We start from the raw sequence: 72,089 nt of genomic DNA on the forward strand, positions 1-72,089 counted from the left end.
CATGACCCCACATCAATTTAGTTCTTTCAGACAATATGAGACAGAGTTGATACTCAGATTGGTACTTTTTGTTACAGTAAAGAAAGGATCTTCTCCCAACTAAAAGTACCAATGTCACTGTGTAGAAATACTCCATTTCAAGTAAAAGTCCTGCATTTAAAATACTACATGAATAAAAGTACAGAAGAATTATTAAACTGTTCATATTATTACAATATTAGTATTGATTAATCTGCCAAACACATTTTCTTTATTAATGAATGATTCAATTGGTTGTTAAACTGTCAAAAAAATAATGACAATTTCTTAATGTCACCCTAAGGTCAGCACATAAGACAAAGAAAAGCCGAAAATTCTCACAATTGAGAATTTGGAAGTAATAAAAGTTTGACATTCAAACAGTGAATCCACAAAGCAATTTCAGTCAAAAAGCAACTGGACTTGGTTGTTTGTCTAGGAAGATGTTTCACCTCTCATCCAAGAGGCTTCATCAGTTCATGTACGCATCTGACCAGGCTGGGACTGGACCAACTAACTGGTGTGGAGATCCAGGTATTCAACCTCTCACAAGGCCGATGATGTCACTGGAACCCTTTGTGCTCCAAGTGCGTTTACTGCATAAACGCATGGCCCAACACAGGAGAGCTAACTCCTCAGGCCTGGACTCTACTGTCCACTTACATCTCAAGGAGAAAGCCCACATAATATTTTTCGCTCCATCTCACTCTTTTCCTTCTCTCATTTGCTGATCTCTTCCCATTGTGAGTTTGTCGCCCTCCGTCTCTCCTTACAGGCTATTTATACTCTGCTCTCCTTTTTCATGTCTCAATCTTTTCTTTTTCTATCTGAAGACCAATCCAACTGCTTAACAGTAGTTAAGATGTAAAAGGATCTCTTGGTTAAAATCTATACATCTAAAATATTCCCATTGGGACAGTACAGGATGCAGCTTGTCCGACACACACGTGTGCTAAAGCATGAACTGTCAACGTTCTCTACACGTTACAGATTCAAATGTACACCTGTAACAGCACCACCCCATTTGTTTAAACTGGATCTCTTTCTTGTTTGAGCAACGTATGTTAGTTTCCTGGTATTTTGTCATAGAATACAAACTTATTGTATTAAAATGAAAAATAAATCTTGTTTTACGTAATTAGATGAGTCTGTTCGTCTTAATAAAAATAAATGTCTCAAATGAGATATGCTGATTTTCACAGGAATGTTTTGTGATAAACATGTCCCAAGATAAAGTGTTATATTGTTTAAATGAGAACATTTTGACAGAACATATCTTGTTAGTCTGTAGGAAGGTAGTAAGGAAATTGTTAAAATGAAACAATTAGAAACTACAAATATGTTTGTTGTCGATAATAGTGACAATAGACCCTTTTAATGGTTGACTTTTTGACTTGTCACAGGAAAAGCACAAGTGGAAGTAATAACATTAATGATGGCATCATTCTATTTAGGTGAGCCAGCTCCAGGGCTCAGGTATTTTTGCGCGCTCACTCACTGACAGAGTTACTTAGAGACTTCATACAACAAAGCTATTTATGTACACCCGGGCTTTTTAGTAATCCATCGAAATTATCTGAAATTCCAATGAGGCAATGGAAACTGTTCTTTACTTGAAACAGGATTAATGAAAAATATCCTTAAAATATATATTTGGAAATCTAACAAAGCAACCCGCTGACACTTTGGACTCACAAGGACAAATGGGGGAGGGTAGAGAACGTCATCGTCAGCTTAGACGAAGACAAGACATGTGGATTTGTTTAAATGGTTTGAAAAATAAAGACACATACATGTACATATACATATGCACATACAAGATATAACTTTTGTTATGACAATATAGGTTAACAGGCTAATTTTCACACAGAAAGTGGAAACTATCACTCACCTGCAGAGGCAGACAGCGGAAGTGAAGACACATAGAAGCAATCCAATTACTGCTGTGAGTATATATAGAAAAGACCAAGCTGGACTGACTTCTGCACAAAATCAGATGGGAATTAATTCAAGTAGCATGTAGTTTGAGCTTTGAAATGTATTATGCCCATGGTGTCGAGATGATTATCCCTGTTTTGTGCTCTACCTACCTTTAGGTTCCTCAGACACTGTTAGATTCCACAAAGTAGTCCTTGTACCTATTTTGTCAATAACTTGACATTTATAGTGTCCTGTATCGTCATGCTGAACGTCATGAATTTTTAGCTTTGAAGGAAAGTTTAGATCTATTCTGTGAGAGGTGAAGTTTGAAAAAGTCAGATTGTTTAAGACCCAATAAGAAAAAATGAATCTGTCTTTGGTCCAGTTGATTTGCGATACGTCTGCATCGGATATATTGCAAGTGAAGTTGACAGAATCTCCCCTGGACACCAGTATATTCCTGTGCTCAGCTGTATGAATGTTGAAGGAAACAATCAATCAGTAAAAATGACATTTTGAATTGATTCTAGAGAAAAACATGCATCACAAACAAATTTCCACTGTACCTGCAGAGACTCGACACATAACGTACAGTTGAATGGAGAGCAGAGCTGCTTGGTTCAGGCTGAACATGATGACCATCAGATAAAGACAGACGGAAGCTTCAACATCAGCTCGGAAATGTATTTGTGTAGGAGGCGCAGAGAAAAGGAAGTGGTTATTCTTTGTTTGACTGCTCAGATCTAAGGTGTGTGTGTGTGACTGAGTTAAATATCAGAGCAGTTGAATACTTTTTAATATTTATAAGAAGCACAATGCTCATTTGATCACATGCATTTCCCCAGAGTAGTCAACAGCTTCTGCACTGGAATAGTTCATGGCAATATTACAAGAATCCCATCTGTCACCTTACATGCATCTTAAATGGCCTCTCTGTCTCTGCAGAGATCCTTAACATGAATCCCCTGGTGACGCATAGTGCCTAACCCTGTTACTGAAGACAAATTAAATAGAAAACTGAACTTGACTGTCACCTCTGAAATGCAAGTTATTTGAATTGAAAAGACCCCCTGTAATACTATTGCGGAACACCAGGGGGCACAGACCCCCAATTGAAACTTGTTGAGTTAACTTTAATTAGAATAAACATTGTTAGATGCTCTCCCCAGTGAGCTCATAGTGCAGGACAGACATTAAATCATACAACACAGTATACAACTGATAACAAAATCACCAAATACATATTTACATATTAAAAATACATGAAGTACCATAAATATCAAAGTAAAAGCAAAGTCATTTAAAGTGACAGCACTGGCTTTAATGCATAAATGTTATGAGATAAACCGAAGGCATCGGTGAGTGCCCCGCTTGTCCTCCGTCTGACTGCCTTCCATTGAAGCACCTGGTTTTTCCACGTCTCTTGTTTAACTTTCATTATATGTCTTGTGAGCTCAGTAGAGGCCGTAGATTGAATTGAGCCTCTCTGTGTACTGACTTCTGCGCTTGTTATTTGTCCTACCGCCTGTACGAGCCTGCGGTTGAGGGAGGGCCACCTATAGAGATAGAGAGAGAAAATTAAAGTTTAATGCAGAAAATAAGAGAAAAATGTGAGATTGTCTTATGGACAAGTACTTCTGACCTCTCCTTCCGACTGAAGATGAGGCCTTTCTTGGACTCGATTCTGGTTTGGTGACCTGCCCCTGAGTCTTCTGCAGAGATCCATTTCAAAAGTTAAACACATAGAAGACACACTGTAAATCTTATAATGGTGATATTCACAAACAGTTGTGGAAGGACTAGGAGTACTCAGATCCTTTACTAACTAATACACAATGTTGAAATACTTCATAGTGCCTGTCTCTGCAGCCAGGGAATGACTATAACAGCACTGTAGCAGGACTTTCTACCTTGATATAATATAGTTGTGTCATCACAATCGTACTGAAGTCCTGACGGCTCATTTGAAAGCCCAGTTTCTGAATATGTGCTGTGTACATTTTACTGTGGATTGAGCATTTTGATACTTTCACAGTATTTATGTAGTGCCTCGACCTGCTTTATAATTAAAAAAAGACACAGAAATATTTGCTTTTTTACAATATGGGACCTTCAAGTACCAGTACTACGTTATTGAAATAGGAGAAGTAGTAGCTCGTCATTCAAAACACTTCAGTAAAAGTACAGATGTATTAACAGCAAAATGTACTTAAAGTGTCAAAAGTAACAGTACTCATTCTTGTTACTTAGCCCCCGTGAGTGATATATCGATACAATATTTGATTGCACAAAGAGGCTATGTTTAATGTATTCTCATCAACGACGAGCAGCTAAGAGGCCCCCGGTGGGTCAGTGGTTAGTGCAGGCGCCCCATATACAGAGACTAAAAGTCCTCGCCGTAGCGGGCCATGTTCGATTCTGACCCGCGGCCCTTTGCTGCATGTTTCCCCTCTCTCTCCCTCTCCCACTTCCTGTCAACTTCCAGCTGTACTGTCCAAATAAAGGCCCCTAAAAAAATATTTTTAAAAAACAGGGAACGGGTGAAAGTCCTGTGTTATAGGACCAATCCATCTCAACTGTCCAACTGTCCTCGCTACATGGATTTTGGCGTCCTTATATTAAATCACCTGACTTCCTCATTTGCTCTGGACATAATTTCTACAGTAATAGATACATGGTTTACATATAAATTACAGTGCATTGATTCTCATATATACTACACGTACGGAAAGTGAATGAGGACAGAAATCTATGTTACAGGTTTCACTGTTTATTACAACATACTGTGCTCCTTTGCAGAAAAATACCAACTGACAAGCAGTGACAAATTAAGCAAAGGTAAATGTGAATTTACTTTTTTGGGGACACCCTGTCCGGTCACAATGATCCACACAATTATTATGTGTCATGACTGACGCCTTAAAATTTTTATAAGGAAATTTTTGTATTTAAAATCTTTTTAACTGATTACAATTATAGGTTAACGTTTACTTACATTTGTTTATTCTGACTAATGACAATAATGCTTTTGCTGGGAATACTTCCATTTGCATTTTTCAATTCAGCTACACTGTAGCTCCTGTATATGCATTCAGATCTTATGTATGTCACTATTGTGTAGTTTAAGCTCTGTTTTCAGGTGAGTACCGCATCCACCAAACCCAAAAAAAATACGTTTTTCAAAATATGTCCGTAGCACAGAGTATCGAAAAGTGTATCAAAAGTCGGCGTTGAATGTTTTGTTAGATATTTTGACTTATTCTTTGATGAGATATTTCCCAATCTATCGGAATGGAAGTGTTCCTTACTTTTGAGTATATCTTATGTAGGCGAAGCTTTTATTTAACACTGAGCACTTTGATATATTTTGTTATTAAGAAAGAAAATAAAAGGTCAAGAGGCAAATATTTATATTCCCTAAATGTATAGATGCAGTCTTCTTGTAATTTTTGAGACAAATTAAATATATTGACTTCAAACACACTTGAACAGCATGCAAAATATGTGTGTAGTTGGAGGACATTAACTACTTTCTGGTTCTCTCAAATAATAACTACTGTTACACATGAGCTCAGAGTCCTCAATGACAGCTACGACCCTGACCTTTGCACTTGTATCCCTTTGTGCATTTCCTCCAATCTTTGCACCTTCAACTGTGCACAAAAACACCTTGACCAAAGGCACAGTCAAAGGGCATTTTTAGGTCAGTTATAGCCTTCAATTAAATTAGCTACATAACAGCTACTGGGTTTCCAACCAATGCTATGAGCACCACAAAGGAAATTCTATTTACCTTTACTTTTATTTGGAGGGAGCCAGAATTGCAGGTATTTTGAGACATGGATATATAAAACCTAGACTACATGGTAAGATGCCACTAGGAGTGAGTCAGAAATGGTCATTAGTTTGCAATTTGTGCGAACTGACACTTAAAAAACGGGTCCAAACAATACCTGTGATTGAGCTCTATACTTAAATCAACCTTAGTTCCCAGCTCAGATAACAGCTTTGCAGCACATATATTAATCTGAAAGCTAAAAGGTATCACTTACCTGCAGAGGCAGACAGCTGAAGTGAAGACACATAGAAGAAATCCAATAACTGCTGTGAGTATATATAGAAAAGACCAAGGTGGACTGACTTCTGCACAAAATCAGATGGGAATTAATTCAAGTAGCATGTATTTTGAGCTTTGAAATATATTATGCCCATGGTGTAGAGATGATTACCCCTGTTTTACCTTTATGTTCCTCAGACACGGTTAGATTCCACAAAGTAGTCCTTGTACCTATTTTGTCAATAACTTGACATTTATAGTGTCCTGTATCGTCATGCTGAACGTCATAAATTTTTAGCTTTGAAGGAAAGTTTAGATCTATTCTGTGAGAGGTGAAGTTTGAAAAAGTCAGATTGTTTGAGACCCAATAAGAAAAAATGAATCTGTCTTTGGTCCAGGTGATTTGCGTCACGTTTGCATCGGTTATATTGCAAATGAAGTTGACAGAATCTCCCCTGGACACCAGTATATTCCTGTGCTCATCTGTATGAATATTGAAGGAAACAATCGATCAGTAAAAAATTACATTTTGAATTGATTCTAGAGAAAAACATGCATCACAAACAAATGTCCACTGTACCTGCAGAGACTCGGTACATAACGTACAGGTGAATGGAGAGCAGAGCTGCTTGGTTCAGGCTGAACATGATGACCATCAGATAAAGACAGACGGAAGCTTCAACATCAGCTCGGAAATGTATTTGTGTAGGAGGCGCAGAGAAAAGGAAGTGGTTAGTTGCTAGTTAGTTAGGTATGTGTCGTAATATAAAGTTAACGTGAGATTCATACAACTGGAATATTTGGAATTGAAACTTGCTTCTTGAAAGAAATTTACTATTAGTAATAATTTTCATTTTACTTGTGATGTAAACAGAAATATAAGATGCACATAAACGTGCAATGTTCAAATAGGGGAACCACTTACTGCATTGCATAATTATGAACACATTTTTAGCCACACAGAGATCCACACAGTTTATAGAGTTCTCCCAACTGTGCATAGCTGCTGCTCACACTAACCATAATAACCAGGTCTTGAAAATGAGACTCTGATGTTGTTTCAATGGGATGTATAAACAACCAATACTGTACAACTGCATCATAGGTGTGAAAACCACAGATCTTCAACGTCAATAGACCTTCACACACAGAGTCTTTCAGAGTAGACATTTTGACATGTCACAGTGGGAAAAATCACAGGAGTAAATGATAAAATCAGGCTGACTTCCATTCAGCTGCTTCACTTTCAGGGTCCTGGTATTGTGCACACTGGACTACCTCCGTGACTCCGCTGTTTACTGTGCTGCAACGGTTATGGTGGGACCTAAAGGTCTAGTATAACTGAAAACTCCTATGTGGGTGTTCATGGCCTTTAAAGTCGCAACGCTTAAGTGCATTTTTACTCCTACATAGTAAAACCGGACCCTCACTGTTCCTTATGGCAAATGTCACATGAAAAACAGTATAGCAGACAAACATGCCGTTTTCAAGCAACAACTTCTGTTTTGTTTGCTTTATTTGATCATAATTATGCATCTTTTTACCCTTTAACAAATGTAAATTAGAAAGGATTTACAGATCAGTGCAGTGAATCTAAATAATGAACTAACCTTTAAAGCAACCGCATGTCATTAAAATAGATTTATGTCTCAAAGGGAAGAGGTTTGATATTTAGAGGCTAAGATAAAAATAAATATACAATGGCGTCATCTTATGGGCTATGTTTAATTATTTGATGAACAAAGCATCCACTTCTTGACTATGAGCAGAGAACAAGTTCTGTATATGTATGTATGTCTTTTTTGGGAAGGTGCTGGAACTAAAGAGATGGTACCCGAGGATAAGGCATAATGAGAAGATGATGACCGGCATTCATTTTAATCTTGGTTATAGATTGTCTGTATAGCAGTGTTGCTTATTCAAGCACAATTTCATTTCAACAAAGACCTTAAATCACTTGAAATATCGTGGCCTCATTGGGGATTCATCTGTTTTACAAACAAGAACTACTACTGTACATGGTGACGTTACAGTCAAATGTAGCTTAGCTGGCATACAAACATACTCATGTCCATGTATATATCATCCACCTCTCACACAACTAAAGGCTCTGCCACTATACGAGATGGTTTTCATTTCCTATATTTCTGGCTGCACACACACTCCGCAGACTCAACTGTCGAAAAAGAACAGGAAGAGGAAACTCACACTTTTCAAAGGTGTCAGAGGCAAACAAGTGGCATGTAATTAACACTTATGGCATTTGTACGGCCTCTGCAAAGATATGTCTCAAGCATGTCACTCTGCTCTCTGGCTTTTATTAAGTATGTCCTTTCTATTCAGATTGTCACTTAGATTGCCAGGGATTACTTCTTAGAGAATAATAAAGGCCAGGCAGTGCACTTCTCAGGGTTTTCAGAGCAGAGTTGAGTATTTATGGGGAGAGGACGCAGCAATGGTGGAGGTGAATAAAGAGTAAAGAACCTGAGATGGCTTTACAGCTGTGTATGGTGAGGAAGTGTTTTGGTTGTACTGTGCACCACCAGGGGCTGCTGTAATCACCCTTTCCCTACTACTTCTCAAATCAACAAAGCAGTAGCATATATGCAAAGAAAGTGTGTGTGTACCTGGGTACAAAAAACATCTTACAGAGAATCATTTATTAATTACCCTATTCTCTAAAATGTCCAGTTGTTCTTTACGGTATTGTTTTCATCCAATGTTCCAACATTTAACAACCAGTAAAAACCAATAAGTATTTTTTTGGCACTTGATTCAAACAATGGAATTGCACTGTACATTTCAGTATGTACTATAAAGTGTTACTGTGCAAGCGTCTTCACTGTCATAGGTCTGCCTCTCTCTCTCTCTCTCTCTCTCTCTCTCTCTCTCTCTCTTAATGCAGGGCCGATTGGAGCAGAATTTGATTATAGGCTGAAGATCTATTTAAAGGGCACAGGTTGACAAAAGGTCCGCGGAGGGCTGCCAGAACAAAAATAAGCAAGCCTCTTTAATTTACTTGAGAGATGCCTTTAAATGGGTCTCATTTATATATGTGTGTGTGTGTGTGTGTGTGTGCGCGCGGGGCATCCATCAGTGCTTAACTCGTCTAATGTAAAACCTGTGCTTGTTTGCACACAAGCCCCCTCCCATGTATGCCCCGATGAGCTGTTTGTTGTTACTGTATGTATTTATATGCGCCAACGTGTGTGTGTGTGTGTGTGTGTGTGTGTGTGTGTGTGTGTGTATGTGTGTGTGTGTGTGTGTGTGTGTGTGTGTTTGTTTGTCCGTGCACTGAAGGATTTCCTTTTGTTCCAAATGCCAGGTTAATGATTGAGGTCTTTGGTTAATGCAGTTAGCAGGTGCCTTTGGCTATATACACCAGAGACGTGTGTGAGTAAGTAGAGGCCGGCTAACAGGCGAGAAAGGAGAACACTTCTTTTCACCAACAACATGTGAATCCCTTCAGCATCATCTCATTTGTTTTTCATTAAGGTTTAAAAAAAATTAAAAATCCTCCAAATCATCGATCTTAACACCGTGATTAGCATTGATTTGCTGCTTTGATTGCGTTTGTTATCCCTCTTTCCTGCTTTAAGACATTTGCAACTGGGAAATCATGAGGGCAGACAAATATTGTGAGCACTCCAGAGTGAAACATGAGTCTATATGCATGATCTCATTATCAGATACTGCAGGGCCCTCCTACACACAAATGCACCTACAGGAAGCCTCAGCCCCCCGAAACCTTAACCTCACACTTTTAAGCACACATACATGTTGTCATCTTACATGGAATCAATAATGCATTCCTTGTCAATAGGAGCCCTAGAGGTGCTCACACAGACACACAGACCCACATACACACACACACACACACACACACACACACACACACACACACACACACACACACACACACACACACACACACACACACACACACACACACACACACACACACACACACACACACACACACACACACACCTCTGCAGTACATTTGATAAAAGAGTACTGCAGGAGCAAAAAAGGAAATTAATTGAATGTGTATGCTGCATGTGTGGCTGTGTGTGTGTGTGTGTGTGTGTGTGTGTGTGTGTGTGTGTGTGTGTGTGTGTGTGTGTATGTGTGTGTGTGTGTGTGTGTGTGTGTGTGTGTGTGTGTGTGTGTGTGTGTGTGTGTGTGTGTGATTCTGTGTGACCGTAGCTAGTCTCTGACCCTTTCAGGCATTGATGGATGTTTGTGAATACTTGAGATGCCTCTCGGAAAGCCCGAAGCACAACACAGAGAGACATCAGAGGAGCTAATGCCTCTGTTCTCCATCCTGAATACTGTATGATTCGCTTGTATGTACGTGCCCAGTGCATGAATATAAATCAGTGATAACAGAGAGGAGTATTCAGTCTGACGGCTTGGAGATGGAATATGTATTGTTTGTTGGACGTTGCAGTAAGAGGACAGAATAAACAGTTTGTCTGATTAAGTATTCATCTTCTCGCAGCTGCTTGCAGAACATGGTGAAAGCAAATCTGTAAATGTGTGTTCATTTCTGAGTCGGTGTTTAATATTTTACACATATCTGTATGTGCTTGAGTGTGTGTGCGGGTGTGTGTGTGTGTCTATGTGCATATGTACACGAGCAATGAATCAGAGGAAAGCTAAACAGGTGGCAAAAGCTGAATGAGCAGACGACAGGATGTACCGTCTGTCAGCTTTTGCATTACAGATCAATCAAGTTGCTCTTAGAAACAGTCTGCCTGCATTTTATATAGATATTTTAGTAGGAGGTGGGCATGAATAGGAAGAAAAGCATTATGTATAAAAGTCAGAGGGTTAGGAACAGATAACTTTTTGATTCCAATTAACAAAATATATTGTGGTGCTATTTTTGCAGCCCTGTCTTGTAGACATTACAGTATGATTTTTTTCTTCTGAGAAATACATTTTGATGGACACGTACAAAGAACAAGAACCGGGTTTTGTTTTTATCGTGAATCACGTGTGGTGAAGTTTAGGCAACATTGTGGTTTCTCATGCGTCTAGTGTCTTCTGACATTTTTAAAATGTAACCATGAGAATAATTTGTCCCTTACCGACACCATGTGCAGTGAGCATCAAAAACAAACCACTGAAATGCAGTAACCATGTTGCAGTTGAGCAAGCGGGTAGTGTATTGCAAGAGTGGAGAGAAAACCAACAAAATACGTTGTCAGTGAACTTTTTGCAAATGTGTTAAGAGTACTTACAGGCTTAGCATTACACTTCTATAACATTGTTGGACACTTTAAAAAAAAAAATCATAATTAATGCAGCAGAAGAGATATTGTCTTTTTCCTTGTAAAAACATGGCTCATACATTACCCACAATGCGACTTGGCCACCGACAGTTCGGTCAGGGATTACGGTGTGTTATGCTAGTACTCTAATTTCAACATAATAGCACTGGCTACCAGTGACATTTAAGGCCCAAGCGGTGGAACTGCCTCTTCATTTTTGATCAGCCTGAAAACATTGCAAGCAGCTGCAAAGTGCAAAGTGCAGCTAACTACCAAACAATGTCTATGGCAGCTGCGGCAGTCAGTGGGGTCACAGAAACAGAGTCTGGTGATTGTTGTGATATGTTTACCTACAAAGAATTTCCTACCGCATGAAACACAAGAACATGTCGCAGAAGCTTGCACTTCACCGCTGTCTGGTGTGTTTTCTCTCTTGCTTTAGGTGTGTAGCTACAGTATGTCAATATGTGTTTTCGTCATTTGCCAATTCTGTACTTTTTTTTTGTTATAACGCTGTAAAACACTTTGGTCAATCGCATGTTATTTTTTTTCAAACTCTGCTAGCCACAAACAGAGAAGAGGAGCGGACGACAGCTCACTTCTTTCCAACTCCATTTTCAAACTTGTAGTCTCAAGCCCCAAATGACAATGACTCAAATTACATCACTTTAGAAGAAGAAGAATTCCTTTATTAGTCCCTCAACGGGGAAATTCGATTTTCACTCTATTGTTGTTATTCATGTTACACACACACAGGCCCGAAATACACACACATGCACAGACAGGACCTATATACATGCAATTAATGGAGAGATGTTAGAGCGAGGGGGCTGCCAGTGACCAGCGCCCCGAGCAGTTGGGTGCTCAACAGCACCTCAGCAGTGCCCAGGAGATGAACTGGCACCTCTCCAGCCACCAGTCCACTCAACTCTCTGTGGAGCAACAATCTCAGGACACACATTTTCAACCAGAACAGGATGTGATGTGGCAGAGTTTTGTATATCTCTTTTCATACTAGTTTTACCAGGGTTATCCCCTGAAAATTGACTTTTTTACGACTGCTTCCTGATAACAACATCACTATATGGTTATGTGTTACACCTAACCTGGGGCTAGTAGAAGTGCAGTGAATTGTATAGATGGTAAACCTAGATTTACGAGTCTTGCGAGATGGTTAAGGTTAGATGGTTAAGGTTAGGCATTGAACTTGAATGGTTAGGTGGGCAAGTACATTTTTTTTATTAAGTTTTGCAGAGAGATAGAAAGGAAAAAAACAGTTGTATAATACCTCCGTGCATCTGCTTTAATATGAAAAAGTAGAACAAATAACCCCAACATAACCCCCACTATCCCTCCCAACAACCCATGTCAGACGTATTACAAGAGATTTTTGCACGTTTTTGAAAATCTAGGTTTACCATCTAGAGATGATCAACTAAGACTTAAGGCTAAGAGAGTGCAGTGTGAAAAGCTCTTTTAAGTATTAATATTTTATCGCTAGGTATAACAAGTAAGTGGCAACAGTTCGATCTTCAACATGCAGAATTAAGTTGGTCATTGTTGAATTGTTGCCTTGTTTCACATCTGAACTTTTTGTATTGTAACCCCCCAGAGGAAAACAAGTTTTCGCCTCCTCTCACATCACTTCCTGCATGCCAGCACAACAGGGAAGCAAATTAATAAGGTCACGCAATAAGTGAGATGATGTGGAAAAATAGACAAAATATCTGACAACAATTAAACGCATGTGGCCATCGTTAATGGAAAAATGCATTCAGCTTGTTTTTCCAACATTAATGCAGGTAGAATGAAAAACAACACAAACGCACTCACACAAACACACACAATCTTTCTCTAATACACACACACCCATACAAAACCCCCTGGGGTCCCAAATAACCACATAATCTATTTAAACAGGTAGATTTCCTCAGAGGGGATAAAGTTCTATATAATTGATGGCAGTGGAATACAGTGGGGGGGGGGGGGGGGGGGGGGGGGGGAACAAAGCATTCATCCTCTCCTTTCTATTCAAAATTCAGTGTGCTGCAGTGTTCAATGCCTCAGACTGCCCTTCTTAATCACTCTTAAATGACTCCTCACTGGTGCATGCACACAAATGGTGGTTGGTAATCCTGAAATACTTCCAATTCAAAGAACCTTTGAACACGAATCTTTCATTATGGGGGGGGGGGGGGGGGGGGTCTTTCTTTACAGGACTTTATGGATGAAGTGTCTGATCGAAGGACATTGCTAGGACATGAGCTTGAATTGTCTTGTAGATCAATGGTGTAAATGCTTTTCTAAAGCTGTATAATGAGATATAGTAATAGAATGAAATTCTTACAAATAAAAAACTAAAACACAAACCTGATCTCCCTGACATCATGTGCCTTTATGAGCAAAAACGAGAAATAAAAAATATTCAAAAATGTAACCCAATTTGTGAGAAACAAAATGATGATTAAAAAAAGTCTGTGGCTAATAAGAAATGTGTTAGTTGACATCAAAAAGCAATGTCTGTTTATGTTTCCTGATATATTGATGATTCTCATTATACTAAGCATAATTCCGATATTATGCATTCAAACTGACTAAGTAAATATATATATTTTTTAAAGAAAGTATTTTTTGATGACAGAAGAAATGTGTCCTAGTCAGTTTATTTAATGAATCACGGATTGACAATGATGTGATCTTAATCACCTTTTAAATAATATGCATTATTCATATCGTGCTCTCCCTGCTGGTTGAGTAAATAGAAATACACATTACCAATAACATTTATTCAAGGCTGTACATCTGTCAGCTTGGAGCTATTCTGCCCCCTAGTGATAAAAAAAAAAACCCAAAACAAAACAACCAACAGCCTAAAGCTTCCAGGAAATTGGCGACTTTTAACTATTCATTAACTTAGAAAAACAAATCAAAATTGATAATTTGTCAGAAGACATAACGGACTAATGAAAGCATCTGAAATTATGAGGGGTGCTAATGTAGTAATGATGGGCTACACAAGCAGCAGCAGCAGCAATTACGACCCTGTAGTGGTAAAAGTTGTTTTTTTCCAGAGAATATGGTTTCACTAACTACACGCACACGCACACGCACACGCACACACGCACGCACGCACGCACACACACGCACACACACACACACACACACACACACACACACACACACACGCACACACACACACACACACACACACACACACACACACACACACACACACACACACGCACTTTCCTCGGTTCCTCCCCCTCCTCTTCTCTTGTGTAAACGTCCTCGGAGGACTCCAGCCGTTCTCATTGGTTCTCTCGGTGAGAGAGGAGGAGAGGCTGACGGACTGGCACGAATTCCTCCGCGCTCCTCAAATTTCTTGAAACCCACGGACCTCCTGCCCGTCTCCGTCCCGACAAACCCTCCAGACCAACTCCCCTCCTCCTCCGAGCAAACACCCGAGCCGAGCAGCTTTGACAAAAACGGTAACGTTCATTGAAAAGTAGCATTTTTTACCCCCCTCAAGTTCCCTCAACCTCCTGAGGAACTGGTTTGGAAACGGATGAAAAAAAAAGGTTAAACTCTTACTGTTTCTTTTTCCCGTGTCCAGATGTTGCGAAGTGTCGCTGTGCTCCTTCTGCTCACCGTAGCTGCCTCTAATGCTGAGGTAAGTTTGGCTGAAAAGGCGTCATTTTTATTACTCTGAAACTATGATAGTTTTCTTTGTAGGGTTTCTAATGTGAGTGCTGCTTTACATCTGTACTGAGCGCTTTTTCGTACGGATGTGTCATTGTGGAGACAGAGCGGCTTTGTCCACACAGCTAGACGAGCTAGAAAACATCTGGAAAAGGGTCTGATTCACTCTATTATCCAACACACGGCGCCGTGGCAGAAATGAGACACTTACAGCTGACTGTGCTAAGCCTATAGATTTTTATATCATTTATCTTCTTAAGGAGAACCAATTATGCCACTTTTGCTGGCAATGCGCAATTAGGCGCTCCAATCAGGATCACAGTTGAACTAAATTGCCAATGGGACAGCTTCTTTCATTTGGGACATCATATATATAAATGATGTCCCAATTCAAATTAACTGTACAGTATATATGTATACATATACTCACTCTCACTCACTATACACACAGTCTACACAGTTTAGGCATGTGTATGTAGGTCTTATTTTTGTCTGTAACCACACAGATAAATACTCCTGCCACTTTCAGCTTTTCTTATGGAGTTACCAAGGGTGACAAACAGCTGTTAAAAGAAAAGAAGTGTTAATGTATGTGTATATCTCTCACAAGCCCGGCACGCCTCGGGGTTTGACGGCCCTCATCATCAATATTGTAAGATGCTTGGGTGCCAAACGCCCTGTCGCCGACTGGCAGCTGCTCTGCTGGCATACAAACACTGTATTTGGGTGGTCAGTCAGAGAGCATGTGTGTTTGTCTGTGTACACTCCGGGGTGGTAAATGTGCTCAAGAGTTGTGAGAATACTCACCTTATGGGTCTCGCGCTGCGGCGCTAAGTAGTCCAGCCTCTGAGTAAACACTGAGATAATGTGCTGTGAGTTTAGCTGGCCTGATTGCACAGAGCGATGGCCACTTTAATCATCTGATCGATCTCTTGTCGAGAAAGCATGTGAGCGTGTTTCCTTAAATGTCAACCTATTCCTTCAACAAATAGAAACACATACCAGGTGGTGGTTGATGGTCTTAACGTCACTGGACACAGCTGTCGAACACCTGGCTTTGTGTTGACTCCTCTGTTGACCTGCACAACAGTTGCATGCTGAGGAAATAAACAGGGGAAATAGCTGTAGCCTAATTAGAGGATAGATTTTTTTCCCCCAAACGGCTACACCAAATGTGGAAAACAAGATAAACCAATTGTCTGCATGCCTAGTCTATCTTTATAGCGTCACGCAGATGGCCATTAGTGTTTCAACAGCCATGACATCACTCATAGCTTGACGTGCGGGCCCTCCCCACTGACCTTCCCTACCTTTGCCCACTGGCTGGAAAATGTGCCATTGTGTGCACTTTTATTGGATTCATGGTCGCGGTCTGTGAGGTATGGCACGGTGAAAACAGAGCACACAGCGGAGTCTGTTGAGGATACCCGCAAAGTTAATGGGCATGCATTAGAAAGGCATCTATTCTCCAAAGGTAATTACCCTGATAATATATGGCCTGTTGACTGGCCGTGGGAAGGGCCTGAACTGGCATTCCAGTGCGTCATCTAAAGGAGGTCAACAAGTCGGAGCAAAGCTGGATCTTATGAGCCTGGAGGGTGTCTATTTAGGTTATGTATAGGTGAAGGGATGTGTGTTAGATTTACTGCATAAAAGAGCAGGAAAAACTGTTCAAAACAGGATTCTGTGGGTAAACGCATGTATTTATTTTCTGGCATGAGTGCAGGGTATTAAAAAACTGACAAAAGAATTCCTGATTTATTCAGTAATCGAGGTGAGACATTGCAGCGTTTTATGACGAGCTGCTCAGAGATGTTCGTGCAGTGTGGCCACCCTGTGTGTGTGTGTTTGTGTGTGTGCAGACAGGAAAGGAGATATGCATCTTGTAAATAAAATGTTGATGTTTCACTCAAACACACCGGGAGCTCGATATGCAAAGGAGGTCGAGACACAGTCGTAGTGAAAGTCATAGAGTTTGCAGCCTCGGGGGACACGTACGCACACACTTGCATATAAACAGAGTGAGAGAGAGAGAGAGGAGTGTTTATATGTCTGTTTTTTATGGCAGTCCGTGTTATGTTTTATCTCGCATCATCTGCTGTGATAGGGTGGAATGACACGGCGGTTAATTAAGCTATCAGCTGCAGCTCTGGATCTTGGGAAAACACAGATTTTCAAGAGGAAGTCAGCCCAACAAGGCAGCCGCACAAGTCTCCCCTCCTTTTAGATAGCCCAAGAGTTGAGAGAATAAAGACAACAAGTTGATTAGAAGAATCTGGTTCCCTCGTTACGGCCCTAGATCTATAGCTAACTCTGATTGAGCCACATCCTCTCTTGCACCCCGCCATGTTGCCATGTTGATGCCTGTTCTCCCTCATTCAAGGTGGGCTAAAAATATCTGCCCAGGTGAAGAGAACATGAGCATGAGGGGGACGCTGTGTCCTCTGTCTGTATCTGGCTGCTCTAATTACTGTAGCCCAACATCCAGTCATGGATCCTGCGCAGCGATAGTTGGGGGCGGTGAGATAGAGTGATGTAAAACAGAAAAGGAGATGGAGACAGTCATGCAATTATAGCAGGGGAGATTGGGGGTGAGGTAAGACTTGTGTAGTGAGACAGAAAGATGGGGGGTGGGGGGGGGGGGGGTACTGTGTTTCATGTCCCTGCAGTTTGTTCTCTTCACTCTTGGCTTAGCTTGAAAGGAGTCCTCATTTAGCTTACCAGCTGTACTGGTGTCTTATCATTACCGGCACTCTGCACTCAAAGGCACAGAAATTTACACACACACACACACACACACACACACACACACACACCCACACACAAATGACAAAGAGCAGCACCGAAGTCTACTCAACTGGTTAGTGAGTAGGAGATAATGAGTATGTAACCGCTAAGTTGATCATACATATTAAAAAGTAACAGGTGGCTAGGCTTAAATCAGTACACTCAGGAAAAGAAGACTCCATTATGCTGGTTATAAAGGGCGACAGTTTCTCATTGTTTTCATTTTTGAAGCTCAAGGTCAAAGGCAATAAATCAGCATCATTAGTGTGACACATTTATGACACTCCATTTTACTTCAGTTCAAAATGGCTTAAATAGTTTTCAGATACGATAAATGGTCAAAAAATACTCCCCATTTGCTTCCACCGGACGTCGTCCTGTATCCAGCGGCCTGTGTAGAGAGGACACACCTTGAGATCAGGCCCTGCATCTGAATTGCAGTTTGCTGGGTGAAAACAGGGTCACTGTGGGAAGAGTGATTAACTGGCTGGCATTGTTCTCTCCAAATGTCAACGTTCAATTTTTCTACCATTAACCAAAAAGCCTTGACAACTGCTGCAGCATAAACGTGGCTCATTTATTCATTCAGAAATGTTTTAATTTTCCTGTGATTTGTTGTGATAAGATATGTGTGCTACGACTAGGGCTGGCTGGGTACCAACTTTTCGATACTTTTAGGCACCAAAACATGTTAACACAGGTCCTCTCAAGATCATAAATCCATTCACCACATTCAGTTAACAATCTTCCCCTCTTAAACAATTTCATTGTTGAATGAGGTTCATTCCTGACCTTTTAGAACAGTAACACAATAATCTAAGCTCAAAAGTCTTTCCACTGTATATTGTGTTCTTTATTTAGCAAATGGAGTTTCCTCAGTCTTGTTTGCTACATATTATACTGATTCTTTTAAGTATGAGAAAGTATATGAGTAATGTAAAATTCCAAAGTATGATCTACAGTTGCATTGACAAGGTCCATGAATTAATGTGATTACGAGTGCTTATAGCCCAATAGACACTGAATTTAGGATTGCAAAAGGAGTGTTTTCATTATCTGAGAATCGTCTCTGGATAAATTGATTCATCATTTTGACTGTAAATTAAAAACAAAATAGTAGAAAATGCCCATTATTTTCCATCTCCCAGAGGTAGCACCTTCAAAACTGAACCAGACATACAATGCCTCTCATAGTTTTTCTATGAACAAATAAGATATAAACAGGTAGCGCTACTGAGACCTGGTCTGTGTCCCCAAACAAGTTGTATGGATGGATCGTCATGGCAACACTGACCGACTGGGTATGAAGATTGAGGTCTCTAGACTAGATTTTAAAATCCTGCAAACACTAAAGGAATTCTGGGGTCTGTAAATGAGCCCTTTCCTTCTACAAACATGTTTCAGCCGCTAGCCCCGATACTGGCCTCAATGAGGGAGCACAGAAGAGGGCAGGGCGTCTACTTATTCCCTTGGCCCGAGCCTAGCATGGACCCTCCCTCCCTGTCCCTCTCCTTTCCTGGCAGTGGAAAAATGGCCAGAACAGAACAGGGGTGGGAGAGAGGAGAGATAAAGGTGGCAAAGTGAATGCAGAGAAAAAGAGAGAAAAAGGATTTTGAAAAAACAAGATTATTGGACAGAAGAGAATAAACAAACAGTCTGTACTTTATGCAGAAATGGATGACGAGAGAAATGTAGACATTTAGAGGATCGGATGGGTGTAGGTGAGATTGTTCTTAATGGGATTGACGTGACATTTTTGTCCCAGCATTGTGACAACAGGGTGCACAGGGGAGGGGAGGCCATGGGTGGTGCTGTGTTCATACATTTTATGTTCTCCGCTGACATTTTAACTGCTAGCAGATGTGGCCCTGCCCAGAACGTGACTTATTTCCTGCCTTTCTTCAGTCTCTCACCTCCTCTCTCTCACTTTCTTTGTTTTCTTTTCATCTCTTCCTTTCTTTTGGTTTCTTACTGTCTATCTTTCTTCCCTTTCACTTCTTCTTCTTCTTCTTCTTCTTCTTCTTCTTTCTTTCAGGGTGTATTTGTTACATTTCAGCTCTTGAACAACAGGGCCTGTGCGTGTAAAATAAGTGGCTGCAGACTGGGGTGACATCATCCTGTCCGTTGGTGCATTCCTTTCACACTGAATAAGAAACGGGGAGAAGAATAACAGGCAGATCCGTGTAAACCGGTCGTTACTGAGGGTCCCTTTTTTTCTGCAGGCTTAATCTCAGACCTGGCCCCCCGGAGAGTGTTTCAGCCCACCCGTGGAGCTCTTAAAAAGAGCTCATATCTTTATTACACACTCAAATTAGTCTTACTTTGGCCTCATTTTTCCAAGGACACATCCTGCCAGTTCCACTTTCAGCTCATTGTCAAATAAATGTATGAAATACTCAACAGGCATTTCAGCTCAAAAGATGTAGATTGTGTCCTTTTGGGCGGGTGTTTCTGTATGTCTGAGGGGGCTGGCAAGTACAGAATAAATGAGACTGAACCTGATTTGATATGTATGAAGATACAGTTGAATAAATTCAGGCGGAAGAAAATGCTGGAGATTTTGAGAATGGAGGCACTTTAATTATTGAGGTTCAAACGCTAGAGATTTCGATTCAAAAGTCTGTTATGTTTCTCCCTTGTGCAATGGATTTAGCCACAAGCTCGTATGATTTCCTTTAAGGAGGAAACTGGTGCATAGTTAACGTACAGTGTACGAACAAGAGTGGTTCTCATTCTCCTTTGGCTGCGCTCCACTTCTCTCCTGGTAAAGCATGGTTAGAGGGAAAAGAAAAGTGAGAGTGGGGAGGTCGTCACGGGCAGACAGAGACGAGCCCTCCCCGTATACCCTTGTGCTCCTGGCGTGAGCCCACGTCTCCTGAAGCTGACGAGCGTTGGACTAGATCTAGAGCTGGAGAGACAGCACAGGGGGAAGAGTGGGGAATGTTGGAGAAGGGGGGGAGCAGGGGCACGTCTCTGACCTAGATACTGAGGAGGTTTTTGGTTCAAGATGAACTCTGTCGGACCCCAGCTGAGGCCAAACAAAGCTCAGGAATGTACACCCTCTACCTCCTGATTCCGTCTCTCGTCTACATCATTCACCTTCACTTCTTATTTCACCTCCTTGTTATTAATGCTTGTAAAACAGTCGGTTGCATTTTGAGGTTGTGGGGGAGAAGTTGCCTTGCTGAGCGCGCATTTGCCTGTCCATCTGTCAGTCCGTGTACATGCTGAAGGGAATGGAGTCAGTGTTGGCAAGAAACAAACAATATTAATGTTCTGCTATCAGTCACACAATGTTTCACACAGATACCTTTTAAAAGATCAAGATACAGTATGTTTATAATCCGACTGTAGCTACAACTTCGAGGAAGTGAAATGAGGGAGCCAACTTCTTATCAGCGCATTGGGGAAACAGTTTTTGTCATAACATTGACTGCACAGTCATGTAGAATATGTAGAATAGAATAGACTACCCTTACTGTCAGTGTACAAGTACAACAAGATTAAGATTGCAACCTCTCTATTGCTGTTTGTAAAAACAAATATATGAGGTAAAATACAAGTGCAAATAGGTAAACTAGCAATAAAGTGACAGTAAAGTTATAACGTCAACAGTAAACAATACCCAGCAGTATTCTATTAAAATTTTGCCAATCTCGGAACCTGTCAGCTATCGGCCTAGCAAGGATTTATCCCCTGGGGGCAACGGCTAATATGTTGGGCCTTCTGGTGTAGCCAGCTGATATCTAGGGCCAAGACTTACTCTTCTGAGCCGCTCTCATTGTTTATGGTACAATTAGCAACTTGAGACGTGAGAACGGAGCTAGAGTTTAGAGATGACTTCTCTTTAAACAGACATATTTGCATATGACTGCAGATAAATATGAACAAAAAGTGCATAAAAAGCTAAATTCTCATCAGAAGATAGCAGACGAGTTCCGAGATTGCATTTCAGCTAATGCCTTCCATCTATTTTGCTCTCCACGCGGACTGTTTACCTGCATACAGCCACAAAGCCTGCTCAAACGTGATTGATCAATACTACTCTCTCGCTACCCATCTTGTATCATTACCTACAGATTCAGCAATCTGCAGATATCTGTTTATAGAGATTAAAAACAGTGCAAATAGTAATAAAGTCAGTAAATGGCAATAAAGTTAATAAAGTAAAACGTTATCCGGCAGTATTAAAATAGTGCAAATACATTGTGTGTGCAATGCAGCATTAAAACCGAAACAGTACAATTGGAGCACAAAATATGAAAACACAGTATGGGTGAAGTTGTCCGTGTACACTAAAGTATTAGTAGCCAGACCTGCTGTTTTCCTCCTTAATTGTTTCCGGGCTTAGCACGTTTTCCAGCTGGAGCTTCATAATATATGAGAGTGGCACTAAGCTCCCCTTCACTCTCGTACATAACATCCCAATAGCTTTAAAGACAACAACATAAAATTAAGTGTTCAGTATTATAATTATGTTTTGCTGATTATAAATGCCACAAAAACTCTAAATTGAGACAGAGTGATGCCTTCAGGACACAGTTGGGGGCTTTAATGCCTGCCTTGATTTGCCTCATCTGCTCATGTCAGCATCATCCCTTTGACTCCCTGATGAGTTGTGAAATATAATTTATTAGATGAATAACTGTGATGGGGGGGGGGGGGGGGGGGGGGTTGCTGTTTTTAAATCTAAGAAATTTTAGACGTGATTAACTGAGGGAGAAACAGGTCTGGGAATAAAAACCGAGAGTTTTTATTCTAGGGTGGTATACAGACTGAAAATGTATTCTAGTGCCCAGAATGAAACGAAACCACATTTCTCGTCCATATTCCTGCACCCTTCTGGGACAATTTTATTTTAATATTTCAAGTTGTCACATCATATTTTATTCATAAAAACATTCACCAGACTTACTGTACCTTAGGGGAGGGAGGAAATGTTTTGTCAAGCGCTTGTATCTTTTCGTGCCTCTTGCTCGCTGTAAACACAATACAAAAGCTCTGCAACAAATCCTGTCTTTATGAAGCACATTATATTCAGTTATTGTTGAAAATGTGTCACAGAGAGGCTGATGCTTCTCAAGCTGAACCACCCTTCACCTTCACGTGAGGCAGCACAATCCAACAATTCAACAGCACAAGAAAGTACAACCTCCATAATGAGCATAGCCAAATCAACACTCTCTAACGCAGGCTCAAGAAAAGCTCAATATGAACAAGATTTACTGCTGGGTTCTTGTATTGGATTGGATTTAATGAAGCTCTGCATGCCCAATTAGCTGGTCGAGCGTATTAAACCAATCTTGATTGCTATAGAAAGTCATATTGTTCTATAATTCATTAATAGAAAAGTTAAAAGCAGTAGTTAAGTAGTATTTAATGTTTAAGTATATATTAGGTAACGTCCATTTTGCCATTTGTCACCATGGTTCTAAAGTGACACCCACAGGAGAGAAGCATTGATTGGCCTACTAGATCAATGGAGCATCACACACAGTATGCACAAAACACATCCAGTCAAGGGCGGATAGGCTCCATTAATCATACTGTTGTGTGTGTGTGTATGGACAGATGCAGAAAGACACGCAGATATAATGTGTTTTTATACCTTGCTGCCCTTGTACTGCCTGCGCCATTGTCAGCAGTGGAATAGGCTTTTTAATTTTTTAAGTGAAGCGAGAATACGTTGCCCTTTACCCCGAGTCTCCCTCAGCATGGAGCCATTCAACACTGTGCAGAAGAGAAAATGACTTCAGAGTGCGCACAACCCCCACCTTTCCTCTTGTATCCTCACAATCTACCTGTTTCTTTGCAATATTCAAACTTTCTGGACAGCTTCCCCATCCTCTTCTTCCTTTGTCTGATCACTTTTTTTCCTCTATCCAGCTCTGCAAAACTGGTCTCGGATCACTGACATGTCTCTTGCAGCCATAAAAGGGCATGGCACTGAGAATAAGGTGTCAAGACAGAGTGAATTACAGCAGAGGAGAAATAAAATTAAACTAGACTTGAATTGAGAGGCACCACACACAGATATGAAGATTCATTTATGCACTTAGGGTATTGAGAAATATCACTGAAATCTTTAATCTTCTTAAAACCTTTAAACAATTTTAACCTCCTGACAAAAAGATCGAAGAGGAAAGGAGTCAAGCAGAAAGAGCTGTGATATATATGTACAATAAGTTGTATGCTTGAGGCAGCTTTCTCTATTAAAATCCCTTCTTAATCTGTTATGATTTGTCAGTCACTTATCAGAACTCCAGTTCCTGTGATTGGTTTTAAATGAGAGAAGAAAAATATGGCATAATTTGTTAGCTGCAGTGAAAAATTGATGTAATCAAAGTAGTGTGTGTTAACATGCGCTCCAGGTACCCGGTCATAGTAAGGGATGTGCAGAATCCTAGTTATGTGTTTGTGCATGTAAACATCATCGTCTTCATTTTGGTTTCTGAAAGCTGAATAACCCCATATACCTTGGTTTTGAGGCACTCAAATATGCTAGCTGTTACTGTGATAGAAACTGGCTTCAAACTCTTAATTCTTAAAATGGTAATCTCAAATGAAGACTTTGAATTGGTAAATGCACTTATTTGCTTTCTTGCCATGAGTTAGCCGAGAAGATTGATACCACCCATGATGGTACACTAAATATGAAGCTACCACCAGCAGCCGATTGCGTTAGCTTAGCATTGCTTAGCGTAAAAACAGGAAACAGGGGGAAACAGCTAGACTAACTATGTCCAAAGGTAACAAAACATCCCTACCTCTACCTCTTAAACTCAATAATTAACACTTCACATCTTGTGGCGTTTTAATGTAACTGGAGATCCAGGAAACCAGCAGGGTTAGGCACATAACCATCCTGTTTTACTGAAAATTGTTGTTTTCTTTCTTTTTTTTCATAAACTAATCAAACAAGATATCATTAGTGAGCTCGCAAGGTGCTGCTAGATTTTTATTTATCCTTCCTAGAGACCCAGGCTAGCTGTTTCCCTTATTTACGGTCATTATTGCATGCTGAGCTAACTGGCTAATGGCTATAGTTTTCATATGAGAGCGATATTGATTTTCTCTGACTCTCAACAAGAAATTTAATAAAGGTTTCCCCCAGAATTTCAAAGCCTCCTTTTGTTTGTTTTATTTATGTGAAAGGAACATCACTACCAGTGAATTTGATTTAATAGCTAATATCTTTATTGGCCTAGCTCTAGGAGTTTGTGGCTAAGACATGCAGAATCAGAAGACCAGAAAACTATAGTTGCAATAATGTATACAGCAAGACAAATAATCAGTTTTCGCCTGGTTCCGAGCAAAAGGCCATGTTAAGAATTGTGATCCAATGATGGTGCATGTGATGGGACCTGTCGTCACACTCCTGTTCATGGCAACAGGCAGGATTTATTACCACATAAGGCATTCTCCCATACTGGGTTTAGTGAAGGTTGGTTGGGTGACATTGTCCATTGTTTTCTACAGGCTGTCAGTCATACATTCTGAACTACACACTCTGCTGTGATCTCATTATGGGGCTTAGTTCCATTTGCCTCTTTTGACTGACACCGCTGTGATCTTGCCACAACAGGAGCATGTACATGCTCTCACCATAGCAACAATCCACTTGAATCAGCTGAAAAATGAGCCGTGTGCATCCGTATTCATCAGCTAAATGTCAGGGATCCTCTGCTGGTTGTACTTGGAGGAAGATGGACAGACAGACAGTCAGAGCTCTACATTTATACCAGATTCATCTAAGCAGCTCATCCATTATTCATGTTCTCATCAGAGGTTGCTACAGGTTTCAACAGGCTTCTAGCCCATCTGTGTCTAACAAACTGAATTGTCCAACATGCTCAAAGCCACAGGGATGGCTTTGAAGATTTTCCATGACCTCAACTTTGGAGCGCAAGTGCTTGCGTGTCTTTAAAGTATGCATAGAAATGAACCAAAACCCTACAATCCTTCTCCTCTCACCACTTCGGGGTTATAGCCTCTACATTGCAACACTTGCATGTGACTGCCTCCTCTCTCCCTGCACCCATCTTGTTATATTCTATCATTAGTGAGCTTATTAGAGTTCGGTCACAAGAATCCAGCTTTAGTTTAACCTACATACCAGACCTCGGACTCACTAACACACACAGCGGCTTGGAAGCCATCTCACGTGCGCTCACACAGAGGGCCAACTTTCTGTCTTGCTCTAACAGGAAACAGCGGCTTAATGGAGGAGGAGGGGAGTCTGGAGAAACAGGGAGGAGAAAAGATTTCACAGTGCATGGGAATGGGCCCAAAGGAAAACACAGCTCAGACTCCAGATGTGGAAACACCCCATACACACAAACCCACACACATTTATACACAGACACACAGATAGGGAAAGGAGGAGGTAATGAGGGCCATAAAGCAGCTCTTGGAGCTCCGCTTGGCATCTTGTGATTGGTTGGTTTGTAGCTCAAGTGAACTCATTTTTTTTGGCAAGTCCTCTGGCGATGTTCTGCAACAAACAATCAAAAGACGAAGAAACAAAGGCAAGTGTCAACAAGACAAAATGAGAGCGACACATTTTTTGACAGATAAACACTAGAAACATTTGATTGTTAAGAAAGTATTTCCAAGCTGACAGTTTAGTTGTAGTCCTGTTTTATTCTCATGCTTTCTTCAGCCTTTGTTTCCCATAGCACTCACACACAAACATAATACTGCTGCCAACACCCCAGCATTTCTTGCTGGTGTTATCTTTTCTAAAGACATCAACTTTTCTAATTGGAGCATGGTCAGCTGTCACTTCTTGAGCTGAGTCTGGCCATCGTTGAAAAAGGCAACTACTGGCAAACATAACTGGGTCTTAAGACACACATGTAAAACATGAACAGGGATAACGCAGTTACCAGGAAGCATAATAATCAAACTCTGTTGCTCTAACAACAAAAATGTTAAGATTTTAAAACCTGCATCTTTATACAGATCTAAATCAAAATAGACCATATAGGTAATCCTGCTGATTGAGAGATCGCAGGCGAAACTTTGCACAATGATGCATTGTGTTTCAAGCGAGTCGGACGCATTACCACAAAGTTAAAGTGATTTGAATGTATCATGTTGGTAAAGTAACGCCACCTGGAGGGGAAATGCAGTCAAACTATCCAGGATGGTTTAGAGTTAGTTAGTATGTGCATGCAACAATGTGTCTAAGAAGCCGTTTATGTGGTCTATAATAGGCCACACTTACAGTTGTACATTTTGGGTTATCCAAGTATGTTAAGCTATTTACCAAATTTGATGGAATTTGTAAAAAAAAAAAAGGTGTTTAATCAATTCATTAATTTACAAATTTAGATTTAACGAATACATCTAAATGGCAAAAAAATCAAGGAAAAGATGATTAAAAAAACAACCATTTATAGATGTTTTAAATCTGACTGTTCAGGAGTTATAAGAGAACAGTTCTTGATAAATGACAACATAAAACTAAGCTAATTGTTGTTTTTTTGACCCTTGGCCTAACATTCCATAAAATGTATTGGAAATCTTTTGAGCAGTTTTTTAAAATATCTTGCTGACTATCAAAGAGAAAAATCAAGAGGTAAAACGTCTTCATTTTAGATATCATCAGAGGGAGAGGGATTCTATACTGTAAATGCAGTGAAGAGGAAACGGTCTCTTTTGGTCTGTGACAGAGGAGCGAGTTCTATTAAACTTGGTTTAATTAGAAAAAGTAATACTGACATGTTAATAGGGCAACAACGCCACCCTGTGTGTGAAATCTGTGAAATCTGTAGTACCAGCAGTGTTTCCAAAATGCTTTCTAAAGTGCCAACTTGTTTCCTTTCTTTCAGGAGCTGCAGAGCAAGAGCAAAGTGTGTGCCAATGTTTTCTGTGGGGCCGGCAGAGAGTGTGCTGTTACAGAGAAAGGGGAGCCCAGCTGTCTGTGTATAGAGGTGAGTGTTGGTGTGCGCGTGTGCGTGTGTGTGTGTGTGTGTTTGTGCCTTTGCAGCTCTGTAGAGACCAAGTGACATTTCTTCCAAACAAGAAAGGAATGGAAATGTAAGAAAATGAGACATGGGAGATTAAATTTCCACATAGTTTTTACTTCTCTCTCTCTCTCTCTCTCTCTCTCTCTCTCTCTCTCTCTCTCTCTCTCTCTCTCTCTCTCTCTCTCTCTCTCTCTCTCTCTCTCTCTCTCTCTCTCTCTCTCTCTCTCTCTCTCTCTCTCTCGCCAGAGCTGTAAGCCCCACAAGAGGTCAGTGTGTGGGAGCAATAGTAAGACGTACAGGAATCACTGTGAGCTCCACAGGGATGCTTGTCTGACCGGCTTGAAGATCCAGGTGGCCCACGATGGACACTGCCATGGTACGAGCAGCAGAACACAGCACCGCAACTCGAAAAATCTCACCCGGGTGTCCGGTTGGAGCTTTTACGGAGCTCTTTCCATTGTGTCACACACACACACACACACACACACACACACACACACACACACACACACACACACACACACACACACACACACACACACACACACACACACACACACACACACATCTTCCTCTGCAGATGGAGTTTGCCCAGTGGTTCTGGAATTTTAGATGTTAAATTATTATTATTATTATTATGTTGGCTTCAAATTTGGATTAAAAGTTCCTTCTTAACCTCAAGGTTACTTTTACTATTGATTCCAAATGTGAAGTACCTCACTACATAGGAATAAGTGGAATACTTTTTCTGTGAGTAAATATGAGACTAGAAACTTCTGTGAAAACACTAAAAACTGAGGTAGGGGCATGTCATGAGTGAATTTATCTCACTGGTAATGCCTATTGCATGCCTGTTACACAGTGTTCTGTTGTTGGGAGTCTGGTGTCAATCTCAGAGTGGATGCTCAAATATTAAAGTATAACTTTGTTATTTTCCTACTTTCTACTGACTAAACTATGATGCACCACCAACCATTTGTCACAAAGACCTCTCTGTTGAGAATTAAACTTTGATTTGTAACAGGTGTGAGGCAGTGAAGCACCCTCAAGTGCTGATAATACTGTATTTAGTTTATTAAACTGATAAGTGTGTGATCTCTGAACTCGCTTTTATTCATGAAACTGATACGCGAGGTGACAGAGTTGATAGTCAACCATACAAGGCCACCCGCATGTCAATGCACACTCCTGGCCTTGACTTATCTATTAATGCATCTAATATAAGCCTCTTATCTTGAGTGAACTTTCACTGCACACAGTGGTAGTAGTTATGTCACACACACTTTTTGCAGACCTTTGGCCAAGTGCTCTGTGAGAGCCAAGTTTATTCCTGTTAATCTGAATCAATTCCATGTTATCCAATTGAATTTTGATTCCAAATGTTATAATCTCTCTCTTTTGTCTCTTGTTTCATCACCTTTAGAGAAGAAAGCAGAGCAGGCAGCTGCCAGCCCAGGTGAGTTTGTGTGTGTGTGTGTGTGTGTGTGTGTGTGTGTGTGTGTGTGTGTGTGTGTGTGTGTGTGTGTGTGTGTGTGTGCATGTGTTTTTGTGTTTATGTGTGTGTGTGTGTGTGCGTGTGTGTGCGCGCACGCACTCATGGTCATATTGCATGTAGACGTATATATTCAAGTTCTGTAGACTCTAACAATGGACATAGGCCATGGTTCACAGGTGGGTTGTGAGTAGGTCTGGTGTTATAATTTGGCAATTATGTGCAATAACAGTATTTTATGGTCTAATGGAGAGGACTTGATGAATATGGAAACACTGATACATGCACAAAGAGATAGGGGTTAATTTTGATATGGTTGCAAGTTAAATTTTAATCTTTGGATTATTTATTAATGCGGGTGACCTCTGGAAAATGTTCCCACCCTCGCAGTGGTTTGCTACGCTGCTGACCGCAATGAGCTGAGGGGTCGTGTGATCCAGTGGCTGCAGACTGAGGTTGTCCCGGATGGCTGGTTTGTCAAAGGATCCAACTTCTCTGACATCATGCTCAAATACTTCAAGGTGGGTCTCTTATTTCTCAGGACAGGACAGAATGGATTCTGGTCTTAGTACGCAAAATTGCTCCTTCGCCCTTCTTTTTACAGAGTACCCCAGTTTATGTATCTGTTTATGGGCCTCCTCCAAACACCCTGATCCTTAAAGCCACCTCAGACTGTGTCTAATTATTCATGCGACAAACCTTTCAAGCGTGTCAGCTGATGGTTATAACTCAGTTTAATGAGGATCTCGGTCTTGCAGAGGAGGACCCCTGCTGCTCTATGGCGCTGACATGAATGACATTAAAGCAGAAGAGCAGATGGTTCTTTGAACAGTTTGCTTAAACAGCAGTATTTATTTGCCTGTTCCTTCTTATTTAGGTTAATAAGCAGCTCTGATGTTAATTCAGCGTGAGCGATGAATATGCATTCAGTATATAAAGATGCATGCCAAAAATGACTATATGAATAGAATTGTCCATGTTCGCACAACCATTTCTACACCGTCGCCATTTTCAAATATCTCAAGCAGAGAGAGAAATACAGTAGGGGCAGTTCTTTAGGAATACAGATGTCATAATTCAGATGTTAGAATACAGAAATACTACCTTAAAATAGAATAAGAAAGAAATATATTTAAACATGTACATTCTGCTTTCAGTGTATACTGTATATACTATAAGAATAGGCACTGTAAATGCAGTCAAAAATATATGCAAATACTACAATATGTACAACAGTTAATATAGTAATAGTGCTGAAAATGAACATGAACTATTGTGCGGTAATAATTCCGTATTAATATCAGTACACTAGAGTATAATTAAGTAAATAATATATAAATAATGAATAAATATTTACAGGTAAAGGCAATCCCATTGGGGATGATTGTCATGGCAACTGGTGGGTATTAAAGCTAGTGTGACTTGTTGCTTCTCTAGGGTAATTGTTCGGTCTCTGTAAATCCTAAGTCAGAGTGTGGTCTTTACGTCTTTACCTACTCTTTACTGTATGTAAAGTGTCTGGAGATTACTTTTGTTATGATGTGTGTAATATTTTCAGCACGCACATGACAGGAATTGATCGCAACGTAGTGTGACCTCTGAAGATATAATGTTTGTGTCAGGCGGTCTAAAGGGTAATCGTAAAATTTTAGTCTTTTTATTCATAATCTATGGCATATACATAAACGCTGACCAAGCCTCTCCCATTTCTGTAGTCATACGACAATGGTGATTCTCAGCTGGACTCCTCAGAGCTGCTCAAATTCATCCAGCAGAATGACTCGGTTGTGGAGATGCAGTCATACGCAGACCAGGAGAGCAACAAGCTGCTCAGGTCAGTGTGTTTGTTTGTCGGTTTGCGCGCTTACAAGAGTGTTTTTCAGGACAGGGTAGAGGAAAAAACAGCTGCTGTTTGCATTCTTCCCTTCAAACTATGTGAACATTTTCTTCTTTGGTAATGCTTGCACATACATAACCATATCTCGATGCTGTGGTGCTATTTTAAGCTACGCAGTGAGAGTCACTGAACTCTACCCACCCAGTGCAAACATTACTGAAGGCCTCCTATGGTAAACTGTCCTGACATAAACATCTGTGCTCTCTGGGTTAAAACACACTAACCTAATTATAATTTCTTCTTTTTGCTCTTTGTCTCTGCAATATTCTGTTGCCACTGTATACAGCAGCGAATATGTATTCCATGTTTACACGTATATTTGTGCGTTCCAGGAGCCTGTGTGTCGATGCCCTCATTGAGCTCTCTGATGAGAACGCCGACTGGAAGCTGAGCTTTGACGAGTTCCTCAACTGTCTGAAGCCTGGCTTCAATCCACCAGAGAAGAGTGAGCTTAAAGGGACTGTTTGTGTACTTTGACATAATGTAACATAAAGTTACAAACTGGTACATATCGTGCATAGATGTATTGACATAAACTCAGTCAGGCAGTCCAGACACCCAGCAAACTATGGAAACAAGCCTCAAATTGCTTTTCTTAATAGTTTGGGACACAGTCACAGTTCTCACCTCAGTCTGCTCAGTCATGTGATGCCCATATATCTGGGATAAAGTTCACGGGAAGCAGAGGCTCTGTCACAGGAGAAAAATAACATTCGCTGTGAAACACTAAAACCTGGGGCTTTACCAGACTCAAGGACACACACGCGCACACACACACACACACACACACACACACACACACACACACACACACACACACACACACACACACACACACACACACACACACACACACACACACACACACACACACACACACACACACACACACACACACACACACACACACACACTCTCTCATTTGGTTGACTTTGTGTATTTGTATTTAGAAATTCCAGATTTGCCACAGATACAGGATTCCAGGGTTCCTAGAAATCATGACTCTGAAGCAGCAAAGAAAAGAAAACACATTGTAAATGTTTTGGAGATGTCTTAAATGTATTCATTTCTTTTAATCTCTTATACACATCACAAATGCTCAACTTCTGCTTCGCTTAGGGTGTTGCATAATTGCTGACTTTTGATTAGTAAGCTAAAACTTGCCAAAGGCATGTGAGTTAAAAACCAAGCTACTGGATGGATGAGTCTTGGTCATGGAAACTAATTGCAGTGTAGTGCTGTTTCTATTATCATTCTGCTACGCTCTATTATCTGTGGTCTTGGCTGAATAGTTTGCCATGTGTCTTTTTGCAGAATGTGCCTTGGAGGATGAGACTTATGAGGACGGAGCAGAGACCCAGGTAGAGTGTAACCGATGTGTTTGTGCATGCGGAAACTGGGTCTGCACTGCTATGACCTGCACTGGTGAGTTTAAATACTGGACATCTTTTAATGCTATTTACTGTATTTATTTTTGATCATTTTAATAATTAATTATAATAATTATTATAATTCTTTACTATTTTGTGATCTTTCTAGACAAAACAGCAGCTGTGGATGAGACAGCAGATGCTGGAGCAGAGATGACTGAGGAGGAGTGGAACCTCCGTGTGGCTGAGCTCAACAAGCACCAGGTCTGTCTTTTTACAACCTGAAAACCCCTGTGAACGATCATGTTTTAAGTTATACTCATCATATTATTGTCAACATAAACATCCCGACATTGCTCTACAGAACACGACAAATCACCTGGCTGTAGTCACAACTTTTGTAAAGCATGTTCTAAAGCTCCATCCCTGCCCTTTGCTCCATTGGACTCCACTTTATTATAAGGTCCATGAAATATCCCTGACATGAACCATAACCCGAGTGTCTACTTTTAGAGTCCTTCAGGCTATAACTTTGATTACCTGCAGTGTGTTTCTGGACAAAGAGTATTAGATTCAAACTGCGCTGCCAGCACAAAACAATTCACATAGGAATTGGTATGTGTACATTTTTTATGTGACTGTGTACCAACCTGATACAGCTCAGTGAGCCAGGGTATCAGCAGCTTTATGACTCCTGCCTTGAAAAGAGAAACAATAAATCAAAAGCTGGGAAATAAAGACATGTTTTCTAAATGAGGTCGATAAAGCTATGAAATGGCCATGGATGTGAAATAGAAGGCAGATGGCAGAAAAAAGAATCATCAAGCTTTATAGTCATTTATTTCTTGCGTGAATTATACACATCTGGAATTGGGAAAGCCAACAATTTGGCACTTTTGAACAAAACCAATTACAACTACCAACAGTCATGCCCCTCAGGACCTTACGGATGTGTAGTCACAAGTTATAATATCAATATTGGAAGCTTAAATCCTTAGGGAGATACGTCTGGTCCACCACATCGCTGCTGTGTAGAAGAACACCCAATCTGTTCCCCCACGGTTTACTAATCTGTGCACAGAGATTTACACAAGGCTATTTTTTTCCCCGACTGATACCAGGGGGGCTACCTACTATCACTACATTTTTGGCTACCCAAAAAAGTGTGTGCACGTCCCGGGAAAAAAAAAAAACACCGGCCGCCACTGCTTAAAGGCGAATTCCACCCACTTTGCACATCAAAGTCTGTTTACAGGTCTTGGAGAGTACTACTGCATATGTGAAAAAAAATGTATAAAGCCCTTGGGAGCTGTGTGAAGTCTGATAAATTGCCCCAATTCTGGAACTTCATCAGACAAAGATGTGCAGCCTCACAAGGTGGTTGTTCTGGAACCTCTCCAGACAAAGAATACAGATCTAGAACCACTCTAGCCCAAGAGAGAAGTTCTAGAACCAAGTTCTAAAAAAAACCTATCCTGACAAGCTATGCCTTTGTGGGACATTCATAATATTTGTGTGGTTTGCGTGTTTCTGTTCTTGTGTGTACGTGCTTGCTTATATGTGTGAATCGGAGCATGAGGTTCACAAGGTAGGACCAGGGCTCTGGCTTGAGGCCATGGCTGAGTCAGCAAGGTCATGTACTCTGTACTCCAGAAGAGCAGCTTCAAATGTAAACAAATGTGGCTCTGTGGGCTCTGTTGGGTGTGACCAGGTGTACGCTAAATTGAGTCATAAGGACATTGCTCCAAATACAATGTTGCTTTTAATGGATAAAGCATTTAACTGATATCTGTTTTTTTCTGAAAAATGTTGTGAATATAATTAAAAAAGCACACTTATACAAATATGTACTCACATCATTATGTTAAATTAAGCACTAAATCTCAATTTCTGTCAACTCTTCTCATTTTGTATTACAGGAAACAGTTGAGAAGATGAAGAGCAGCACAAAGGAGGCCTAAATAAGGATGCAATGAAGGAGAGGATGCACATCATCACCCTTCCTCCATACTTGATTTACCTTGCGGCCATGTGTTGTTTTTAGACTGACGTTTTTATGTTTCTCTGCTATGTTAATTATTATACATTTTTTACAATGTTTAAATGTTTGTGTTGATGTCTGTTAGATTCAGGGGCTATCAAAGAGTATTATAGGATTCCCTTGTGTTCAGTACTGTCATATTTGATTGTATTACTGCGCCTCTACGCTAGCCCTGGGGCTATTTTTACTACAATCCATATATTTTTACAGTTATTATGAAACAAAAAAATACAAGTTTTCACTGTTTTGGAATATGGAAGTCGTTGTTTAAGCAGGTAGTGAAGTAAGGAGAGAGGAGAATCCACCTGTTGAAATGAGGGAGCATGTTTTTCCCTCCACCTCCATAGTTTTTTTTACGATCAGCAGTTTGGTTAAAGATGCTGGAATAAGAGGGTAAAGCTACTAGTGATTTTGATTTTGTTTCCATTTAGAACTGCCACAGTAGGCCACTACTTGACCAATGCACTTCTCTCTCTTTCTCTCTAGATTTTTTTTAGGCTTTAGTTTATTTCCAAGCCTGGGATGAGTTTGTATCTTACTGCTTAAGTAATAATTTTGCTGCAATAGTTTGCCTCTATGTACAGTATGTGATATGCTTGAGTTGGAACTCACCTTGTCCCCACGTTATTCTCAGGCAAGTCTCTCTGGTGCTTTTTCAGTTAAACATTTCTCTGTCTGTGTCTTACATTTCTGAGACAAAGACATAGTGGTCAAGCTATCACCCAGGTGAGACCTGATCTTTGAATATAGCATGATGAAAAACTGAAACCAAAGTCTTGATGAAGTGTTTAAAATTATGTTCAAAATTTTCCAGGTAAAACATTACTCTGGACCCAGCAACAACACTATACCTGTGCTTTCAAAATCACTCTAACAGAGGGACTAGCCTCACTGTCAGCTTAAGTAGCGTAGACGCATCAATAACTGTGTGCATATAAATTGTTTGTTTGTGTGTGAGTGATTGTGTGTGTATGTGTGTGTGTGTGTGTGTGTGTGCATGTGTGTGTGCGTGCTATTAAAGTGTGATGCTGAGAGTAGTTTTGGTTTGTTAAATGTGTTTATTTGTTAAAAATCCTTTATCTAAATTGGGAGGATTGACAATAAAAATCAGTGCCTTAGACCTGCAAAAAGTATAGGTCTCTACCTTTGCCAGCACGTAGGCTTTTATGCCACCTGACATAGAAAGAATAAGTGTGCTTTTGCTGGAGTTTAGCAGTAAACTTGTGCTCTGTGACTCTGATAAATATCTGCGTGAAAGTTGCATTTCTAGGTTCAAGCTGAATCTTTATATTACACTAAAGGTGCAGAGACTGTAAGGAATATGTATGTATGTATGCCAATAAATCCCATACACCACAACATGGCGTTGTCACTTTGTGCATGCTTTTATCTCCCAAATTACAATTTCGAATATTGAAGTGAAGGAAGACGTTTTCACATGGAGAATAATAAACTGTCTTACTTAAAAAAAAAAAAGTAGCCTGAATTAAAATTCAAAGCGTAGGGAACTCATTTCTTTACTGTTGGACTCTCTCCTTTGGCTGCCAGTGTAGTTCAGAATGCAATATTTTTGTTATTACCTATCAGGTGCTACACAGTGAAGCCCCTGGGTACATTTCTGAATTGTTGTGGCCATAAAGTGACTTAAACGTCTCCCGGGTCAGCTAATCACTGCGTACAGGTTGTTCCCATGCCCGGCTTAAAAGGACAGCTTGTTGTCTTTGCTTGCTTCAACTTTTCATATGAATTAAGATTTTTTTAAACGCAGCTTATCAAGACTCATTTATAATCTCTAACGGATGTTTATGCTTTTACTGTGTTATTTCAGTTATTTCTTCATTCTCAAGTCAAGTCAAGTCACTTTTATTTATATAGCACATTTAAATACAACAGGAGTTGACCCAAAGCGCTTTACATTAGAAGAAATCAGGTTTGGGCAGGACAGTAGATAAATGGAGCCCAAGAATACACAGGTCTTGACAAAACAATGCATAAAAAAGGGAAAAGAAAACAATATTAAGATCAGCAATCAGCATAAAATAGAAACAGGTGAAATAGAATCAAGCAAGAAAATAAAAGAAGTAAAAAAGTAAGAAGAAGGTTAAAAGCAATAGACTAAGTGAAATAAAAAAAAAAAAAAAAGATTCTGTTGTGCTGCTCTTGTGTTTGATATTGTGCTAAACACTTAGTTTTGTGAAGCACTTTAAAATGTAGAAACGTGCTAAGAAGCTCTGCCTTTACATACTTACATTATATATTTATTATATACTGTAATATAAGGTTATTGTAATGGCCAGTGGCATCATCAGGCTTATCTTGGAAAATATCTTTTAGTGTTTTAGTAGCTCCACTTGACACAGACAGTGTTTTAACAGAGTGAGTCTTATATCTTATGAGTTTATATCATGTTTTGGTTGTAAAATCTTAGTCTATACATTAACTAGAGCAGTCTACGCCTCAAAACGGTACAGTACTTGAGTAAATCTCACTCCCCCCACCTCTAGAATTTGCCCTCGTTGTCCTCATAGACACATGAACAGAATAGAGCTGTGCCAGTCATATGGATGGATCTGAATACAGTGGGAGGAACCCATTTATGCTGTACCTTTTTCTCATTCTATGCACATCTAAGTCAGCAGCGTATTGCATAATGTAACAGAGGAGGGTTGTTGCATAATGGCAGACCCATAGAAATGGGCAGACCGCTCCGGGGAGTTGGCATGATGGCTCTACGGGCTCCTTTCTTCCGTGGTTGCACGACTGGAAAACTGCGTGATTACGCACAGCGACGTGATATTGTCAGGCAATAAAAAATGTCAATAAACTTCGCAATTAGTCTGCTACAAATCCCTTAAATAGTACTTTTGCAATATGACAGATTGGGGGACTGACCAATCAGCGGTTGCAGTGGGCGGGGCTTGCTGAGGAGCGAGCCAATCTCTAAACATGGAGGCACATACCCGTCAAAGAGCTGCTGCTTTTGTAGGAGAAGCGATTCTGTAATCCCCACTCAATGTTGGTGAACATGTAACTACAGTAGCTTGTCTCAGTGCCGAATAAGTGGCTTAGATTTGTACTAGAGATGTGGTTAAATGTTACGGGCGGGTGTGTAGAAAGCTTCCCCTTCTCCATAGTCAAAACAGAGCAGAAGTCCTGGAGCTAACTCGCGGTTGAACGAGGGGCGTTCAGCCTACAGAAAAAAGAAAACTTCTGCAAGAGTTTATAGAGTTTTTAAATTCACAATATGGAGACTCACGAGGGGGCAGCGGCGGCGACAGCAGGCGACAGCGTGCTTGACTTTTCCCGTTTGAGTCTGAACACTTTTAGCGTGGACGGTGTCAGCGACGAGAGGAAAAGGGACACCAAACAGCTCTACTTGAACTACAACCGGCTAGCCTCGCTGCCCTCGTCGGTCAGCCTTTTCTGCAACCTGGAGTTTTTGGACCTCAGCAACAACGGACTGTCGGCCATCTGTGAGGGCATAACGCGACTGGGCAGGCTGAAAACACTGATAGCCAAGAACAACCGCCTGGACGAGTTCTCGCTGCCCAAAGAGTTCGGCTCTCTGCAGCTGGAGGTGTTGAACTTTAGTGGGAACCGGTTTGAGGAGATCCCGCTTCAGTGCATGAAGCTGCCGCGGCTGCAGTCTCTTTCGCTCGGCGGAAACAGATTGAAAAGTATACCTCCAGAGATAGAAAACCTAACCAGGTAAGGTCGTGAGGGTCATAATGAGTGCTGGAAGAAGTACTGAGCTTTTACTTAAGGCAGAGTACTTCTACCACACTGTAGAAATACTCTGATACAGGCAAAGGTCCTGCATTCTTAATGTTACAGAAGTATAAGCATCGAAATGTACAGTACCAAAGTAGAAAAGAAGGAAAAATAAATACTTCTTTCATAATTGTTTACTGTTGGATTATAATAATGGAGATATTAATGTAAATATCGCAGCTGGTAGAGGTGGGGCTAATTTAAATTACTTTATATTCGGCTGTGTTACAGTAACTACAGTTACCAAATAAATGTAGTGGAGTAAAAAGTACATTATTCCCTTTGAAGTGTAGTGGAGTATTTGGGTATAAAGTAGCATAAAGTGGAATTGCTCAAGTAATTGTACTTAAGTACAGTACTTGAGTAAATGTACTTAGTTACTTTACACCACTGGTTATAAAACACAAACTGTGATGGTTAACCTAGCTTGCCACCATTTGGTAAAAGTCTTAATAATTAGAAAGCAGAGGCGCTTCTAGAGTCTGTTAGGGCCCTGGGCAAAGATGCACATGGGCCCCCCTGAACCAGCGTTCAAACTGAATCATCCATGTCACTTGCAACTGGTGGTCTGTGTTGGACCCCCTTATGGAGGTCAGGTCTCCTACTGTCATTGCAAACTTTGCGCAATGTCACTGCTGTAGTTTAACATTTGTCAACCAGTGCCCCAAGCCGTGCGTGCCTTACCTACTGGCAAGCGACACCTCTCATAGCAAAGCCAGGTGTCCTGCAACGTGCCACTGTCAATTATTGTTAGTGTAAACAGTGGTTAAACAGTTAACGTTACTCACGTGCAGTCTGTTTGAATGTTAGCGAGTTAGCTATTTAATACACATTATATTAAATATAGTTGATAAATCTTCATAATGGACGGAGTGGAGACAAAGAAGGAAATTAGACTTTCTTCCGAATCTATTCTTTTGTCGTATCAGGATTCCTCTGAGTATATTATCGAGTTTATACCAGTGTCATTAACTGATATCCAGATTATTTAGACAGTGGTTCACTTCAGTTAACAGGTACATAGCATGAAACCAAAGGGTTGTTGCTATGGTTACCTGCTTAACATGATTTACCCATATGCACAGATTTACAACTGTTGACTGGAACTCCTTTATAAGCCCGACTGAGACAAAATGAGTACTATTTTGATAAGTAATTAATCTGTTTAAGTCATTTGTGAGGCAAATGTATTTCCTGCTTTTTACTGTCTTATGTGACAATACATTGTAGAGATGAAATGATTAATCGGTTAGTCCATAAAGCAGATCAACAAAAGTTATTCATCAACCATTTCAATAATTGAGTAATCACGTTTAGAGCTTGTTTTGTTTTGGACTGTACAAAATAAGTTATTTGAAGACATTCCCTTATTGGTCTTAAGGGAATTGTGATTGGCATCTTTGACACATTTCTGACAGACCAAATGATTAATCAAATAATTGAGAAAAATCAGCAGATTGGTTTGACAGTTAAAATAATGGTTAGTTGCAGTGTTTCAGTAACTACAATGTAGTTTGAAGTAGTAATAAATCAATGGCATGATGACAAAATGGTTATTCTGAGCATACACCCATTTAATGTTATCTCTCCCACTTTTTCGTCTGTTTGGTTATTTCTAGTTCACCTTTATCTGTATGCTCCATGTGTTCCACATGGGAGACTTTGAATTGTATCAGCTGCATCATAGAAGGTACTATAAACCCACTTTCGTCACTCTTTACCTGCCGTTCCGCATGAGTCAGAGGCTCTGACACACTTATTGAACCTGGCAACAATATTGTGAAACTGTTCACATTAAAGCAACCTGTAGTATTTTTACAGACGTAAATACAGTCAGTTTTTCCCTTTCTTTTAAAAATGTTATTATTTTATGGGTTTAATAGTATTGACCAATCTATTACCCCTTTTACGTCTGTCTGTGTGTCATGATCATTTCCAGACAGTCTATGTTGTAAACAACGTGATTCATAGTGTGTGCAGGGAAATTGTTCACTTAAGCTGTTCCAGTAACTACCCCAGACTGATTTTGGAGATATACAAAGTTAGTTGTTATGGAATATTTTGAGACGCATTCACTGCTTTGATTCAACAACAATACCAAAAAAACCCAACAGAAAATAAAGCAGCAGACACTGCTATAATTACATGTGGGCACAAGAGAGAAATAGTCTTCCATTATATCTAACAAGTCTGTAAAGAAAATACAAAGTATGGAGAAAAACATGACCGATGACAAAACAGACATTCAGGTAATTCAAACAAAGGGCACTCGCTTCTAAACAACAACAGTTATCCGAGTGTGTGCAGCTTAAAGCTTCCAGGAGATGTATGTTAGCTGATTCCTGTAAGAGTGGAGGACAATGACAGAAAAGGAGGCCAGAAATTAGATCATTCATATCTTATCATTTCCAGAGTTTAACAGTAGCAAGTCACAGTGACACACTGTCAGGTCAAAGATCAAACATGCAAGCCTCTTAACCGACAGCCCTCTGTCACTCTATACACACACGCGCACGCACGCACGCACACACGCACGCAAGCACACGGCACATTTAGTAATGAAGTAAGAGACGAAAGATGGAAAGGGCAACACAATTTCTAATCACATGTAGTGTTTCTGTTACAATGAGGCTTCAGTCGGCCAATAAAGTTATTTTTTGAGCTGGAATGAAAATAAACATTTTCTATGTGGATCGTATGTGTGTGAAAATGTGCTCAGAAAGCTGCTTTCCTTTATCAAATAAGTGTTATTAAAGAATATTAAACATCATTATACATAACACATTACGTATTACATTCAGGGGTCAAAGCAAGAAACAATGTGTGAGCTGGAAAAGTTGTCCAGGAGGAAATGTGTACAATCTACTGAATTAGTTCTTGTACTGTATATGTGTGTGTGAAACTGCTTTATTTCTGAAATCAGGCACAGTGCCTGAAAATATTTACAACCAATTTTAGAAATAAACACCAAGAAAATAAAGAATAAGTTAAAAATAAATAAATAAATCTAAATAAACATCAACATATTCAGTATCAGTCAATTGCTGCCAATTTAAATAAAGAATAAATAAAAAACGATTAAATCATTTAAGAGTACTGTATCTTCAGTATAAGTCAATTGTTGACCATTTAAATGAAAATAAAATAAATATCTAAGTTAACATCGTGTTCAGTATCAGTCAATTGCTGACCATCTAAATAAAGAACAATAACAAATACAATAAAAACTATTATGGCACAATTTCTGAATCACAGCAAACATTGTTTTCTCTTTTATGTGTTCTCTCCTAAAAGTTTTCACACCAGAAAACATACGCTGACCGCGATAAATACTGATATATTGGTCTGCCTCTAAAAATCAATTATGGCTGGTTTCCATTTAGCTGCTCCAGCTTCAGGGTCCTGTTACACGTCATGGATTACTGGGATGCTTGTATATATAACAGAAACATCTGTAACGTTATGAGGAACACCTGTGCTTTTCCTGCTTTTCCATTTTAACAAGTCATAATGTCTATTGTGAAAAAGCCTATTTACATGTCCTGCTTTTCTCTCAGTCAGTCATAAAGAATACATGTTTTGAATCACAAAACCCTAAAACATATAGTCAAAGCAGGGGTGAATACTATCACTGTATAACATACATTATATAATGTGTCATAATGTGTTTCTTGGGTGGAGTGACCCAGAAAAAAAACGTATTTTCTATTTTTATTGTGTCCCTGATATACACCATAGGTAACCATTCTCAATATCTGGTGGCTGATTTGTGTCACTGTGTCAGTGAGGGCACTAAGCAGACCATGAATGTCTCAATTCCCTGCACAGAGGGGGCTTGCTCCGTGCTCAGCCACCAAGGACAGTATAATGGCTTCCTGTCTCGCAGTCGCTGTGTCATCAGTTCCAACAGGCAGATGGCCTGACAGCTTACTTTCGCTGACCCGTCATCAATTTCTCTCTCTCTCCCCGTCCCTCTGTTTCACTCCCAATCACCCCCCTGTGTACTCTGCACAACCATTAACCTACCGGGGTCTTTTGTTGTCTTAATACAACACAGCTGTTGTTTTTTGATCCCATATGTAATACGTTTATCGTGGTGAGGACAATTGCCAATTTATTCCAAATTGGCGCACTTACAGTTTTTTCTGTGAGCGGTTTACGCATGAAAGTGTCTACTGTACAAAAACAAAAAACCCTGGTCACCTGAGATCATTTTGGACTATTTGTTGTATCTGTTCAGCTCTCTGTCTTCTGTCATTGTGAGGAACTGTAAGCATGGCCCCGTGCATACAAACTTTTCAGCATGAAACCATGCATCTTTAGCTCCCCCTTGTGGTATTTTAACTTGGGGTCACTCAGCTTTGTTGGCTAGATAAATACCCCTTTATAACATATTTACCTCATAAATAAAATAAACATATCTTCCTTGACTTTGACACTGCAGCGCAATTTTAACATTATTTGAATTGAACCTCATTAATCAAAAATAAATGTGCAACCCCAGACCCTGCTCAAAGTTTTGTGTGGAATTGAGGTTGTGTTTGTAGTAATTTGAATGTTGTACCTCTTCCTTTTTAATATTTTCTGTACTGTACTGTAGATAAACATAACATACTCAAAATGACCTGTTTCCCCCTCTTTTGTTCTGTTAGTCTGGAGCTGTTGTATCTGGGTGGAAACCTCATCACAGCCATTCCCCCAGAGGTGGCTAATCTGCCCTACCTCAGCTACCTGGTCCTATGTGACAACCGCATCCAAAGTGTTCCCCCGCAGCTCACCAGGTAACTGCAAATACACAACCTGTATCTTCCCAGTGTAACCTGCAGTAAACCATATCCACGTCACATAAAAGTCAGATATGTATGTGCAATTGCCCTACATGTATCTGATAATTGCCCAGTCCTGCAGCCATGTTTTGTGGGTGAAAAAGTTCCTCTGTCGCACTCTCAGGCTCCACTCACTGCGGTCCTTAAGTCTCCACAACAACTTGCTCACTTATCTACCGAGGGAGATTCTCTGCCTGGTGCACTTGCAAGAGCTCAGTCTTCGAGGCAACCCACTGGTGGTGCGCTTTGTCAAGGAGATGACCTACGACCCCCCATCACTGCTAGAGTTGGCAGGACGTACCGTCAAGAGCCGAAATATTCCATACTACCCCTGCGACCTGCCGTCAAACCTGCTGCGCTACCTTAACCTGGCCTGCAAGTGTCCCAACCCCAAGTGTGCCGGTAAGACACTTTTTTTCACAGAATTTAAAGAAAATGCAAAGATTGAATTTGAGTTGTTTTTATTCTACAAGTTCTCTAGCATTTTTTCTTTTATTTTTTGCCAGAGAAGGCAAAGATTATAGGAGAATCTGAAAAAAGAAAATAATGATCTGGTATTCCTAAATTTTGCCTTGATAACATCCTGTTACATGATGATGTAATGTATGACTATTGTGACAGATGCAGAATAATAGTCACTGACCTGCCACATGAACCCGGCTTTGTTTTTCCTGTCACTCTCTACTTTCTCCAGGTGTCTACTTCGACTCTTGTGTGCGCCAGATCAAATTTGTGGACTTCTGTGGAAAGTACCGGCTGCCACTCATGCACTACCTGTGCTCCCCAGAGTGCACCTCTCCCTGCAGCTCCAACCCTCAGAGCGATGCGGAGTCCGAGGACGAGAGCAGCGTGCCCGCTTACCGCCTGCAGAGGGTGCTTCTGGGATAGTGTGACATAGAGGAGCCTCTGGACAAGCCCAGCCTTGTCAGTCCGTCACTGTGTTTAACATTTATAAGGAGATGAACTTGGCTGTCAGACTATACTACACATATGCCTCATTTCCACTGCATGGTTCAACTTGACTCAACTAAACTCATCTCACTTTTGGTACCACTTTGTTTTCCACTGTAGCTTGTAGAGCTGGGTTTAAAAAATAGATTTCCTGATTCAAATGTATCTTTATTTGCATGATCTGATATACACTCATAAAATCCAGAGGTTGTTGTTTTAAGAGCCTGTAGCAGGCTCCGTATTAAAGCTAGAATTAATATATTGGTATCCTATGAAACAAGACAACCTAAGGCATCCATTGGTACCATGTTATGCTAGCCAGTCGGGAAGGGGGCTACATTTTATACCATCTCTGCACCACACTCTCTGCACTAAAAAAGCTCTTGTATATTTTTTTCTGGTCACCCAATACTCACTGACTGCAGAGTTGCACTTCATTTTTTGTGTAATTTGTAGTTTATGGCTTAGTTTTGTGGGCTGCCATTTTTTTAAATATCAAGAGCAAGTAAATAAAAGAATTGCGGCTGCTATTGATGGTAATTAGCTGTTTAGAAACGGGGGATTTGTGCAGAATGTCTTGTGTGCAATTCTCTCTGACCAATCAGTGTTCTGCAGTGTTTTGACTCCACCTTCTATCGTCTCAGCTCCCTTTTATCCTCGACCATGGCTGTACCAAAAAAGTACCATATACCAGAAACTATCCACATCTTTTGTAAATGGAATCCAAAAAAAAAGTTGAGTAGAACTGTGCTGTACCATGCGGTGGAAATGTGGCAAAAACACACATACGCACACAAACAGTACTACTGTTTTACATTACATGCATGTGGCTGTTTGTAGACGGTGATCCTCATGGACTCTGGAAAACTTTTTTTGTTGTTTTTTTGTAGAAAGGAATCTGTTCCCTCTCTCACCACACATCTCTACACAACATAGTCAAGGAAACTGCATATTTCCCATGTAGCCATGCAAGTCCACAGTCTGTCAGTCAGGACTCCACCAAGGTGCTGGTCTCATGGTCGAGCATAGGAGGGCAGTAATGCTCAGTGAAGACTGAAGGAGCAACAGGGTTCTTTTCATTTTATTACCTTTCTCTAACAGGGCAGCAAGTCTGGGATTTTTAAAAATATGTCTGCAGAAATAATAACATTGACTGAGTATGATGTGTGAGATTTACACTGTGTGTGGTCGTGCTGGACAAAGGTTTTGTGCAGTTAAGCTGTCCCATTCATTACTTGATGGCATAGTTGTGAATTAATCCAGAAGATTTGTCATGTGTGTAGCTTGTCCAGGCTTACCCACAGGAAGTGGATGTGGGGCGGACCATTCCTTCTGTTAGCGCAGAAACAATAGCTATTCAGCAAAACACAGTGGCAGCCATGTTTACGTTCAGGGCTGTCAGTTTTACTCCGAGTAAAAGAACACAGGCGCATGCGAATGAAGCCCACAGTCACATTTGTTTCTGAACTGCTTCTTTTTGAGACAGGAAATGGCTGTTTCTGAACCTGGTTACGTCCTTGCCCTGTCTTCCTGGGATAGCCTTCCAGACAAGTTGTGTCCATGAGTGAGGAGAACAAAACTTCCCCTTGCTTTACATTAGACCTTAATGTGTAGAAAACAGAAGGACGCCCCTGTATGTTACAGTAACACCTATACTAGAGCATTTAAGTGCTTTACTAATGGTGACTTCTAACAGTGAAACGGAATATGAAGAAATGTGATATATGCACCCTGAAATGTGACAAGATTAACATGATGAATTACTAAGTCCTTTTTACTGAGTGATTTTTGTACTCATCTGCTTAGTAACACAAGTAATCTTTTTTTATAACAAAATGAAGCGCTTTTATAGAAATCCTTTAAACACGCTACATATTTAAATGAGAAATAGATGCCGCTTGAACAGAAAATATATTGAGATATATTAATTGTATGTACATGTACCCAATTCAGATGTAAGTAGACTGTACAGTATATAATAGCAATAATAAAGACTGATTATATCTTTAAAATGCGTTTGCATTGTGACCTTTTGTGATTAGATTGAAGCCGTGAGTGTTTTAGGAGAATGTAGAAAACATTTTCATTTTACTGTTTCAACTTTCTGAGTTTCCAAGTTTAGCAACAGCTATTTGTGAGTTTAGAGCATGTTTCCATGAACCAATCACATAATAATCCAACCATGTTGTAGTTTAAATGTGTCCAGGTTTCATTTGCATAAGGTGAGTTAATTCTTGAGGCTGAATACTGAGACCTTTTCTGATGCCAGGGGCCAGTTCATTCTGCCTTGCACAATCTGCTAATCCTTTAAACATCACCTGCCAAGACCCACCAACTACTTTGTTTCCTCTCGTCTCTTTTCACGCTTTGTGTTCCTATCTCGACATCGCATTCAAATTCCTTTTCACCTCGCTGTTTCTTGCAGCCTGGCTGGCAAGAATGATTCTTTGAGTTTCATGTATTTTGTTTGTTTTGAATGGTCTTTAACCAAGTCACAGCTGGGCTCCAGTGTTTCAGCAGTGTTTCTTTTGTCTTCTCTTTCACTATCTTTCAAACACGTGTGCACTCATCTACCAACAGCAGGCACCTAGGAAACTCAGCACGTTGTGTGGGGTTCTATTACACCAAAGCCTCGTGTGCACATGCGCTTACACTCTGCGTGCTTTGTATGTTTGACAGGAGGGTGCTGCTGTCACATATGCAACCTGAGATGCAACCGTGATGAACTGGAAGCTCTGAGTTGTGACTTGTAGATGAGGTCTCGTTGAAGAAAGATATCTGTTTTAGCCATCTGCAACTCTGCAAGGTAAATGTGTCTCTGTGAGGTCATTCTTCTCAGATCTTTGACATCTGTCATAAACCTAAATTATGTTTTTGGTTCATGAATTTCAGGGGGGCACCTGACTCTTGACATTCATAGTGACAGTGAACAATACATTCAAGTGATCAGCAGATCAAAGTGCAAAGTGCTTTGACATAAACAGTGTTTGATACTTTAAGCCTCTTATTGCCCTCAGTCAGAGGCATACCAGCTTATATCAGCTCACAGTATAGTATAGCCAGTGAGCATTAACATGCGTGTTCAAATGTACACTCAGCTGAGCCTTAATACACACGACAGCCACACACTGCAGACGCCCTCTCAACAATCAGACGTTTGCTTCAGAGTTACACTGCTAATCCTACGAGCAGAAAGTCTGTTTGGAGCCCCAGAGTGAGGAGGACGTGGTGGAGGATCGGGTCACATGGAATAATTATCCACTGCTGTGTTAACAATGTGTGATTGCTATGGTGAGTGTGTTGAAACTTTGAAAAATGTATGCTGTCACAGTCGCTCTTGACCCAGCATCATTCCCTTAATTCATTCATCTCTACTCTTTGTTCCTCCAGCTGCGCGATTATTGTTGCATAAACAGAAAGACAAGAAATGTGGGGGACAGACGGAGGGGGTGACCACCAGTAGGAATTGAACCTTGGATGTTGCCATGTGTTAGCCCTAAGACCTCTGTGACACGCAGGGTGTAACATTTTCTTTGAACTTCTATTGCCATACATACAGTATGAGAAAAGAAACACAATGTAACTCAAGGTCCATTTTTTGTTTTGTTTTATTTTATTTCTTTCAACTCCAACCTTCCTCAGCTTTTCCTGGCACTTTAATTGCATCTCAACGCTCAACTGTCATGGATCTTACACATCAAACTGATGAGAGATGACAAATGTGGTTGTATTCTGTGGAAAAGGCTAGTAAATTAAAAGTGAAGAGTTTTTTGTCAAGCTATTGTTGAAAGTCCTTAAAAAAACGACAAAAATCTTTTTGTCACAACTGTTTGAAGTTCCAGAAATAGCTCGTAAGCTGGTAAGAAGCTTTGCAACTGTTTCAAACTAATATATTTTGTTATTGCAACTGACTTTTGAATACTTTAGAGCTGCATTAATCAATATTTTTACATTAAAGATGGATCAAATGATCTAAAAACCCACCGCTCGTGGACAAAGTTAGCAATCAGCTAATGAACATAAAGCCTTTAGTTGTTTAGGAGGCAGATATTTCCTTCAGGAGATCAAAACAGACTTAGAATGATAATGAATAATTGTGGACACACAACACTTCAAATAAGTTTGCTAACAACTTATTCATAATGTCAATATGTCATTGCTGTCTAAACCTTATTGCACTGCCTCCAAGTGGCCCAAAAAATTCTGTGTATGTGGGTTTATGTTAATGATGATTTCATGTTACAGATTCTGCTTAACAAGGTTTCAACTCATTCACAGGATCCCATTACCTGGCATTTATAGCATTATCAGATGCTATGCTGCTTTTCACCACTTATTAATTCTAATTTTTTTCTCCAAGGGGCGGTCAAGGGATGCGAGTCGCATATGCATAATATGCCATATGCAATTTATAGCTGTGTGTTTGTCGTTTTAAGGAAAAGGGCAACTAGCCTATTTGAAAAACGAATGAATTGCCTATAACACATATCAACACGTATATACGGATGAATGACACATTAAAACAGGGTTGTTGTGGAACTCAAAATGTCAGCTGTGCCGGTAGATTAGTCTATACACATCAGATAATTAGTAACATTGACTGTACAATAGAAAACCACAGTATAACAGTGTGTCATTCATTAAGCCTGAACCATGAAATCATTTTTTTAAAGAACAATTTTACTACAAAGAAGATACAAAATATTGAGTATATATAAGTTGCTTATCCACATCTTATCTACAATCAAGTAGATATTAATATTGGAATATTATTGGAAAAGCATTGACATTAGCAAAGTACAAAAAAATCTGCAGGTCTGAATGAGAGCAGCCATTTTTGGTATTGCATTGAAAGGACCACTACTGCCTGCAGTGCATGGATAATCCAGCAGGGGGCAGATAACACGTAGCAGAGTGTTTTGGGGGCTTTTTTGTGGAAAATATTGGTCCTCTGGATGAAACTGAGGTTACAGAAAGTGCAGAAACTTGTAAATCAAATATAATTAAAGAGCAATATAGGTTCATATTCTACATACTATACAACAGCACAATTCAATCCCTGAAATTCAGTTATGGCTTTTGGTTTGGGTGTGCCACCCCAAGAATTTCAGAGGCCCCATCTGGCTACCCCAATGAAACATGCCAGGGTGCCACTGGTTGTACAGACTGACTATTGTAATCACTGCCTTCAGCAGAAACACCATGAGCCTGCAGGGATGCTTTGATCCAGCGCTGCTAATCCAGGTCCATAGCAACACTGCGGTAGGAGCCACAGTCTTCCAGAGAGGGATTTGTCTTTAATGGGCAAACCTGGGCATGTCAAAGGGGAGCGTCCAGACTCTGGCAAGGACAGAGTAGGTCTGGAGGTGTTGGATATGCTTCACACACACCGAACAATGCATTCACACCCGCACAGACTTAAACGCTACAGAATGGTGGGACTGGCTGCCAGCGTGGTCGGATGTTGAATCACAGTTGCAGATGCTTCCATGTCAGGAAACAGTGGTATCAGGAGTGGTTCAACAGGAAATGGCGTGTCACTGGCTTAACAGCTTTGCTTGTTATTTATTTGTGTTGGTGGACTTCCAGTTGATACATGTGCACAATATGGCTTTCCACAAAAAAAGATGGCGACTGTTTATGACACCTGTATTTGTTAATTAGAACATATTTTGATTAGAATTGATCCCTGGTAACCTCAGTAGCCCGACACGTGTCTTGTTTCATCCACTTCACCCTGCATGCCAGCTTCTACTCTTTGACTCCTGCTTTTTGAGTAACAGCCCCCGTGTCCCCAGATGAAATATTCAAGCTCCTGGTAAGCTGAGCCTCGGTGTAGTCCACCTGCTGCTTTTGCAGTCTATATCTTAAACCTGATCTTGAAGGAAACCTGAGAGTGATTGCCACGCTTTGGGTGTAACAGAGCTGGCAACAGTGCTTCAGTCTTTCAATGGGGGTGCTAACGTGGTGTCATTTGATCTGAACGCACAAGTGAAAATGTCAAGTTTGGGGGGCTGTTGTCTCATTTTCTAGAGTTCACTATTTCTGTGCCATGGAGTTTTTCATCTTTGATATGCTGACTGATTAGTTCAGTATTTGTTATTGCTTTCAGGTGGTTTTTGACCTATAACATGATCATTGAAGTCTGAGTTAATATTGTTAAAGGACCATCCCAGCCCAGTACCGGAATAAGTTAACAGAAGATCCTTACAACAGGAATAGCACTTTCACTAAACTGTATATATAAGAGTATATATTTTAATGATTAAATCCTGCAGTTTTAGCTTCTTTTTTTTTTTTTGCATTGTGCTGCTTTCTTACCACGCTTAAACACAATTCAATGGGGTAACAGGGGTTTTACGGAATTTAGACCTTCAACACATTGATAAATCATCTATTAACAGAACAGGGAGCGCGCAGGATTGTCAAATTATCCCTCCAGTAATGAAGTGGTGGAAAGAAACTTAAATCAAGAATGGCTCAAGTCAAATCAAAAGTGCGACTGCTAACTGGACTTTACTTTTTATCCCATTGTTATATCCTGTCTGGATCTGGTGTCCTTCTGAATATGTAATGTATTCTGCTTGTGTGTCCTTTCTCTTCTATTTGTATTTTATCTATTTATTTGCTGTCTTTTCTTATTTTTCTATACTTTTTTTTATTTTTTACTTATTAAGGATTATCGATGCAAATTAGCAGCTTTGCTATAATTCGGCATGTTTACAGACATATAAATATCACCATGATGGAAAGATTGACTCTTCATGAGTGAAACTTGGATTAAAATGTGAACCTCACTGTTTTTTTTAAATGCCTCAATCATTAAGAGCCCATGAGGAATTAAAATTTCTCAAAATCAAACATTTAAAAGTGATTAAACATTTTAGCAGTTATGTGGTAGTGCGCTCAGAAGAAAGTGTGTGTATGTGTGAATGTGTGTGTGTGCGTGTGCGTGTGTGTGTGTGTGTGTGAGGATAATGGATTGATGACTGAATGAAAGAATAGCCACACATCCTCCTCTTCTTCAATAATGTGCCTTTGTGTCTCTGCTCTCCACTCGCAGCTGTCAGTAGTGGTGACACTCCCTCATCAGGAATGACCCTGTGTGTACGCTCACACTATAAATCTCTGTGACGTCTTAATAACACCTTTATGCTTCCTATGGCTTGTGGAACAAATGCAGAAATATTTCTGCTGGCTCACTGCACTCAGACAGAAGCTATTTTTCTGTTCTTTGAAGTGATTTACCAACAGAGCAGCTATTTTGTCAAACCCTGCCATCCCTAATGGAGGACCTGCTTTTGGAAAACAAAATAGAGATGATGTGTGTTTCTCTTTCCATTAAAACAAGTGCTGTTATTCAGTGTATTTATTTGCACTGTGGACACAGAGTGTGCCTCCCTGTCCCATTATGCCACCCAGTCCCCTGGGACTCCTGCAACATGCTGCACCCACACTGTCACAACCCCCCTGCACCACATGGGTCACATCACACTCTGAAACCCATTTAGTGGGCAGTTGGAGCTGGAAAGCTTACAAAAGAAAAAGAGAGAGAAAGAGAGAGAGGGGGAAGAGAGAGATAGAGAGAGAGAGAGAGAGAGAGAGAGAGAGAGAGAGAGATGGAGAGAGAGAGAGAGAGAGAGAGAGAAAGAGGGGGGGAAGAGAGAAAGAGAGAAGAGAGAGAGAGAGAGAGAGAAAGAGAGAGAGAAAGAGAGAGAGAGAGAGAGAGAGAGAGAGAGAGAGAGAGAGAGAGAGAGAGAGAGAGAGAGAGAGAGAGAGAGAGAGAGAGAGAGAACACACACACACAAGCACACCTCCTGTCCCTGACACACACACACATACACACGCCTCCCTCCCTCAAGGCTCAAATGAAAACTCCGGCAGTCTGGAGAACTTTTCCTGAGTGACAGGATCTCCTCGGGCTGTGGACTGAGCGGTTGACGGACAGGTTAAGTCGTGGGATTCATTACAAGTCTGCAGCTATGGGACCTTTGTAGCTATGTTAAATATAATATACAGTCATTTATTTCCATTTTTTACTATCACGTTTCTTGCGTTATGGAGCCTGGAGCGGGACGAGATGATGGGATCCTCCGTGCGCTTTGGAGATCGAGGTTTGCTCTTTGACATTTTTCTCCTTTGCTTTATTTTCTTTATACCTCTACTGGCCTACTTCCTCAATTCTTCTCAAGCGATTTTACTAACAATTTTGATATTTTTACCGTGCAACCGCATCGATGCAGCCGAGCGTGAGCACGTTTTTACGCATCTCTCTCACCAAAGAGGATCGCTTAGATAAACAGTTAATTGGTGCTGATGGAGATCACAGATCCATATGGATGTTACATAATGTACAATTTAATGCTTCATAGCATTACGTCTACAATATGATATCGTGATCTTCTCTTATAACAGTTCTGTATTATTCATATTTTCCATATAAGGCGTTTTTTTTTTTTGGTGACACCTAACCAATATTTAATGTACCTGGAAAGTTACATCTCAACTGTGACGCATTACCTCAGGTGTTTAACGTGAAATGGTCACATGGTTTCAAACAGCACCGGTGCAGACTCCCCAGAAAAATGACTGATAATTGGTGACTAACATAGTAGAATCAGGCTGTAAAATGCACCGTGTGCCCAATAAATGACGCGCGCCGGGCTCGAAGCGGGATTTCAGTGCCAGTAATTGCATTCTAACTCAGCTTAAAGAATAAACTTATAAACGGATTACTGACTGAGGAGGAATGTTTCAATATTGGCCCCTGAAGTGCGCTGTAGACTTTACATCTGCAGCGCCCGCGGTGACACTGCATGCTCTAATCTTAAAAGAGAAACAGAGAGACTGACAGGACGATGAATGGGCTTTACTCCATTTCTTTTTATTAAAAGTTGCATTGTAAAGGCCTCTCTGAGCCCAGAAAGTTTATCAGAAATGGGTGAAATATTACAGGTAGTTAAAAAAAAAGAAAGAAAAAAATGTGACTTATGGAGAGACCCAAGGGCAAGTTAAGTGAATGCTAAACTGCTCACAGGTTAGGACCGCCCTACATTTAAGCAAGACATCCAAGGCCGCAGCCAGCTCAGGTATTACTTGCGGTTTAGCCTTCAGCTTCAAAAGACACTCCTCATGACTATTTTGAACTGTCAAAACATGTCCATAAAACCTTACTCAGCCTGGGTAAGGGCCCTGTGCTTGTTGCTTACACAGTGACCCCCACAGCTGGATGTTGGTCAATCTTTGTTGACCTCTGCAGGGTGGCGGTTTTTCTCCCAAACTAAAAGCTAAGGAGGCAGGATTTTTGAAAAAATGACGGAAATTCCTTTCTCTGCCGGCTTTTCCTGCTGGGGAAGCAGCAGAACTGTGATCTAAACTTGGAAAGTGAGGACAGGAAATGAACAGGAACTCCAGACATTTCCCAGATAGGCCTATGCTGCCCAGGGGACTTCATTGTTCTGTTGACACCATGAATTTCTGGAAATGGGTCAAAGAATAACGTACGCCTAGGAAATCTTTCAAATCGAATATTATTCTTCCTCTCATGTTGGATGGATAAACGTAAAGTTACTGTTCAACAGTCAAATCCAAATCAAAGATCTCCCACACTGCTCTGTTTAGATTTAACCCCTTAATCCAGCCATCCCAGAGCACTTTGGGTAATCTTAGTCATTCTACAGACAATGACGAGATGTGTGTAGCTTAATGACACGCTGCTGTCAACACTCACCTGTCTGCCAATTTGTATGGATACAAGTGGTCTTACGTGGTCTCGACAGCGTGTAGCTGAGTCACGGCTACGTTTACAGCGATCGCACTCTCAGTTAAAGCTGAGAGTTTCGGGTGATTCCATGCTGCATAATTAAATCCGCAACATGTCAGTGCAGCATGGGTAGCCTCATAAAAATGCCTTTGGCAAGATTGACAAACAGTTGTTTGGTGATGCTCTCCAAAGTTTACATCTTTCGATGCCTTAAAGAACCTGGCTGATTGCAGATGTTGCTGTTAGTGAAACTGCAAATAGTAGCTTCGGTATATTGCTGTTATTACATTCTCTTTCGCTCCGCTCTGCTTTTCGCCTTATGCACAGATGTGTGTTCCTGTGTTGGCTGCTCCACCGTAATGACGTAGTGCTAGTGGAAAGTGAGGATAAGCAGAAACACTGAGCCTTCCTGTCACACAGGCCGGGTCCCGGCTTCTCAGTTTGTTCTGTGGTGATAAATTATTGACACTTTATTGGGGCATTTTTATTCTAACCTTAATTTCATTCCAAATGTAATGTCTGTTGGGTTTACTTGTGCTTATGATCGAAAGCTTTATCCTTGGTGTAATATCAATGCAGTGCAAAATCACATCCATGTTCCCATCACTCCTTCACTCAGAGGTTTCTGTTATAGCACCACACTGTGGAGGCTAAAAGTCTTACAACTATTTGGTGACACCTGGATAAAGAAGAACTTCATTTTAAATGTGGCTCTCTGGGATTCATTGCGTTCAGTTTTCAAGCTTTGCAAGCAGTCTCATTTAAAGATGCAGTGAAAATGTTATGACCAAACCGGTGAAAAAGAATGTACAGGTTTGCCCTCTGAAAGGCTAGGTCGGTTTTACGACGAGTAATGTGTCGTATGTCATAATATTCGACACATCATCTTTTTGTTCCTCAGGATGTGCGTGTAAAAGTGGACGGACTGGGGTCAGTCATGGAGCCTGAGCTGAACTGCAGCTCCCAGTGTGATTTCCCACTCTGCTTCATCCATGCAGGAATCAACAGGCAGGAGGGCCTCAACATTCTGCAGAGGCTATGCGGTCTCAGCACGGTAATCACACACACACCACACACACACACAGGCACAGAAATATAGTGCACATCTCTTTAGAATGCAAATGTCATGTAACGTGGTAACATGGACACGTCCAACAGAATATTTTTGGACCTCCAAAAGGTTAAAGGGTAAAAACATATCTTATATGCTCTACATCTAGATATTTTAATTGAATATGTCGTCTTTCATTTGGAAAGTGCTTGTTACAAACCAATCATGTTAATGACACAAGGCTGAATTATACACAATACATTTCAATCACTTGTAGTTAGCGGTTGCAGTTTGCGTCTGCTGTTGTAGATAAACTTGGGCCTATGGCTTAAAATTTGAGGAATTTCCTTCTTACATAACCAAACGAAACATGTTCTATACCACTTGACATTCATTTCAGTTCAACAGTAGAGATCTGGACATGTTATGGCGTTGGACAAGCGTTTAGTATCGCGGTGCCTTTAAGAGTGAGTGGAGCCCAGCAACATGAGGCGGGCACAGGGAAATCTAATGTGACTTTCTAAATATAAACTAAAGTAGTAGAGCCACTGTGTCAGGGAACACAAACACTCTCCTAGACTCCTTTCCTCTCCGTGCTACACCACAAAAAAGCGAGGTAAGTTGTCTCTTTAATTTCTTCCATGCTTTATTATGTTAATTCATGCATTTGTCAGTCACAAAGAGCCGATATCTTCACCTTAGGGGGAAGGGAACCCTGAGTTGCACTGTGTTTACTTTGTAATGGTAATGTATTATGTGACAAGATTGTATTTGAATATACTTTTCTTTAATTTTATGTTAATGTCCCAACAATTCTGTTTTATTATTGTCTGTTGAACTCAGTGGACATGAAAACTGTGGGCTAGAATGAAATGTCCTTTGATGAAATTCAACACCATGCAGTTGTTACTATTCGTGGACGTAGTCAGCTCAACAGGCACAACTGTTTCTAAATCTAATAGTAGGGGATAGAAAAAAAAAATGCAAGGACCGGAGCCAACTACTTCCATGAAATCCCACCTGCTTTTCTTTCTGGATGTGTTCCCAGATATGGCTGCTGCTGGCAGTGTGCTGACTGAGGAGCAGCTTCTTTGCCCCATCTGTCTGGATTTGTTCAACCAACCGGTCTCCACTCCCTGTGGGCACAACTTCTGCAGGGACTGCATACAAGGATACTGGCAGAGCGCTAATCTATCGCAGTGCCCCATGTGCAAGCAAAAGTTCTGCAGGAGGCCTGAGCTCAAAGTTAACACCTTCATAGCTGACGTGGCTCTTCAGTTCAAGAAGTCACTGGAAAAGAAAGCTGAAGATGAAACCAGTACTGCGGACCAATGTACAGGCCATAAAGGAGAAGTTTCATGTGATGTGTGTGTTGGAAAAGGGGTCAAAGCTCTTAAATCATGCCTGGACTGTTTGGCCTCCTTCTGTGAGACTCACCTGGAGCCTCATCATGTTCTAGGCACCTTCAAGAAACACCGCCTCATCAACCCCACAATGAACATGCAAGACAGGGTGTGTAAGAAGCACGAGAAACTCCTGGACCTGTTCTGTAACACTGACCAGATGTATGTGTGCCAGATCTGCATTAAGAGAGACCACAATGCTCATCACACTGTACCTATAGAGGATGAGAGCAGAGACAGGAGAGCTCAAATTGCAAGGACAAATACAGAGGTGGAAAAAATGATCCACGGCCGACTTGAGAAAATCAGTGAAATCAACCAAACCATTCAGCTTAGTAGAGGAAACACGGAGAGAGAGATTGAAGAGAGTTTGCAAGTCTTTAACAATCTTCTCCACTATGTCCAGAGAGGCCAAGCGGAGGTGGTGGAGGCAATTGGTGCAAAGCAGAGGCAAGTTGAAGGCAGGGCCAGGGGGCTCATCGTGGAGCTGGAGCAAGAGATCGATGAGCTGAGGCGGAGAAACGTTGAACTGGAGCAGCTCTCACGCACCGAAGACAACCTCTACCTTATCCGCAGCTTTCCAGCTTTCTCCACTCTACCAGCCACCAGAGACTGGTCCGACACCTGCGTAGAAAGCGCTGTGTATGTGGGCATGGTGAGGAGAGCAGTCAGGAGAGTAGCATGTCAGCTGGAGGAGACAGTAAAATCTGAGGTGAAGAGGCTTTGTGAGACTGAATTTCAGAGGGCTCAGAAGTACGCTGTGGACGTGACTCTGGACCCTGATACGGCTCATCCCAAATTGATGCTATCTGAAAACAAGAAACAAGTTTATCATGGTGATGTAGCACTTAGCCTCCCGGACAATCCAGAGAGATTTTACCCTGGCGTCAGCGTTTTGGGAAAGGAGGGCTTCTCCTCCGGGCGGTTGTACTATGAGGTGCTGGTGAAAGGCAAGACAGAGTGGGATATTGGAGTTGGGCTTGAATCTGTCAACAGAAAAGGAGGGAATACGCTTAACCCTGAAACAGGCTACTGGGCCCTGGGGATGAGAAAGGACAAGAGCTACTGGGCCCTCAGCAGCACTCCTATCCGTGTGCCGCTGGTCGGAAAGCCCCAGAGAGTCGGGGTGTATGTGGATCTGGAGTGGGGGCAGGTTTCTTTTTATGACGTTGACTCTGCTTCTCATATCTACTCATTCACTGGATACTCATTCAATGAAAGACTTTTCGCCTACTTTAACCCCCGGCGAAATCACGGCGGAGTCAACTCTGCTCCTCTGATCATCTCGCCTGTCAGCTTCTGAAATCTAATAACTCAAACCATCCTCACAAAACAGGTTGATTATGCAAGTAGCTTAAGACAAACAAATAATATTATCAATCTCTAGTGGACGTGGAACGAAGGTTGTGGTGGTGGATCGGTCAAACAAACAAAGGACTATCACCCAGGAGATCGGTGTTCATGTCCTGTGTGAAACCAAGTCAGTGCTGACTTTTTTTTTTTTTTTTTAAGTTAAGCCAAACCACAATCTCTTTATAATCCTAACCAATTAGCAATCACGTTTTACACCGTTAACCATTGTCACTGTTAAAATTGTGAATGTCAGGAGACATTGGCAATGGACCTAGTCTGTCGTTAAGGTATGAAGATATGTTGGATATTTCATCTCTTCCTGTTGCCTGATCTCCAGTCTGTGGTGGTGGATGGGAACAAACACAGGACTTTCACCCAGGAGATTGGTGTTCATGTCCTGTGTGAAACCAAAAGTAATGCTGACTTTTTTGTAAAATTAACCAACTTTTTTTTCAGACGTAAGTCTGTGACTTACTTACATTTTTGACTCATTTTAAGCCACTCCATGATCTTTTACTAACCCAGTAGTTTCGTTTCCTTTAATTGAGTAGTTACATTTCACAACATTAGCCATGTGTTATATGTACGTATGTATAAATATACTGTATATTGGGACCCATTGGCATCGACCTAGTCTGTCATTTAGGTATGAGGATATGTTGAACATTTCATCTCTTCCTGTTGCTTGAATGCTTTCAGCTATTTTTTGATAATTTCTCATTTTCAAATGCAAGTTAGTAAAGGTCTACTATGTTGTTTGCTGCTCTGTTTGCCTTAATAAAGTTTGTTTACTCAACTAAATCCTGTATTACTTTTTTGTTGCTTTTACTATATATATATATATATATATATATATATATATATATATATATATATATATATATATTTATATGTTTCAGAACATATAAAACAATAATCAGATAATGCACATGTATATGAGCTACACATGAAACAATTTAGACTTGACTTTAAAGGGGTTTGCATGTGCATGTGTGTGTGCAGATGGCAGTGGATCTCCCAAGGCGGTCTCTCTCTCCAGTGTTAAGTGCTGTGGTGTGGACGCTGCTCTCCTGTGGCATCCTGCTGGCTTTCTGCTTCCTCCTCTTCACCCTGCGCTTCAAAAACAACAGGTAGACTACAGTGAAATACATCTATAAAAATGAAAGAGATATTTGCACAAATTAACTAATCCATTGTGGATATGTTTGCACATGTTGTATCATCAGGATAGTGAAGATGTCCAGTCCCAATCTGAATGTCCTGACTCTCTTCGGAAGTGTCCTCACATACAGCAGCGGCTTCTTGTTTGCCATTGGAGAGCGATCACACTCACAGGGTGTAGTATCCACAGCTATGCTACAAGTAAGCCCCACAGTCTCCCTTTATCCTTTATTATGTTGTTGGATAAATCAGCGTTAGAACTAATCAGAGCTCTCTCTTACAGGCTCGGGTGTGGACCCTTTGTTTAGGCACTACCCTGGTGTTCGGTCCAATTTTGGGGAAGACATGGAGACTGTACAGAGTGTTCACCCAGCGAGTGCCTGACAAGAGAGTGGTAGGCTTGCACCCAATGGCTTCTTGGTGGTCATGTCTGATCCCAGCATAGACAGTTTTGTATTGTCTTATCCAGTCACTCCAGGATGCATTAATTACATTCGAAAGATAAAAGCAGCGGAAGTTGATGCCTCACACACATTTCAAAGATCAAATCTCTTTTTTCTCTCTCTCTTTATCATGTGTAATTCCTAAATGAAATCTTATCATCTTCTACTTATTACATTCACCCAGAGCTATGATTGGGCCATAGTTTCTGTCCGAGCCCGGACCTCGACAGCAGCTATCATCCTGAGCCTCATTCAATACCCATATCTTATTCATTACACAGACCATATGGTCTGCATTAACAAAGACGTGAACCAGACTCAATTCAAGTCTGGGGGAATTTTGAGAAATTACAGCCGAACTCAGTCGGGTTCAGGCAAAGAATCAAAGCTCTACATACAACTCAGATTTCCATTTTTTTGGTCTCACATGTCCGTATCTATGTTTCTTTTATAGTAAGCAGGATAATCAGAAATAATGAAGGATAATAATGAAATATCAGTAAAACATTTAGGCCATGGGTCAAGTCATTAGGTATTGGTGTGGATTAAGGGAAGTTTTTGAAAGACTTTCAAACCATTGCAAGATGTTTATCTTACATTTATATCCTCACTAAAGTAGAATAAACAAAATTCTGGCACAGTATTTTGTATTTTTATGCAAAACTGGATTCACATGCAGAATGATTTTTGAGGATTTACAAATGTATGGATGGATGGAATGCCAAGTCTTGGCACAATCTCCCTGGTTCTTTCTATCACTTTCTTTTATGAATCACTTAATTCCTCAAGTGTTTCCTAACTGAATTCACCCAGAGTGATATAATGATGTAATTTGTGTAGCATTGATTGGTGACTTTACTTTCTGTCAAAGATCATCCGAGACATCCAGCTGATGGGCATGGTGGCTCTGTTGATCGTGGTGGACATGCTGGTTCTCACCGCCTGGAACCTCACCGACCCTGTCCGGTGTTCACGATCTGTTGGAGCTGTTGTCAAGGTAGAATTTAATGTTGATTTTGTGGGGCTGAAAAGCAAGGTAAGACTGTTTTGTTGGATTAAGAAGAAGACGTACAGTACTTCCCTTAGGGGAAATTCACTGTGTAATTTTACATATTACACACACAGGCTCGAAACACACACACACATGCAAACAGGACCTATACACACACATGCATCAAATGGAGAGATGTCAGAATGGGTCTGCATGTGGAACAGGAGCTCGGAGCAGCAGGGTTCAGTGCCTTGCTCAAGGGCAACTCTCCAGCTACCAATCCACCTCCTTATTTGGTCCGTATGTGGGACTCTCCGGATCCCAAGACAAGTCCCTACAGACTGAGCTACTGCCGCCCCCATAGATTACAGTAGATTAGAAACAGTTTGAGGATTAAGACACATGATAACTTATTGCCACACATTTTTTTCATCTGATTGTTTATTGATGTCAAATTATGATTGTTTGATTTGTATGAAATTGCAAGTGACTGGAGAATCACAAATCCCCTCATCCTCCAACCTGATGTAATTAATTATATAGACATGTTGGTGATATAGACAAATGTCTTCAGGTTTCAACTCGCTGATACTATGTTTCTTCCTGATCTAGGTAGTGGAGAGAGACATTTCCTACTCTATGTCTCAGCTGGACACCTGCTCCTCTGTATACTCCGATCTGTGGGTTTTCATTATTGCTGTTCAGAAGGTAAGTAAATATCTATACTACATTATATTGAAATGCAATTATAAGATAAATGGCTGCTTTGAGTTCCTTTATTGTTATGATTAATATTGATTTACATTTTCTGTGTCCTCTGTCTTCACTTTATCTCGGCATTTAGGGTTGTCTTCTCCTCTATGGGACTTATCTAGCCGGGCTGACCAGCAACGTCAGCCACCCTCCAGTCAACCAGTCTCCCACCATCATAACAGCTGTCACTTTGGTCACCCTCTTTTCTGCTGTTGCCGTCCCTGTGTCCATCTTCCTGCAGGCCTGGCCCAACCTGGTCTACTGCACCGTGGCTGGAGCCATTTTCATCTGCACACTGGCTACCAATTGCATGCTGTTTGTGCCTCAGGTAAAGAAACACAGCTCAAGATACACGTACAAGATGCATGAAATAACAAAAGGTTTCTGCAGTTGTTCCGTGCTTTGGAGAAACCACAAGGGGGTTGGGGTGGGGGTTATTTTTTAGGCAGAACGGTCGGCCATCTAATCATAGGATACTATGTCTTGAAGCCAGCGATTAAAAATATCAATCAGACAGGCAGAAACTCTAGATAGACAGATGAATAACAGATGTATGACTTCCTCTCTTTGTTTTGACAAAGGTAGTAAAATCTCTGAGTGACTCTGTTGCCCACACCTCTGTTCTCTGTATAGTATGTGTGTCAGTTTTCCATGTCTATCAGTATGACTCAACAGAAGGTGTGAATGAGTCAAAAGTATGTAGGATGTTGCAAAGAGGTTTATGACTCCCTCAGTGTCTAGCAGTGGTGCTATGTCACGATGAAAGAATGCAACTTAGGTGGAAAGGAAGGAAATATTTGAATGGTGAGCAATGCGCTCACACACACACACACACCTGGTCAAAAGGTCCTGGTATCATCAACTACTGGTGTGTGCGTGTAATGTATAGCTAGCGTGACACCCGTGTTTCACCAAGCTCCGCACCATGGGTGATCGGGCTTTTTCCTCGGCCGCTCCGAGGTTATGGAACGCCCTCCTTAACCACCTGAGGGCCCTGCAGACTACAAATGCTTTTTTAAAAAGACCTTAAAACCTTCCTGGTCACCAAAGAATTTTGCTGAATGTCTTTTAGATGTTCTCCTTCTAACTTATTACTTATTTTTCATTTGACCTTTTATCTTTATGTTGTTTCTATTCTGCTCTGTAGCACTTTGAGATTGTTGAATGTAAAGTGCAAGGCAAATAAAATGTATTAATATTATTATTATTATTACTTTCATGCAGCTGACCCAGTGGCGGCAGTTTGAAGAGGATCAGAACAACCCAAGTCAGATGGCCAAGTATTTCAGCAGCCCCAGTAAGAGCCAGCCCTCAGTGTACAGCCAGGATGAGATGTACTACCTGCTGGGGGAGAACAACTCCATGAAAAAACTCCTTAATGAGGTACTGTGTTTGTTTTAAACAAAATCCTGCATTCTATAAGAACATCTTCTAATATAGGCATCTTATTTATGAACCCGTCTCATGGACCTCCCCCGTCACATTTTATATATATATATATATATATATATAAATATATATATATATATATATATGTTTTACTTCATTTTAATCTCCGTTATATTTATGTTTTTATGATGCCTAATTGTATTCATTCTGTTGTTGCTGTACTGTTTCTTTTGTTTTTTCCTGGAAAGCATTTTGTAATCATGTGAAGAAAAGTGCAATATAAATTAAGTCTATTATTATTGCACGGTGGTTAGCACTGTCACCTCACAGCAAGTGGGTTCCTATTTCAAATCCGTTTGTATGCGTGGGTTCTCTCCAGGTTCTCCGGCTTCCTCTCACAGTCTAACAACATGCAGGTGTTAGGTTAATTGATGACTCTAAATTGCCCGTAGGTGTGAATGTGAGTGTGAATGGTTGTCTGTCTCTGTTCGTCTCTATGTGCCCTGTGATAGACTGGCGTCCTGTCCAGGGTGTACCCTGCCTCACGCCCAATCTTAGCTGGGATCGGCTCCAGCCCCCCGTGACCCCGTGAGGGATAAGTGGTTGCAGATAATGGATTATAAGTAGTATTACAGGTCTTGAATTCTCTCATAATGCGATGACAGATAGTTTTAATTGATCTTCAATGATCTAGGTTACACTTAACTCAGCTGCACTTATTTATTATTATTTCTGGTGTTTTCTGCACACAGAAAGTATAGTTGGATATAACAGACATAGACATGAGTCAACAAAATTGTAATTATCAAAGTAATGTTGCCAATTTTCCCCCAGAGCTTGAATGTGCTGTTGATAACGATCTAAAACATTTAAAGGTAGAACACGTGCTAACTTTCTTAAATACTATTTTTCTTTTTTGTTACAATTTCCAGAAGAACGCTGTGATTGACAGTCTGCAGGAGCAGGTGAACAACGCCAAGGGCAAACTCCTTCGACTAATGTCCGCCAGCCAGGCACCCGAGGACCAGGACATGGACTCTTCCAACACCAACCTCAACTCCTGCTCCACTCAAACCACAGAGCTTCAGTCGGACGGACCCTCTTCTTCTTCTTCTTCTACTCTACCTCAGAGAGACACTAAATTCCAACTCTCACCACCACATGTCTCTTCTCAACTCACAGCTGCTGCCGTTTTGCCGTCCTCTGAGCCTTCCTCTGCCCCAAGCTCCTCACCCCCCAATGCTGCTTCCTCTCCTCTCCCAGATGATATTTATAATAGTGAAAACCGAAGAGGTGTCTCTATTGCTAGCCCCACAGGCAGAGACACAGCTGGAAGGCGAACAGGGGAGGATATGAAACAGCCTGTGTCCCTCCAGTCCCCTGGCTTACTCAGGACAGCAGAAGAGACAGTTCAATTTGTCACTTCCCTACAATCCCGCAGAGTGGTAAACCCCTCTCAGGTTGATACTTTCAAAATTCCGAGTGGCCAGCTGGGACCAAGCGCCCGACCGACTGGTTTTGTCAGCAGTGAGCAGTTACAGGAGATCCTACAGGAGCTGAGTGTGGACGCAGTCATGGAAATTGCCCTTCGATCACCCGGTCAAACGTCCAGGACACCCTCACAGCTGAAATTTACTGAAGCCTCCGCACTTTCCCCTCTCTCCCCTCTCTCCCTGCGGACACCACGATCCCCCCATCCACCTGTTCTCTTCCGCTACCCCAGCATCTCCCCTTACGCGATGAGGAAACGTCGGCCGCCCTTCCACTCGCCCAGAAGAGGGTTGGCCCCTCCCTGTTTCTACGCAGGGTCAGAGGCTGCTGGATGTGGGAAGATGAGGGAAAACTGTGAACCCCAAAATCCATGCAAGCACCCTGACGGGGTTATTGCAGACGGTACCCTCCTCCAGGCTCACAATGCTGACCTTGAGCTGGAGGAGGAGGAGGAGGATGCGGAAGGGAATAAAACGATAAGAAAGAGTCAGAGGCGTATTTCAAGGTCCCGCAGATGTTCAGGCTTGCTCTGTGCAGATCACACAGCTCCATCTAATGTGGAAGCAGGTGGTGATAGTGAGCGGCACCACAGACACATGAGAGACTCCTGTGGGTACTGGGACTCCGACTCCAGCAGCTCAACAGACTACTGTTACTACCACCGTCCCTACTGTGACTCCTGCCTGCAGCGAGGCTCTCTCCTGTGCTCAGACAGCTCCTCAGACTCCTCTGACAGCGAGTGTGAAGGCTACGCCAGCCTGTACCGCTCCTCACACCCTGTGGTATTTAAGCAAGACCTCAAACCCACCTTTGTATGAGCCCAGGTTTACTGCACTTTACATGCTCATCCATTTCCACCACTTGAATTCATGTCCTAAGAAACAAAATAACCAAAATTAGCTTTTAGGATCAAGCAAGCACAAAGTTAGTTGTGCTTGAAAAGCTAATTTGCATTATGGGAAATCATTTGACTGAAGCTTTCAGTAAAACTGTGTTGTGCATCCCGTATGAAAAGAGCATTGGTATACTTGCATCTTGCATTGTGGGTGGCTCTTTTATTAGATTTCTGAAAACTTTTGTAGCTCACAAGCACACAACGCTGTTTACTTTTGAATATTACTTATGGCATTGTTTGTATATTTCTGCTGTCAGATGAATCCCTTACATTCCAAAAATGTTTTTATAGAAAAGGTAAGATGTGCACTATATTAGCTACTGTGCAAATGCTGTATTTATTTGAATATTTAAAATTTGATGATTTGGTGTACAGAATTACTTTGTCTTATACTTACTCTACATTGTCATACACATTCCTTAAAGGTCTTTTTTGGTTATAAAGCTGTTTTGGTGCTATACAAATACTGTGAAAATATCAAAACGCTCAATCCACGCAGTATTGCATTCAGAAACTGTGCCTTTAAACAAGCAATCAGGACTTCTGGGTGGTTGTGATGTCACGACTTTACTATATATAGATAGAAAGTGCTGCTACGATGCTGTTACAGTCATTCCCCGACAGCTAACGGTGCAGAAATGCTGAGAGTGCAGATGTGGATGATCCAGAAACGCTGACCAATCAGAGCAGACAGGGTTTTTTTTCAGAAGGAGGGCTTAAAGAGACAGATGCTAAAATCTGGTTGGGAATACAGATATATTCAGATAGACAGTATAAGAAAAAGTAATGTGTTTTTTGAACATTTAAGCGTGTAAATATGTTTTAGTAGAAACGCAAAAGACAAATATGACCTGAAAATGAGCAAAACATGGGACCTTTAAAGTGTTGTAATGCCATTTTATTGTAAGGTCTGCATTTTGTAGCTTGAGTTTTTGTTTATTGTCAATATAGTTCAATCCTAGCTGGTTTCCAAAACACCACGCCTACACTGTCAGAGCAACTAGGGAAAAAACAGGTCACTGCTATGACTTTGACACAGTTAATAGTTCTCAGTATTATTTTCCTGACTCATTAAGAGTGTTTAATGTACAAAGGTCACAGTTATCTTGAGTGTGTGCGTGAGAACGAAAGAAAAAAAGAAAGAGAGCCATAATACCCTTTGATTTTCTTTTCACACCACTCATGTTCATCTGCATTTTCTTCTGTTTTATACTGAAGCGAACAAGGAGCCACCACAGCATGAACAGCCAAACAAAGTGTGTATAAACCACTGATTTGATGTAGGCCCGGATTAACCTGCTGGGGGGCCACGAGCAGAGGCGGATTAATGCACACGCTGGCCTAGGCTGCAGCCTATGGGCCCCACATTTGCAGGGGCCCTAGATTGGCAAGACTATTTTAAAATGTTTTAATTTGCTACACTGAGGGAAAAAAAACTTGCCTCCTATTGTGGTCCTTAGAAACATTAAACAAAATGAAGTTGCTGATTGGATAGGTATGGGACAATTTACCCAATTAGCAGCCATCATGTGGCCGGGTTCATACGGTCAGTTTTGTTGTCAAATGATACGTCACTCACTGTTACTAGAAAGTGCAGCGGCAAAATGTCAGAAAGTAAATGTGATAGCAGAGCTCGAAAAAAGAAAAGCACGACTGAAAGAACAACGGGACCAAGATCTACTGAAGCAAATTCAAGGTTGCAGACTCTTCTTCTGTTCTAGTGGGTGTTTTTCTGATAAAGCATGATTAATAATGTAGTGGCCCAAACAAATAGTAGCCTAGGGTCCCAAGACCACCTTAATCCGCCACTGGCCACGGGGCAAAAACAAGTCTATATGAAGCCCCCACACTCACATTCCCCCAACACATTTTGACCATTATCCTACAAACCAACCTGTATTTCTTTGTTTTAACTCTGCTCCAGGTTTGCATTCAATTAGTTTGGGAGTTTTCATGATATTCCTAAAAGCACAGAAAAAAACTGAACATTACTCATACACTTTTAAAAAAAATATATTTCTCTTTCCTGTCTTGGCCTCTCTCACTCCCTCCCAGCATGTCCTCTCTGGAGATAGTCTTTCTTCTGCTAATGGGAAATGTTTGCCGGAGGAAGTGTTGCTGTATGAAGGGAAAACAGCGTCTCATTTTACTTCTGCTCTGTTGCATGTTTTTGAGATGTTACTGCTCTCTATTCTGCATATGAGCCATTGAAGGGCAGTCTGGGAGAAATTCCCTTTGATAAAGAGCACAACAGAGTATAAATAAACCACACAAAATATAGACTACCAGCATCACTGTGCAGGAGGAGAGACTTTCCTGCCAAGTGCACTGCATTCTGTTCAAGATGAGGAACACTGACAAATCGAGGAATTGTGGAAAAAAAATGGCATTCTCTTTCTTTAAATAACACAGCAGACCACGGCTCAGCACTATATCCTTGAACATTTATGACATAATGAAAAATAGAGCAAGATTAGTTCACCCGATGCACCCTTTATAATGGGTTCATAAGTCCTAACTAATGGCTCTATTAATGCTTAATGACTTATTTATTAATGCTTTGTTGTTCAGTTATAAGCCTTGTTTGGGGTTGTCAGATTGTGAAAAATCCCTTTGACTAATTGTAATATATTGCCACTACCAGAGTTGATTTATGAACAGTGTTACTATTAACAACACAGTTTTAAGTACTAACAGCCTACCAACATTAACAACAACATTGTTTCCACATAGAAAGAAGAAACACAAAACCTGGCAACCCAAAAAGTGTTCTTATTAACAGCTGACCTATGGGCCGGTAAAGGTTGAAGGTTCAGCTTTATTGTCATCACACAAATAAAATGTACAAATATTAACAGAAATAAAAAAAATGTAGTTGGTAATAAAATAGAATAAGTAGTGGAATGTGAGAAAACATCTTCAGTACAGTAGCACTGGCCTATGCGTTTCTAAATTGTGGTGCAAATAATTGAATTAGTCAGGGGGTGAAAGTAGTGCAAAAGGAGTAATATTGTGATGTGATAAATGATTTATTTACCATTAATAAAGCAATTGTTTTCCATCTCATAAACCCTTTATAAAGGGCATACAATAAATTACTGGGCTACAGCATAGGCGAGGAAGCAGAGGTGTAATTAACCTGGATAAAGAGTTGTGGTGACAAAGCAGCCATGCACATATGCACACACACACAAACACACATTATTAAAATGAAGAAGCATTACGACACTAATTAAATGGATGTGCCGGAGGGCTGCGTGTATTCAAAAAAGTGTGGAAGAGAGATTGTGTGGACGGGCTTCTGTGACTAACATAGCAACAGTGCAGCATGACCTGTGACAGCTGGGTCCAGTTGAACTGACAGTCTGGGTTTGGAGCTCCAATTGGCCAATAATGTCATCAATCCTGCAAGCAAGATCCGCCCATTGTCCCCGTCGCGGCATGGGAAAAGTCCTTTGAAGCTGCGAGGGCGGTGCCAAGAAAATTGTGCCATGTGGTGCTCAAGAGCGGCCTTCTTATTGGACCGCAGGAAGACGGTCCACGCCCATTTCTGAAGGATCCCCTCTCTAATTGGCTGAATCGGCCACCCCAGATTCGCCGTGTGCGCGTTCACAGTTTCTACATTCTCCGTCGCGGGTTACGTCAACAGCGTGAACCTCCTTCCATGTCGGCGGAGAACCCCCTGTAACCTTTTACGCAAACGGCGTAGCTAACTTGCGCAGCGACAAAGACAAGCGAGCCCGAAACCTATGGGGAAGGAATAAAAAAGGAAATTCGGTATCGTCGCACTCTTATACGTAAAGACCGTCGTTTTCTGAAGAGGTCGCTGGCCCCGGAGCGTCGGTGAAGACACCGAAATTTGACGGCAACGAGGGCGCATTTCGAGCGCACAGCCATTTGAATTCGTTGAGGAGGACTGTGGCAACTGGCAGATTTTTCCGTTGGACGCTCTGTAGGCTAGGGTATAGCGAGGGAGCCGCCATGGCAGTCGGATCATTGAGTCTCCACATCGGGATATGAAGAGGAACTGCATGTGTCCCAAATCGTCAAGAAAACGCCGCTTTTACGCACCGGATCAGCTCTCCTAACATATGTCCTATTCATCTGTGTGAAATTCTGCATTCAGAAAAGAAATCGCCATTGGTTTTTAATTTGAGGGGCCACAGGGAGAGGCCAGATTCATGACTATTTTAGTCGGAGACGTGTCTTCAAAGGCCCCGCTGAAAGAAAAACCGGGAATATAAGGAAGAAATGCTGCTCTGATTGACCATTGGTTGGGCAAGAAAGGGTCGTTTATTAGGTGACACGAACAGTGAAGGATAAAGGCATCGCTTTGTGCCTGTCTTCCCCTGTGAATTATAGTGGTATTCATTTACTGTCATCCTTTTTTTGGATGAGAAGGTTCGGCGAATCGATCAGCCCTACCGCTTAGCGCAGTCACACAACAGGCTCCGAGTCGAGAGAGAATCAAAAAAGGATTGGATCATGTCGGGTCGGCCCAGGACCACATCCTTCGCGGAGAGCTGCAAACCAGTGCCGCAGCCCTCGGCTTTCGGCAGCATGAAAGTCAGCAGTAAGTACACTACCTTTTTTTTTTTCTGCATGCGCCAGGCCCAGCATGGGTTTACATATCCTTTTCTAAATGTGTCCTCACTAACCAGGCTGGGGGGAAAAAATGTGTCAAGCGAGCATGACGTTAGCTCCTGGATAGCATTAGCCCTGTCATATCTGTGTCACTGACTGAGATTGGCGCACACGCACGCACACACACACACACGCGCGCGCGCTCGCCTCGGTGTGAGCACACACTGCTGCTGCGCTCTGACGCGCCGCCCCGGGGCCGGTCAGCCTGACCAGGCCGCGCCGGGCAGGGCCGGGCCAGAGAGAAGGCAGGGTTGGCACCGACCCATGTCAGAAAGCAAGCCTTCTCTTTGTACCGCACATCCGGTCTGATTATTGTCCATGTCGACTGTATAGATTCGACCTCATATCTGCATTACTACATAGCACCGAGCATATGCGTAATTGAGTTAAAGCGATAGGGCCGGCCTATTACGCAACTGTCAAAGCGGAAGGTGTGCCCATAGTTGACTCGGGTGAAACTGACGTGATCCCGGAGAGGGAGAGAGGGGCTGGTTCACTGATCCGATAGTGTCGAAATGAGACGTCGCGACGGCTGCAGCTAGTGTGACACCCAGTATCCTGTTCATGAAGCCACGGTGGCACCGTGCCGGGGACTGGACGGTTATAGACTGGCTGCAGAGATGGTCCATATGCACACACATCTCATTTTCTTCTGCAATTTCCCAGCTTGGGATCAATAAAGTATTTCTAGTCTATTCCATTTAATTTCTGCTTTATATATGATCTCTACTGCTATTTCATGGCACGTGACTCTTATCTATCCACAAGTATCCAAGTGGCCCTATAGAGCATGTTACAGTAGCTGTTGCAGATTAGTAGATGCATACTAGATATGACAGTTAATCTTAAAATAATATTACTTAAATTCATGGTACCGTTATGTGACAGAAATCAGGAGTTTATTAGACTGTTCTGGGTTGTTAATATGAAATATTGATGTTAATATCCACATTGTTAATGAGTGGCAAAGCTGGAGACATCTACTGCACTTACCCTTTCTTATCTTCCATGCAGGCCCACATTTGGGTGTGTGTGAGAGAGGAAAAAAAATAGGTTGTTAAGGAATGTTGGTTCAGGGCTGTGATGTGACCATGATGTGTGTTAGTGGGGTGAGGCCTGAGGCTGAGGCTGAGGCTCTCCTCTGGGCTTTGGCACTGGAAACCACTCAGTTGACTACACAGACACATATAGACACAAAGGGAGATGCACACCCATCCATCCAAAATCTTAATACTTATCTTGCCTCAGATATGGGTGACAGAACGGTGGTGTGTCGCTGTCAGTGTGTAATGTTCACAGTTAGGTTGCTTTTGAAAAGAGAATGCTCCACAGATATAAGCAATGTTGTAATACTCGTCAATAAGTCAGCTTTATGTAGTTACAAGAGGAGTCTTTGGCCCAATTGTTTTTTTCAGACATAAGCTACTGAATTAGCACCGAATGCAAGGCTGACCTGGTGTACTTAACATTACAGGAGCTTTACAGTAGTGCTTTGCTGCGATATTCTCAACCTGAAAATGTTTTACTCCAAGAGTCATCTGGTAAGTTAATACATCATTATTAATCATTAAAGGCGGAAGCTGCAGTTGCCCCAATTAATTCTGCAGTAAATCATTTGACTTCTACTAGCAGGTGGTGTTCAGCCCAATAAAGGAAAGTAATTTGATTGCAGAGAAGTCCCCTGTGTTAATCAGTCAATACATGAAGCAGCAATGATATCTCCCAACTCTATGTTAATTGGAAACTTTAAAGAACAAGCCTTTGAATGCTCTCCTTGTCTAGGAAGACGTTTCACTTCTCATCCAAGAGGCTTCCTCAGTTCATCATCAGTCATGTACGCAACTGACCCGTCCCAGCCTGGTCAGTTGCGTACATGAACTGATGATGAATGTTCAAAAAACACATTAATTTTTTCCCTATTTGCTTGGGCTACTGACATTTTCCTGTTTCTGCTGTTTTTACCATTCTGTCTTCATCATTTGAACCATTAGGGCCAATAATAATAAAAAAAGCTCTAGTCTGCTATCTATGTGCCATTTATGTCTGCGGAGTTGACAAGATGTCAACCAGTTGAGCCAGATCTCTAATTGGCCACTCTACTGTATGAGCCCCCTAAAAAGGAAAGCAGTGACCCGGTGAGCAACTTTTATTTGATTGAACGTGGCACCATCTCGTTACTCAGTTCCCTTAACACATCCAAGGAATTAAGTATTTGATGCCTGGTGCATTTTAGAAAATCTCCAATCTTAACTGGTTTTTAAAAAACGTGGGAGGTCACAGAAATAAAAACAGATTTTTAATATTTGAATTGTGAGAAATCACACCAGAGGATTTAGTCAAGATGCAGGGCCGCACACTCAGTGACTCCTAAACGACTTCAGAGTGGCGATTCCAGGCACTTCGGATCTCACGGAAACTTGTGTGATCAAACTACCTTCACCAAAAAACAAACATGGAGGCGGATTGCCATCGTCATATGGTTGCACGCAGGTTCATTTGGGCAGATAATCTGTTCAGACTGGCCATGAATCGGAATCACCCCCGCGACCCAAAATCTGCCCAATTTTGCTCTATTGTGTAGCATGTTATCAAGGTAAGAACTGGGTTAAAGGTAGGCCTACTTGTTGAAACTTTCTGACTTCTCCTGTCCAGCTGAGGAAAATGTTTGAG

General features: G+C 41.1%; 3 protein-coding genes and 1 long non-coding RNA gene across 5 annotated transcripts; 3 read left to right on the plus strand and 1 right to left on the minus strand.

The window, feature by feature from the left end:
- Positions 1-3,578: 3,578 nt before the first annotated feature.
- Positions 3,579-6,456, minus strand: LOC310953086. The gene is made up of 3 exons (XR_014593392.1): positions 6,179-6,456; positions 5,991-6,081; positions 3,579-3,650 (listed from the first exon to the last, which is right to left on the minus strand). It is a non-coding gene; the product is annotated as an uncharacterized lncRNA (long non-coding RNA).
- Positions 6,457-14,608: 8,152 nt separating this feature from the next.
- On the plus strand, positions 14,609-35,887 carry LOC310952896 (follistatin-related protein 1-like). Its single transcript, XM_083921734.1, has 11 exons — positions 14,609-14,762; positions 14,888-14,944; positions 27,597-27,698; positions 27,981-28,110; positions 29,158-29,190; positions 29,617-29,747; positions 30,942-31,060; positions 31,456-31,568; positions 32,438-32,548; positions 32,663-32,757; positions 34,413-35,887. The coding sequence occupies exons 2-11, from the start codon at positions 14,888-14,890 to the stop codon at positions 34,452-34,454; spliced, it is 933 nt and encodes a 310-aa protein (XP_083777860.1). The 5' UTR covers positions 14,609-14,762; the 3' UTR covers positions 34,455-35,887.
- A 1,765-nt stretch (positions 35,888-37,652) lies between these two features.
- Positions 37,653-46,005, plus strand: lrrc58b (leucine rich repeat containing 58b). The gene is made up of 4 exons (XM_083922222.1): positions 37,653-38,242; positions 42,958-43,086; positions 43,256-43,533; positions 43,826-46,005. Exons 1-4 carry the CDS (start codon positions 37,779-37,781, stop codon positions 44,017-44,019), a joined length of 1,065 nt encoding a protein of 354 aa, XP_083778348.1. The 5' UTR covers positions 37,653-37,778; the 3' UTR covers positions 44,020-46,005.
- Positions 46,006-54,767: 8,762 nt separating this feature from the next.
- On the plus strand, positions 54,768-65,063 carry gpr156 (G protein-coupled receptor 156). 2 transcript variants are annotated; one of them, XM_083921531.1, is made up of 10 exons: positions 55,449-55,512; positions 55,945-57,011; positions 58,655-58,782; positions 58,879-59,014; positions 59,097-59,207; positions 60,128-60,253; positions 60,860-60,955; positions 61,092-61,328; positions 62,225-62,383; positions 63,322-65,063. In XM_083921531.1, exons 2-10 carry the CDS (start codon positions 55,947-55,949, stop codon positions 64,696-64,698), a joined length of 3,435 nt encoding a protein of 1,144 aa, XP_083777657.1. In that variant the 5' UTR covers positions 55,449-55,512; positions 55,945-55,946; the 3' UTR covers positions 64,699-65,063. The 2 variants fall into 2 exon arrangements, with proteins under 2 accessions (XP_083777656.1, XP_083777657.1); XM_083921530.1 differs by lacking the exons at positions 55,449-55,512; positions 55,945-57,011 and adding an exon at positions 54,768-54,899.
- Positions 65,064-72,089: the final 7,026 nt, after the last annotated feature.

The sequence above is a fragment of the Echiichthys vipera genome, assembly GCF_963691815.1.
Source record: "Echiichthys vipera genome assembly, chromosome: 10".
Lineage (NCBI taxonomy): Eukaryota > Metazoa > Chordata > Actinopteri > Perciformes > Trachinidae > Echiichthys > Echiichthys vipera.

Excerpts from the sequence above, each read along its gene's own strand:
- gpr156 (XM_083921531.1), top strand. The coding sequence starts at position 55,947 with ATGGCTGCTGCTGGCAGTGTGCTGACTGAGGAGCAGCTTCTTTGCCCC. Across the intron at positions 57,012-58,654 it reads AGGAGACAGTAAAATCTGAG|ATGGCAGTGGATCTCCCAAG; the intron begins GTGAAGAGGCTT and ends GTGTGTGTGCAG. Across the intron at positions 58,783-58,878 it reads CTGCGCTTCAAAAACAACAG|GATAGTGAAGATGTCCAGTC; the intron begins GTAGACTACAGT and ends TTGTATCATCAG.
- lrrc58b (XM_083922222.1), top strand. The coding sequence starts at position 37,779 with ATGGAGACTCACGAGGGGGCAGCGGCGGCGACAGCAGGCGACAGCGTG. Across the intron at positions 38,243-42,957 it reads GAGATAGAAAACCTAACCAG|TCTGGAGCTGTTGTATCTGG; the intron begins GTAAGGTCGTGA and ends TTGTTCTGTTAG. Across the intron at positions 43,087-43,255 it reads GTTCCCCCGCAGCTCACCAG|GCTCCACTCACTGCGGTCCT; the intron begins GTAACTGCAAAT and ends TCGCACTCTCAG.
- LOC310952896 (XM_083921734.1), top strand. The coding sequence starts at position 14,888 with ATGTTGCGAAGTGTCGCTGTGCTCCTTCTGCTCACCGTAGCTGCCTCT. Across the intron at positions 14,945-27,596 it reads TAGCTGCCTCTAATGCTGAG|GAGCTGCAGAGCAAGAGCAA; the intron begins GTAAGTTTGGCT and ends CCTTTCTTTCAG. Across the intron at positions 28,111-29,157 it reads CCACGATGGACACTGCCATG|AGAAGAAAGCAGAGCAGGCA; the intron begins GTACGAGCAGCA and ends CATCACCTTTAG.